This window comes from Cucurbita pepo, chromosome 2, assembly GCF_057944985.1.
Source record: "Cucurbita pepo subsp. pepo isolate OVF chromosome 2, ASM5794498v1, whole genome shotgun sequence".
Lineage (NCBI taxonomy): Eukaryota > Viridiplantae > Streptophyta > Magnoliopsida > Cucurbitales > Cucurbitaceae > Cucurbita > Cucurbita pepo.
The window spans coordinates 11375489-11436436 of NC_141799.1; the positions used below are offsets into that span (position 1 = coordinate 11375489).

The following is a 60948-nucleotide window of genomic DNA, read 5'->3' on the forward strand; positions in this document are numbered from 1 at the left end:
ACATGTGGCTCCTGTTTTAATTAAGGTGGTTGAGATCTCATGTTTATATTAACGTGTTAGTGATACCAAAAAAAAAAAATCATTTTTTTTTTTTTTTGTAAGTTTTTTTTAATAAATGGGTTTTGATATTTATTTAAGAAATTAAATATAGAGAGTTATTTAATTTTTCGTGAAGTGAGACAAATTTTTTTGTGAGAACGTTCTAATATGAAGTACACTTAAATTTTATGAGATCGAAAAATATATTTCTTTTTCTAACATGTACTAACATTTTTCACTATCTTGCATATGTATATTTTTTTTTTCAATTGGGTAGTATTTGTATTATAGGTAGGGTTGCTAAATTGATGACTTTTATCTTTTGAATATCTTGATGTTATAGTATATTGCTTCAGTCTCTGTCATGAAATTGTGTATGATGGTCATAGTTCTCTTAAACTGATACATGGTTAATTCATGTCTCGTACATAAGACCTTGTTCCACTGACTCTTCCATCCCTCCCACTATGTTTTGAAGTAAGGGGGCTTCCATGTAAGGGTTTTCAATGCTTTCAATTGGCGATGTTTCAACTAAAGTCATCTCATATTCAGCTAATGAATTCACCAAATTTAATGTGGAAGGCATAAAGAGTCGCTCTTTGTGAGCATTCAGACACTCGATAGGTCCCTCTTACATATAAAGCAGAACGAGGATGTTAAGGATTATTGGGAGCAGTAGTCCCACAGAGATGATCATGGGTTTAGAGGTAAGAAACACCATCTTCATTGGTGTGAGACTTGCTACGGAAACAAAAAGCAAAGTCATGAGAGTTTATGCTAAAAGTGGACAATGTCAATAGAATCCCAAGTGTTGAATAAAGAAGTTGTGAGCCATTTGAAAGTGTAGTCAAAGTGGTTTAAGTGTCGAGCAAAGGGTGAAGGGGACTCAAAGGAGGCTCTATGGTGTATTCCTCCATGTGGGCAATAGAGTCCGTCGAGCTACCCTCACGCTCATGCCACCGGTTCATATGACTTTATTTGACCCACGGTCTCAATCGTGGGCATCAATTCTTGGATGGGTATCTCATCTAGGTAGCCAGCTAACTATCAATCTTATCAACTTTTGTGACATTCTCACTCATACAAGATTCCAAAAGTCAAAGATCGTCAAAGACTTCTCGTAAATAGAACGTCAGTTCTTCAATCTCAACCAACCATCAAGTCTATAACCCCACTCTTAAAAAACAAAATTTAAAAAAGCGAGGTCAGAGAAAGTTAAATAAAACATCTTAAAATCAATTTGAGAAAGTAACGTTATAAGCTTGCAAGCAATAAGGAACAATAACAACATTCATAGCATATATTATGGGCAGGAAGGATTGACAACCTTCGTATCTCCCTATAGTATTTTGATAACAATCAACTTTGAGAAGTGTAGACATACACATAAATTAAAATGATAAAATAATAAATAACTAACTTACATTGAAGTAAGGTAAAAGGGTTTAGAATGGACATGAGGCAACACCCTTGTCAAGCATCAGTGTGACATCCAACTCTCAATTAACCCATAATGCAGACAGATGCTCAACCTAACAGCCTCGCCCCATGTCCACGAATTCTTTAGACGGTCCAATCTGAGTGCGCTCAACCGAACCTTAATCCACGAAGCAAGCCCAACAAATTGCAGATGCGTGCTCAGAACTAAATGGCTGCAACCCATCCCTCTATATGCTCCTAGCTGCCTCTATCATATGCAATAAGCATGCAGCTCTAGGCTATAATTTGTGTACAACTTCCAATAGCCATTTCCCCTTGCGCTTGACTTGGTGGCTCCAACCGACTCTCCTTTGCTCAACATGGCTAATTGTGGCTCGATTTACCTATTTTAGATCATAAGCATTTTGAACCTATTTAAAGTTCGAAAATGTCAGTGAACTACTATTTTAGCCAATTAAGATTATTTCTCATTGTTTAGGTTTGACTTAGGTTAAGTAACATCGTGGAAGAAAGTGAAATTGGATCACATCAAAGCTAAACCTTTGAATGATTAGATAAGGAGAGCTTAGGAGCACCTACTTAAGCCTAAAATCGTAAGTAAATTTACTATTTGATTGCCTTGAGCATGGTTGGGTCTGTTGTATGAATAACAATACGTGATATTTATGTACATGTTATTGAACTTTTATGTTAATGTAGGTTGATGTGATGTATATACTTCCATGTATGTTGAGTATGGCTAATATGACTTTATGACCACAGTTATGCCTTATGAAATATCATGATATAAAATGTACTATCAATATGATCAAAATACTATGAGTATATATCTTCGACTCATAAAGAATTGAAGTCAAGTTATGCATGCAAGTATTATATGCATCATCTCACTGAACTATGATCATATATTACTTCTCCACTTATGCAATATATAGACACATACACCTACATTATTATTCACGTATCTTTCTCTTTCGTTGGGTTTTAGTAGCTTAAGATACGCTTGGCCATAGTCAAGCCTAGGTGGTACCTCAAAAAGATCTAGGAATAGTAAGAGACTGATAGGCCAAAGGGGTTTACGTCTCGTAAAATGACAACTTGTTGTGGCAAGCCCGCCTATGCATACCATGGGATGAGGAAATTTGGAAGGATATTATCACTAAAGCCCACTATATGTCTTATACGTTCTACCCTAAAAGTATGAAGATGTATGAGGGCTTAAAAATTACTTACTAGTGGCACGGAATGAAGAATAATTGAGTGCGTAGGTCAATGTCTGACCTATCAATAGGTAAATAAACCGAGATAGAGACCTTCGGGGTTGTGGCAACTGCTAATGCTGATCTATGGAAGTGGGAAGACGTGATTATTGACTTTATCTTGGATTTGCCAAACACCAAGCAGAATTACACAATCATTTGGGTCATTCAAAGATATGTGGACCAAGACAACTCACTTCATTCCTAGAAAAATCACATACCAAGTGGACAGGTACACTCAGTTGTATGTTAAAGAGATAGCCCATCATCACAGTATTGCAATTTTCATCACGTGAGATTAGGAAACAAGGTTCACCTCGCACTTCTAGAAGAGTCTACATAAGATGTTGGGTATGTAACTGAGGTTAAGTACGACTTTTCATCCACATATGCATGGATAAACTGAGAGGTCGAACTTGATTCTAGAGGACATGTTGAGGACATTGTGCTATAGACTTTGCTGGTTGTTGGGATGAACACTTGTACTTAATGGAGTTTGCTTATAATAATAGCTACATGTGACTATGTAGATTGCCCCCTTAGAGACTCTATACAAGTGTAGGTGTCAAACTTCTATCTTCTAGGAAGAGGTAGGTGAGCAACAACTTCTAGGGTCGGAGTTGGTTTAGATTATTAATGCAGTAGTGCAAAAAATCAGATAAAGAATACTGAAGGCACAAAGCGGGCAAAAGCACTACGAAGACACTCGTAGGAAGGAACTTGAGTTTGTTACTGGTGATCATGTCTTTTTCAAAGTTGCACCTATGATACGGGTGTTGAAATTTGGGAGAAGGGCAAGTTGAAGACAAGATTTGTAGGTCTCTTTGAGATCCTAGAGAATATAGGACTAGTGGCATACAAATTAGCACTACCACTTACACTTGTCACCGTGCATAACGTGTTCCATATGTTTATACCGTAGAAGTATACCCCAGACTCTTCATATGTTATCGAACATGAGTCACTTTTCTTTAGAGAGGATTCTTCATATGGGAGAAGTCGATGAAGATACTAGTTAGAGATGTGAAGCTGGTGCATAACAAGCAAATTGTCTTGGTCATGGTCTTATGATGGAACCATGGGAATGATGAAGCCAGTTAAAAAAGAGAGGATAAAGAAAACAAAGAATAAAAAAGAAAGAGAAAAGAAGAGGTTAGGGTTTTGGAAAGAAAGTTAAAGAAAACAATATTCCACCACTAGATTCGATGACTTGGAGTCATTTTTTACCGAGCTTTCTTCATGAAAATTGCTCATAACGTTTTGGTCTAATGATCTAGACTTTTGAATCACAAGAATGTGTTAAGAAAGGTACGATAAAACAATTTTGAAAATTTAAAAATAACACAACATTAAAAGATAAAATCAAATATATTTATTATTTTGGAAGGATTGTTTGAGTATTAATATAAAATCGGGGACCAAGGTAGGAGATACCAAACAAACTATAGCCAAAATACCAAAAGAACTGACTCTCTAGAATGACCTTCCTCTGTGGTCGCATAACTCCCGAATGCTTCCCACGTCAACCAATCAGCTGATCACTTGAGAAAAAAAAAGTAATATCTGGTGAGCATAAAAATAGTTGGTAAGTAGCCTACCGTAGGCTTTTAAACATCCATGACCTAGTAAGTTACCATGAGCTTTAATTTGGACTCTAGGAAATTCATGCATAAGCTTCTACACCTAATCTAGACTCTAGGAAGTTCATGTACAAGCTCCTACACCTAATGCTCCTACACCTATCTAAGCTTCTGGATTGTCTAGAAGTTCCTAAGTCAGTTTTCGTGTGTATTACAAACCCAATAAAGGTTTGGAGGTTGTTCACCTAACCTAGTGTCGCACAATCACCTGAACGACCTAACTGAGCTTTGCGGTGAACCAACTTGTTTGATCTTCTTATTTAGCGGCTTATATTGATTAGGAAGTGAAGCACTGGTATCCTAAATTGAAGAGGAGCAACCTCCACAAACATGCCGACATGAAAGACGATATGGCGTCATGAGACTTGAATATCATTTGTGAAAGCATAGCTAGCAACCCCTCCACAAGACCATAACATCACAATGAAGTGGGGGAGCAACCTCGTGTGTTGACTAACTACCGAGTTTACCTGTGTGGTCTATAGCACTTGTGACGAGTTTATGAACAAAGACCTTGTTCAGAGATCCCTAACTATTTCTACACCCGATAAGGCACTAATGAAACTGAGACAAGCTTGACATCACTGAGTTGTACTACAAGAAATTGGAAGTGGTCTCGACTTTTGTGATATCTTCACGACTACTAATAGACATGGTAAGCTACAACAATTTGTGGGTGTGTGAGTATGATTGATCTTTCTCCCACTTCCGCTACAACAATTTGTATTAGAGCATTTTGGTTGTGACATTAAGGTACCACAATTAGTATCAATAGAGTCAGGTTTCGACATTTGTGGTATTGTGAAAGACTTAACCTCATCGGCCACCAGGCGTTCTCAAACTCAGCATCAATTGTCGAAGATAAGTTTCTCATTGCAAGCTTGCTTATTTGTTTTCAGAATTTGTTTTTTGGAAATCATACTTCCAAGAATTGTGAATATCTCCATCCATTCAAATTTTGTTGGTTTTGGTCGCTTAATTTAATCTTCAGCTTGCTTAACTTGACATAAAAATTGTTTTCTTGCATGGAGATTTGGAAGAAGAAATATATACGACACAGTGAGTTGGTTTTCGAGTAGTGTAGATTAAAGAAATCTATGTATAGGCTGAAACAATCTCCTCGTCAATGGTATATGAATTTTGATCACTTCATGGGGGAGCATAAGTACACTCATAGTCAATTTGACAATTGTGTGGCTTGTTTATCTATTTGATCTTGTATGTTGATGATATGTCAATTGCTTCCGAGAGACAAGTGGAGATTGATAAGTAACGATCAATTAGTGGTTATCTGTCCACTATGGCTAGTGGACCTATTTGTTGGCGTTCAAAATTATTGTCTACTGTTGCATTGTCTACCACCGAAGCAGAGCATATGACAGTCACTATAGCTTTTAAAGAACCTAGATTCATGGTTTGGTGACTTAGTTATTTCTCGGGAACAAATAGAAGCGTTTTGTGATAGCCAGAGTGCTATTTGTTTGTCGAAGAACCAAGTCTATCATGCTCGTATAAAACATATTGATGTCTGATTTCATTTTGTTCGAGAATTGTTGATGAAGGGGACATTTGTTTATTGAAAATTGGAACCGCTAATAATGTCGCGGATATGTTGACAAAGGTAGTTACTCCTGAAAAGTAGTTGGTTGACTTGGTGGCAGCCAAATAAGTTATATTCTTGGAGATCTTCTACCAAGGTGGAGATTATTCAAGACTTGGTTCATTAATACTTTTGGTACATTCCCCGCTTTGATTCATGGATCTATTGGATTCATTTGGTTTATCTCCCATATTGGTACATTATCTCATATTAGTACTTGAATCATCTCTAGTGATGCTTTGATTCATATATGAGAATTAGTATTGCTATGTTTATATAAAAGTTTGTCTAACATTGTTTAAGACTTGGAGTCATTGTCATTTTGTATTTGACTCGAGGCAATGGGAAGAACTTTGTAACAGAGAATTTGCAGTGTGAGAGTGTGAGATACACTTGTAAACACTTTGGTTAGGGATTAGCTATCACCCGTGGATGTAGGGAAATTTCTTACTTCCGAACCATGTAAATCTTTGTGTCTCTTTGTTTAATTTATATTTGTGGGTGTGTGAGTACGATCGATCTTGCCTCCGCTTCCGTCACAACAATTGATACCAAAGAATTTTGGTTGTGACATTTTACGAGTGGTTTACAATCTTGATAATTCTTAAAAATAATATAAGGGTAGACTTATTTTATCACAATCCACCCCCTTTTGGAGCAAGCGTCCTCGTTGGCACGGAGAGGTTTTCGTACCCTTACAAGGAATGTTTGGTTCCCCTCTCCAACCGATGTGAGATCTCACAATCCACTTCATTGCTACGGAGAGGTTTCCACAAGAAATGCTTGGTTCCCATCTCCAACCGATGTGGGATCTCACAATCCACCTTGATGGCGCAGAGAGATTTCTACACCCTTATAAGGAATGTTTGGTTCTCCTCTCCAACAAATGTAGGATCACACACTCCACCTCCCTCGGGACCCAGCGTTCTCGCTGACATAGAGGAGTTTCCACACCCTTATAAGGAATGTATGGTTCCCCTTCCCAACTGATGTGGGATCTCACAATCCACCCCCTCAGAGGCCCAACATCCTCGCTGGCACACTGCCCGGTGTGTGACTTCGATACCATTCGTAATAGCCCAAACCCACAGCTAGCAGGTATTGTCCGCTTTAACCTGTTACGTATCACCGTCAGCCTCATGGTTTTAAAACGCGTCTGTTAAGGAGAGGTTTCCACACCTTTATAAGGAATGTTTCGTTCTACTCTCCTTTCCAACCGAGGTAGAATCTCACAGTTAAACACCAAACTTTATCCATATACCTAAACCCATTAGATTATTTCTTGAACATGATCCACCCATTTGTCAACTACATATTGTTCAAAATTACATTAATAACCTTAGATTTATCATATAATAAATAGTGTTAAATTGCATATAAAATAATCAAAATTATTATTAAAAATAAAATATTTAACCACGAGATTTTATGGCATAAAGCCCAACCGATCAGACAAGTTACGGGTGTACATGGGGTTGAGAGAATTTTTTGGAACAACCCAAAAGTTCGGGTTGGTTGGATTGGAAACCCAACCTAACCCGAAAATTTTCACAACCTAACCCTTTGTTGGATTCAAGTTGTTTGATTTGTTAAAAAAAAAAAATAGTTGGGAATACTTGCATGGATATTAAAACTCCGACTTGTCGGATTTGAACCAGCAACCTAAGGATGGCTTTGGGATTCTTCAACCACTACAGTCCTCCGCTCTACCAACTGAGCTAAGGTCGGACTTGTATAAGAATCATATACCATAATATAAACAAAATCGACAAAATTAATATATATAAAAAAAAACTAAAATAATAAAAATATCTGTAAGCCGTTAACAATTTCAGTAAACTCCAACATCATTTTGGTCGTGGTATTTATACAACATTTGGAACCTCCCATTGAAATTTTTTGCTTTCATAAAGAACTTGATTTGTATTGGGTTTTACAATTTAAAACCCATTTAGATCCAAACATATGATTTCTTAAAGTGCCTTCAATGGGTTTGAATACATATGTGTAGGTGCCAAATTCTCTTACATATGATAATACAAGAGCTTTAATCCATTCTTGAAGAATTTGTGCAAGAACCAAGGTGAAGTTAGATAGGTTGTAGCTCGCCCTAAGAATTTGTTCAAGAACCTGGTTTGACACACACATAGGCTTTGGGCCATGTGTCGGGGTGCTTGTCCTTCGAGACCTGCTTTGTGTTGGATGAACACAACTCTCCACAATGGTATGATATTGTCAACTTTGAGCATAAGCTTTCATGGTTTTTCTTTGGGCTTCCCCGAAAGGCCTCAAACCAATGGAGATAGTATTCCTGGATTATAAATCCATGATCATTCCCTAAATTAGCGGATGTGAGACTTTTATCCAACACCTCCCCTCGAACAAAGTATGCCTCCCCTTAATCGAACCTCGACTCTTTTTTCTTTTGGAGTCCTTTTGTAAGAACCCAAATCCACCGCTAGCAGATATTGTCCTCTTTGGGCTTTCCCTTTCGGGCTTCCCCTCAAGGCTTTAAAACGCGTCCCCAACAAATGTGGGACATCACAATCCACCCCCCTACCTCGACTCTTTTTTCTTTTGGAGTCCTTTTGTAAGAACCCAAATCCACCGCTAGCAGATATTGTCCTCTTTGGGCTTTCCCTTTCGGGCTTCCCCTCAAGGCTTTAAAACGCGTCCCCAACAAATGTGGGACATCACAATCCACCCCCCTTCGAGGCCCAGCGTCCTCGCTGGCACTCGTTCCTTTATCCAATTAATGTGGGACTGCCCCCAAATCCACCCCCCTTTGGGGCCCAGCGTCTTTACTGGCACACCGCCTCGTGTCTACCCCCCTTCGGGGAACAGCGAGAAGGTCGGCACATCGTCCTGTGACTGGCTCTGATACCATTTGTAACGACCCAAATCCACCGCTAGCAGATATTGTCCTCTTTGGGCTTTCCCTTTCGGGCTTCCCCTCAAGGCTTTAAAACGCGTCTGCTAGGGGAAGGTTTCCACACCCTTATAAAGGGTGATTTGTTCTCCTCCCCAACCAATGTGGGACATCACACCTTTGTTCGACATTTGAGGATTCTATAGACATATCTAAGTTTAAGGCATGACTCTGATACTATGTTAGAATGAACACGACTCTCCACAATGGTATGATATTGTCCACTTTGAGCATAAGCTCTCGGGTTTTACTTTGGACTTCCCCAAAAGGCCTCAAACCAATGGAGATAGTATTCCTCGATAATAAACTCATGATCACTCCCTAAATTAGGTGACGTGGGACTTTCATCCAACACTTTGCACCTATACAACTCGTTGCTTCACTATGGATGCTAAAATTATTCAATGTATAATATGACTGGATTTGTTCTGCCATATACTTGGAGATTACTAGATGTATAGTATGCATACACATAATAATCCTATGACACATAGCATTAAGCTCTAAGAACCACTGCCGAAGGAGCAACCGATGTCAATGTCGACGAGGAAATTAAAGAATCTTATAGTCATATTTTTCCAACTCAACCTCAAACAATTAAACCATTTTTTAACCATACTTCTCTTTGGTTCTTGAACTTCTCGATAGGGTATTTATTCATTTTGAGTATCAGCTCTTCCGACTTTCTTTTGGTTTTTTTTTTCTTTCTTTTTTTAAATAGTGTTTCTCAAACATGATCTTTTCTTTAAATTAGCTAATGTTAGACGCTAACAATTTTCAACACTCCTGCCTTATTATATTATGTTGAAGGTGAGAACATCCTATGTAGCACGAATACATCGTAAATTGCCTCGACATGCCTTAGAAATGATCAACTTTGCAAGCCCCTCAACCCGGTCTCTACTTACGTGGACCCGAATTACGAAAATTCACCACCATCTCCACCTGAGTTGTTGTTCTTCCTTCCACTTCTTGTACCATGAACTTGCCTCTACTCATTTTTCTTCTTATCGAACCATGTTTTGCAATTGTCATCCCAGCATCATCTTTCACTTCAAATCTCGGTGTCTCATTGAAGCTTACCAATCCTGCTTTTGACCCAAAAATTAATAATCCTAAACGAATAAAAATATATTTTAAATAAATAAATTCAAAATACAATGAATGATTAGCAGGTATAGAGTTGAGTTTGGTTAGAGCGTGTGGCTATTAACCACAAGGTCGGAGGGTCAAGCCCCCCCCCCCCCCCCCCCCCTCTCTTAGCTATATTGTTTTACTTTTTTGTAAAATAAAAAATGCATTCGTTTATGTTTTTAAACTCTAATCCTTCTTAGCGATATTGTTTTACTTTTTTGTAAAATAAAAAATGCATTCGTTTATGTTTTTAAACTCCAATTATTTTTTTTCTCTCTTATCTTCTTTTTCTTGTTTGAATGCATAAGCTGCTAGCAATACAGGCTTTTTCATAGATCTCAGTTACACGCAATCTGAAAGAGGAGAATTGAACTCGGCTTCCGTTACGTCATTATGGGATTCTTTCTTCATCGACTCTATCAATAGCTTCGTAGCTTTGTAGGTAAGATGATTAAAACCTCTAATTTTTTTTGTTTCGTCATGTATGTGAATGAGTTAAGTTTGATTGATCGTCCATTACACCCACGATTGAGATTGAAGGAAGAGTTGCAAGATCCCATATTGACTGGGGAGGAGAACGAAACACCCTTTATCATGTGAAAACCTCTCCCTAGCAGACGCGTTTTAAAAATCTTGAGGGGAAGTCTGAGAGAGAAAGTCCGAAGAGGGCAATATATGCTAGGGACGGATCTAGGCTGTTACCGTTAATAAGTTGGTTCAAGGTGAAACCAATAAATAGCCAACCATTTAATTTGAGAGTTAAATGAATGGTAATGATAGACATGAATTGGATAAGCCTCATCATAGTGAGCTTAATAGAACAACAAGTTGTTATATTAGATATATTAGACAATAAATTGGAAGGTTTATTATTTTCTAATTCATGGAACTTAATGAGAGAAAATAGATTGTGACTAAGCTTTCTCACTTGTTGCCATTGGAATACAATTATAGAAGGAAATACAAAAGACACAAAATAGGAAGATGAGCTAACACTTCAGAATGACCCCTTGTGACCAAACAACTCTCAAATGCTCCCCACCTCAATTCCAACCTACAAACACCTAAAAAAAAAAAAAAAAAGAAGGAAAAGGGGGAAAACAAAGAAAAGGGTAAGTATAAAAAACAAAACTCAATAAGCAATCTACTCATAGGCTCTTATGGCATCCTCATCCTGGTAGGTCTTATATTTATATAGTTTTCTATGCTCTTGCAGTGAATGTCCAACGCCTTGGATTGAGGTGCTACTTCATAAAGTTTTGATTGGGCAGTAAGGTGTCTTCTAGTCTAAACCTCATTTATGGGAGGTTAGTTGGCGGACCCTCCCACAGGATCATAGAGTCACCAGAGTTCGGGGGAAGCGACCCTTGTGTGCCGGCCAACTATTGGATTAACCTACATGATCCCATGCACCCATCTCAAGAATAGTTTTACATCTAAGTGGTCTTGTTCAAGAAGCATTTGACAATTTTCACAAAGTTGGGACACCTAATTGCATACTCTAGCTGACCTATACCTGGCTCGATAGTACAGTATCGGGTTAAAAACTCGACGGTATGGGTACTGGAGTGGAAACGGTAGCGGAGACCCTATTAGCACCATACATATTGCTAACAACTTGAAAAAGTTACCTTTTTTATTCTTAGATATTGTGGAAGCCTACTGGGTCCTGGGCATCTAGACAATTTAAATCTTGTCTCTTGTTTTCAAGATGTTTAGGACTAACTGCTCGAGTTATGTCATAGCTCAATACTAGGCTTCTGCTGATGATCTGGACACATTAGTTTAGACTTCCAAGAAATAATTAAATTTTCGAGGAAAATGCAGAACCCAGAAATAGACTGTCTTGAAGTTCGACAACCACCCCAGTCAGAATCGCAATATGCTTGTAATCTTAAATTGTTTTCAGATGGTAGTAGGAGTCCTTGACCAAGAGTACCTTTGATGTATCTCAGAACCTGAAGAGCTGCCTCACAATGTGGTTTTCTTGGTTCATGCATAAATTGACTAAGCATACGAACTGAATAAACTATGCCTTGAGTCTTAGTCATTTTTTACTATGCCTTCAAGGAGGCTCGGCTCCTTTTCTTTTGGAGTCTTTTGTTCGACAATTGACTAAGCACGACTAAGTTTAGGGCATGGCTCTGATACCATTGTGGAGAGGTGGATTAAATCTAAGCACGCTCATGGAGGTGGAAGGACATGCGCCGACCCTACGTTAATTGAAGGAAAATCAATGAGGCAACATTTTGCGAGACTTGAAGGTGTGCTTTTGGAGGACACATGCCACACCAAGAAAAAATAAGAAAATACTAATGCCTTACGTCGCCTGGACTCGAAGCCAAGAACACTTGTGTCGTGAGTGGGGTGCGTGTCAAGTAGTGAAATTGTTTGTGGGAGTTTAAGTTAAATTATGCTTAAATTGAGGGCCAATAGCGACTGGCCGTGGTATTTGCACGTGAGCCCATTGCGAGTGAAATCACGCTTAGAAGCCTTTCCAGCCACGCATGGGGCGCGTGAAGGTGTGTTGAAAGTGATCTTTTGACTATTTTACACCCATACTAATCCTTAAATGACTTGAATTATGACCATCTAGTGAAATTTTTGAAGATTTAGAGAACCGAAAATGACATACCAGAAGAGTGAGCTGTCTTTCTACTCAACATATCGGCCACTATGTTAGCTTTACATGGGTGATAAAGGATCTTTGTATCATAATCCTACGCAAACTCCAACTATCTCCTTTGTCCCATGTTCAACTCTTTCTACCTGAATAAGATACTTGAGGCTCTTATGGTTTTACCACCTGTACCTTTTCACCATACAAGTAACGTCATCATATTTTTAACGTGAACGCCACAGTTGCTAACTCCAAATCGAGGGTTAGGTAGTTACGCTCATATTTCTTAAGCTATTAGGAGCCATATACAACCACTTCTTCATTAACACCAACACGCAACCCCAATCCTTTTCTCGAGGCATCGTTGTACACCATGCTTGAACCATAAAATAGTGCTAGCATCAGCGCATACACCAAAAACTCCTTAATCTCTTGAAAAATCTATTCATGTGTCATAGTCCAAAGAAAGACTTACCTTCTTAGTTAACTTTGTCAAGGTTTGAATAAGTCCTAGAAAGAAACCTTCCGTCGTAGTTCGCTAACTCCAAAAAACTTCTAAGTTCTCGGACTGAGGATGGTTTGGGTTATCTCATGATTGCCTCTATCCGACCCATTAAATCCCCGGCTGAGTTATCTCATGATTGCCTCTAACAAACTTGCAGAAAATTATGGGCTGAGGTTGGTCTCCGTTATCTCATGATTGCCCCGAAATGTTCCATGATTACTAACTTTTCAACATCCCATCTTTTTAACCAAGTCGAGCTTGTTGACTTACTAACTTCTCAATGCACGATTCCCACATCCATGATTTTAACCATGTCGAGTTTATTGACTCACATTCCTTACGTCAAAACACACAACGATTGCAAGGACTACTTTTCGTGAGGACAACAAAAAATATTGGCAAAACAAATATTTGTCGACGTATTAGCACTATTCATGTACTATATATATTCTTCAGGTTGTTTATTCAATATTATCCTCTCACATACATGAAAACTATGGTTCAAGATTACATTAATAACCTTGATTTTTTTTTGTATAATAAATATTATTAGTTTAAGTAGAGGAGAACGGTTATAATCTTACCAAGAAGAGAGTAAAGTTATGACTCTCATGTGTAGTCAGTCAAGGTTAACACGAGAGTGGCACATGGAGCAAGACGGTGTATTGTCTAAAAAAGTGCATGATAACTAAGCCAAGTTTGTGATTGGGTTTAGAGAGAAAAAAGCTTAACCTATTCGGTCTATTTTTGTTCGTTTTTCTTTTAATAGCGTTTTACTTAAAATTCTAACGTGAAAGCTATTCAAAGGAATATTTGTGAGTGTATAAATATGTGAACCCTCCCTACGGATTAATGGAGCAAAACAGACAGAAAAATCAAAATAAAAAATGGCATCTTCTAGTTTTCTTGCGGTCTTTAGGATTGTCCTCTTAGTACTGTTCTTCAATGGGATGGTGCCCATGCAAGCGGCTTCCCAAGACGACATCGTTTCCACCATCTGCAAGAAAACTAGAAACCCTTCTTTTTGCTTTAACGTGTTGAAATCTGCTGGCACTACAGACCTAAAAGGGCTGGCCACTTTCACCCTCAACCTCGCCCACGACAAGGTTGCTCAAACCCGTGCCCTCGCCCAGTCCCTGGCGTCCAAGGCAGCTGATCCCAAGCTTAAAGAGCGATATGCCACCTGTGCTGAACAGTACGACGATGCCGCCGGCGACATCGAGGATGGGAAGAACGACTTGGGGAAAGGTGACTACAATGGCGTCAACATTAAGGCGTCTGCAGCTATGACGGAGGCCGGCGACTGTCTGGACAGCTTCACGCAGCCGCCGAAGGACCCATCGGCGCTGTCTAGCAACGGGAAGACTGTGGAAGATATTTGTAGTATCATCTTGGTTATAGCCAATCTTCTTCTTGGGCGTGCCTAATTCATTTTTCTTCAGCCTTTCTTCATTTTATCCTACAAACTTCTGTACTTGGAATGCCATGAATCAATAATATGTCTGTTTTGAATCCTATAAATTTGGACATCGACTCCTTTACATTTTAATAATCTGACTAATCTAGGGTCACTCTATAACTCTAAGTGCTCTCCAATTTTAAAGGTCTCTTAGTGCTCTCCAATTTTAAAGGTCTCTTAGTGCTCTCCAATTTTAAAGGTCTCTTAGTGCTCTCCAATTTTAAAGGTCTCTTAGTGCTCTCCAATTTTAAAGGTCTCTTAGTGCTCTCCAATTTTAAAGGTCTCTTAGTGCTCTCCAATTTTAAAGGTCCCAGGTTCTAGTTCGTGAGTCAATAGCGGCACATAATTTCATGTTAATGAGTTATAGGCCTCCTCAGCCCACGATGAAGGTATAGAAACTAGTTTGAATCAAAATGAGTGTGGAGGGAGAGTTGCCCAAATTTTTCAAAAGCGTCCTAGATTTCATTTTCTTTTTTTCTCAAATGTTCATTATTCATAACTTTTTTGGTTAGGTTGGTTTGTTTTTATCTTTTTGGATTCGAGTTCCTTTGGGTTCGTTTCAAGTTTATAGGCACAAAAACTAGGTCATGAACCGACCCAATTTCATTAAAAAAAGAAAAAAAGAAAGAAAAGGCTAGTGGAAGGCCGAATGTTTCCTGTCCCAACGAGCCTCCCTCTAATCATAGGCTTTTCAAGCCCAACGAAAGGAAGAAAACCCTCGTTTATTGCCGGAAGGAGCATGTCACAACATCACTGACATGAAGTAGATTGTGACCTCCACACAAGACAGACAAGGGGTGACCCTCAAGGGGTGACCCTCAAGTGACACCTATCTGACCACATGAGTTCCAAGATTGAGAAGTGTCATGATACGAGAGGAGGACAGTGCATCATCCAATGCACCAAGAATGTGCATTGAAGCTAAGGCATACGCTAAGTTCGAGAGAGAGACGACACGAGTGTCAAAGACTAAGTTCGAGAGAGAGACGACACGAGTGTCAAAGACAAGCTCGAAGAGGGTCGAGTAGGGCTCCAGACAATAACTTCAAAACTCTCCTCGAGATTTTGATATGAATTTTTACATGTGGCTCCTGTTTTAATTAAGGTGGTTGAGATCTCATGTTTATATTAACGTGTTAGTGATACCAAAAAAAAAAAAAAAAAAAAAAAATCATTCTTATTCTTCTTCTTTTTTGTTTTTTTTTTTTTTTTTGTAAGTTTTTTTTATAAATGGGTTTTGATATTTATTTAAGAAATTAAATATAGAGAGTTATTTAATTTTTCGTGAAGTGAGACAAATTTTTTTGTGAGAACGTTCTAATATGAAGTACACGTAAATTTATGAGATGAAAAAATATATTTCTTTTTCTAACATGTACTAACATTTTTCACTATCTTGCATATGTATATATTTTTTTTTTTTTCAATTGGGTAGTATTTGTATTATAGGTAGAGTTGCTAAATTGATGCCTTTTATCTTTTGAATATCTTGATGTTATAGTATATTGCTTCAGTCTCTGTCACGAAATTGTGTATGATGGTCATAGTTCTCTTAACTGATACATGGTTAATTCATGTCTCGTACATAAGACCTTGTTCCACTGACTCTTCCATCTCTCCCACTATGTTTTGAAGTAAGGGGGCTTCCATGTAAGGGTTCTCAATGCTTTCAATTGGCGATGTTTCAACTAAAATCATCTCATATTCAGCTAATGAATTCACCAAATTTAATGTGGAAGGCATAAAGAGTCGCTCTTTGTGAGCATTCAGACACTCGATAGGTCCCTCTTACATATAAAGCAGAACGAGGATGTTAAGGATTATTGGGAGGAGTAGTCCCACATTGGCTAATTAAAGGGATGATCATGGGTTTAGAGGTAAGAAACACCATCTTCATTGGTGTGAGACTTGCTACGGAAACAAAAAGCAAAGTCATGAGAGTTTATGATAAAAGTGGACAATGTCAATAGAATCCCAAGTGTTGAATAAAGAAGTTGTGAGCCATTTGAAAGTGTAGTCAAAGTGGTTTAAGTGTCGAGCAAAGGGTGAAGGGGACCTCAGAGGAGGCTCTATGGTGTATTCCTCCATGTGGGCAATAGAGTCCGTCGAGCTACCCTCACGCTCATGCCACCGGTTCATATGACTTTATTTGACCCACGGTCTCAATCGTGGGCATCAATTCTTGGATGGGTATCTCATCTAGGTAGCTAGCTAACTATCAATCTTATCAACTTTTGTGACATTCTCACTCATACAAGATTCCAAAAGTCAAAGATCGCCAAAGACTTCTCGTAAATAGAACGTCAGTTCTTCAATCTCAACCAACCATCAAGTCTATAACCCCACTCTTAAAAAACAAAATTTAAAAAAGCGAGGTCAGAGAAAGTTAAATAAAACATCTTAAAATCAATTTGAGAAAGTAACGTTATAAGCTTGCAAGCAATAAGGAACAATAACAACATTCATAGCATATATTATGGGCAGGAAGGATTGACAACCTTGGTATCTCCCTATAGTATTTTGATAACAATCAACTTTGAGAAGTGTAGACATACACATAAATTAAAATGATAAAATAATAAATAACTAACTTACATTGAAGTAAGGTAAAAGGGTTTAGAATGGACATGAGGCAACACCCTTGTCAAGCATCAGTGTGACATCCAACTCTCAATTAACCCATAATGCAGACAGATGCTCAACGTAACAGCCTCGCCCCATGTCCACGAATTCTTTAGACGGTCCAATCTGAGTGCGCTCAACCGAACCTTAATCCACGAAGCAAGCCCAACAAATCGCAGATGCGTGCTCAGAACTAAATGGCTGCAACCCATCCCTCTATATGCTCCTAGCTGCCTCTATCATATGCAATAAGCATGCAGCTCTAGGCTATAATTTGTGTACAACTTCCAATAGCCATTTCCCCTTGCGCTTGACGTGGTGGCTCCAACCGACTCTCCTTTGCTCGACATGGCTAATTGTGGCTCGATTTACCTATTTTAGATCATAAGCATTTTGAACCTATTTAAAGTTCGAAAATGTCAGTGAACTACTATTTTAGCCAATTAAGATTATTTCTCATTGTTTAGGTTTGACTTAGGTTAAGTAACATCGTGGAAGAAAGTGAAATTGGATCACATCAAAGCTAAACCTTTGAATGATTAGATAAGGAGAGCTTTGGAGCACCTACTTAAGCCTAAAATCGTAAGTAAATTTACTATTGGATTGCCTTGAGCATGGTTGGGTCTGTTGTATGAATAACAATACGTGATATTTATGTACATGTTATTGAACTTTTATGTTAATGTAGGTTGATGTGATGTATATACTTCCATGTATGTTGAGTATGGCTAATATGACTTTATGACCACAGTTATGCCTTATGAAATATCATGATATAAAATGTACTATCAATATGATCAAAATACTATGAGTATATATCTTCGACTCATAAAGAATTGAAGTCAAGTTATGCATGCAAGTATTATATGCATCATCTCACTGAACTATGATCATATATTACTTCTCCACTTATGCAATATATAGACACATACACCTACATTATTATTCACGTATCTTTCTCTTTCGTTGGGTTTTAGTAGCTTAAGATACGTTTGGCCATAGTCAAGCCTAGGTGGTACCTCAAAAAGATCTAGGAATAGTAAGAGACTGATAGGCCAAAGGGGTTTACGTCTCGTAAAATGACAACTTGTTGTGGCAAGCCCGCCTATGCATACCATGGGATGAGGAAATTTGGAAGGATATTATCACTAAAGCCCACTATATGTCTTATACGTTCTACCCCAAAAGTATGAAGATGTATGAGGGCTTAAAAACTACTTACTAGTGGCACGGAATGAAGAATAATTGAGTGCGTAGGTCAATGTCTGACCTTTCAATAGGTAAATAAACTGAGATAGCGACCTTCGGGGTTGTGGCAACTGCTAATGCTGATCTATGGAAGTGGGAAGACGTGATTATTGACTTTATCTTGGATTTGCCAAACACCAAGCAGAATTACACAATCATTTGGGTCATTCATAGATATGTGGACCAAGACAACTCACTTCATTCCTAGAAAAATCACATACCAAGTGGACAGGTACACTCAGTTGTATGTTAAAGAGATAGCCCATCATCACAGTATTGCAATTTTCATCACGTGAGATCAGGTAACAAGGTTCACCTCGCACTTCTAGAAGAGTCTACATAAGATGTTGGGTATGTAACTGAGGTTAAGTACGACTTTTCATCCACATATGCATGGATAAACTGAGAGGTCGAACTTGATTCTAGAGGACATGTTGAGGACATTGTGTTATAGACTTTGCTAGTTGTTGGGATGAACACTTGTACTTAATGGAGTTTGCTTATAATAATAGCTACATGTGACTATGTAGATTGCCCCCTTAGAGACTCTATACGAGTGTAGGTGTCAAACTTCTATCTTCTAGGAAGAGGTAGGTGAGCAACAACTTCTAGGGTCGGAGTTGGTTTAGATTATTAATGCAGTAGTGCAAAAAATCAGATAAAGAATACTGAAGGCACAAAGCGGGCAAAAGCACTACGAAGACACTCGTAGGAAGGAACTTGAGTTTGTTACTGGTGATCATGTCTTTTTCAAAGTTGCACCTATGATAGGGGTGTTGAAATTTGGGAGAAGGGCAAGTTGAAGACAAGATTTGTAGGTCTCTTTGAGATCCTAGAGAATATAGGACTAGTGGCATACAAATTAGCACTACCACTTACACTTGTCACCGTGCATAACGTGTTCCATATGTTTATACCGTAGAAGTATACCCCAGACTCTTCATATGTTATCGAACATGAGTCACTTTTCTTTAGAGAGGATTCTTCATATGGGAGAAGTCGATGAAGATACTAGTTAGAGATGTGAAGCTGGTGCATAACAAGCAAATTGTCTTGGTCATGGTCTTATGATGGAACCATGGGAATGATGAAGCCCGTTAAAAAAGAGAGGATAAAGAAAACAAAGAAGAAAAAAGAAAGAGAAAAGAAGAGGTTAGGGTTTTGGAAAGAAAGTTAAAGAAAACAATATTCCACCACTAGATTCGATGACTTGGAGTCATTTTTTACCGAGCTTTCTTCATGAAAATTGCTCATAACGTTTTGGTCTAATGATCTAGACTTTTGAATCACAAGAATGTGTTAAGAAAGGTACGATCAAACAATTTTGAAAATTTAAAAATAACACAACATTAAAAGATAAAATCAAATATATTTATTATTTTGGAAGGATTGTTTGAGTATTAATATAAAATCGGGGACCAAGGTAGGAGATACCAAACAAACTATAGCCAAAATACCAAAAGAACTGACTCTCTAGAATGACCTTCCTCTGTGGTCGCATAACTCCCGAATGCTTCCCACGTCAACCAATCAGCTGATCACTTGAGAAAAAAAAAGTAATATCTGGTGAGCATAAAAATAGTTGGTAAGTAGCCTACCGTAGGCTTTTAAACATCCATGACCTAGTAAGTTACCATGAGCTTTAATTTGGACTCTAGGAAATTCATGCATAAGCTTCTACACCTAATCTAGACTCTAGGAAGTTCATGTAGAAGCTCCTACACCTAATGCTCCTACACCTATCTAAGCTTCTGGATTGTCTAGAAGTTCCTAAGTCAGTTTTCGTGTGTATTACAAACCCAATAAAGGTTTGGAGGTTGTTCACCTAACCTAGTGTCGCACAATCACCTGAACGACCTAACTGAGCTTTGCGGTGAACCAACTTGTTTGATCTTCTTATTTAGCGGCTTATATTGATTAGGAAGTGAAGCACTGGTATCCTAAGTTGAAGAGGAGCAACCTCCACAAACATGCCGACATGAAAGACGATATGGCGTCATGAGACTTGAATATCATTTGTGAAAGCTTAGCTAGCAACCCCTCCACAAGACCATAACATCACAATGAAGTGGGGGAGCAACCTCGTGTGTTGACTAACTACCGAGTTTACCTGTGTGGTCTATAGCACTTGTGACGAGTTTATGAACAAAGACCTTGTTCAGAGATCCCTAACTATTTCTACACCCGATAAGGCACTAATGAAACTGAGACAAGCTTGACATCACTGAGTTGTACTACAAGAAATTGGAAGTGGTCTCGACTTTTGTGATATCTTCACGACTACTAATAGACATGGTAAGCTACAACAATTTGTGGGTGTGTGAGTATGATTGATCTTTCTCCCACTTTCGCTACAACAATTTGTATTAGAGCATTTTGGTTGTGGCATTAGGGTACCACAATTAGTATCAATAGAGCCAGGTTTCGACATTTGTGGTATTGTGAAAGACTTAACCTCATCGGCCACCAGGCGTACTCAAACTCAGCATCAATTGTCGAAGATAAGTTTCTCATTGCAAGCTTGCTTATTTGTTTTCAGAATTTGTTTTTTGGAAATCATACTTTCAAGAATTGTGAATATCTCCATCCATTCAAATTTTGTTGGTTTTGGTCCTTAATTTAATCTTCAGCTTGCTTAACTTGATATAAAAATTGTTTTCTTGCATGGAGATTTGGAAGAAGAAATATATACGACACAGTGAGTTGGTTTTCGAGTAGTGTAGATTGAAGAAATCTTTGTATAGGCTGAAACAATCTCCTCGTCAATGGTATCTGAATTTTGATCACTTCATGGGGGAGCATAAGTACACTCATAGTCAATTTGACAATTGTGTGGTTTGTTTATCTATTTGATCTTGTATGTTGATGATATGTCAATTGCTTCCGAGAGACAAGTGGAGATTGATAAGTAACGATCAATTAGTGGTTATCTGTCCACTATGGCTAGTGGACCTATTTGTTGGCGTTCAAAATTATTGTCTACTGTTGCATTGTCTACCACCGAAGCAGAGCATATGACAGTCACTATAGCTTTTAAAGAACCTAGATTCATGGTTTGGTGACTTAGTTATTTCTCCGGAACAAATAGAAGTGTTTTGTGATAGCCAGAATGCTATTTGTTTGTCGAAGAACCAAGTCTATCATGCTCGTATCAAACATATTGACGTCTGATTTCATTTTGTTCGAGAATTGTTGATGAAGGGGACATTTGTTTATTGAAAATTCGAACTGCTAATAATGTCGCGGATATGTTGACAAAGGTAGTTACTCCTGAAAAGTAGTTGGTTGACTTGGTGGCAGCCAGATAAGTTATATTCTTGGAGATCTTCTACCAAGGTGGAGATTATTCAAGACTTGGTTCATTAATACTTTTGGTACATTCCCCGCTTTGATTCATGAATCTATTGGATTCATTTGGTTTATCTCCCATATTGGTACATTATCTCATATTGGTACTTGAATCATCTCTAGTGATGCTTTGATTCATATATGAGAATTAGTATTGCTATGTTTATATAAAAGTTTGTCTAACATTATTTAAGATGTGGAGTCATTGTCATTTTGTATTTGACCCGAGGCAATGGGAAGAACTTTGTAACAGAGAATTTGCAGTGTGAGAGTGTGAGATACACTTGTAAACACTTTGGTTAGGGATTAGCTATCACCCGTGGATGTAGGGAAATTTCTTACTTCCGAACCATGTAAATCTTTGTGTCTCTTTGTTTAATTTATATTTGTGGGTGTGTGAGTACGATCGATCTTGCCTCCGCTTCCGTCACAACAATTGATACCAAAGAATTTTGGTTGTGACATTTTACGAGTGGTTTACAATCTTGATAATTCTTAAAAATAATATAAGGGTAGACTTATTTTATCACAATCCACCCCCTTTTGGAGCAAGCGTCCTCGTTGGCACGGAGAGGTTTTCGTACCCTTACAAGGAATGTTTGGTTCCCCTCTCCAACCGATGTGAGATCTCACAATCCACTTCATTGCTACGGAGAGGTTTCCACAAGAAATGCTTGGTTCCCATCTCCAACCGATGTGGGATCTCACAATCCACCTTGATGGCGCAGAGAGATTTCTACACCCTTATAAGGAATGTTTGGTTCTCCTCTCCAACAAATGTAGGATCTCACACTCCACCTCCCTCGGGACCCAGCGTTCTCGCTGACATAGAGGAGTTTCCACACCCTTATAAGGAATGTATGGTTCCCCTTCCCAACTGATGTGGGATCTCACAATCCACCCCCTCAGAGGCCCAACATCCTCGCTGGTACACTGCCCGGTGTGTGACTCCGATACCATTCGTAATAGCCCAAACCCACAGCTAGCAGATATTGTCCGCTTTAACCTGTTACGTATCACCGTCAGCCTCATGGTTTTAAAACGCGTCTGTTAAGGAGAGGTTTCCACACCTTTATAAGGAATGTTTCGTTCTACTCTCCTTTCCAACCGAGGTAGAATCTCACAGTTAAACACCAAACTTTATCCATATACCTAAACCCATTAGATTATTTCTTGAACATGATCCACCCATTTGTCAACTACATATTGTTCAAAATTACATTAATAACCTTAGATTTATCATATTATAAATAGTGTTAAATTGCATATAAAGTAATCAAAATTATTATTAAAAATAAAATATTTAACTACGAGATTTTATGGCATAAAGCCCAACCGATCAGACAAGTTACGGGTGTACATGGGTCGGGTCGGGTTGAGAGAATTTTTTGGAACAACCCAAAAGTTCGGGTTGGTTGGATTGGTAACCCAACCTAACCCGAAAATTTTCACAACCTAACCCTTTATTGGATTCAGGTTGTTTGATTTGTTAAAAAAAAAAAAAAAAAAAAAAATAGTTGGGAATACTTGCATGGATATTATGACCTACAAGTTTAAATTGTTATCACATATAAACTTTTAGTTGTGCAATAAATTCAAAACTCCTTTGCACCGGAAGTTGTGATGCTATCACCTAAAATAATTACTACCTACCCAACCCTTGGTAAACATGCAAATGATATGCAACGAATCAATTCAAAGGTTACCAACATATAGTTAATTATCTATATTCACAATATATAATCATTCAACAAAATACCTAAAAATTTAAACTAATATCAATAGTACATAGGTATTAAACTTTTAAAAACTCCGACCTGCCGGATTTGAACCAGCGACCTAAGGATGGCTTTGGGATTCTTCAACCACTACAGTCCTCCGCTCTACCAACTGAGCTAAGGTCGGACTTGTATAAGAATCATATACCATAATATAAACAAAATCGACAAAATTAATATATATAAAAAAAAACTAAAATAATAAAAATATCTGTAAGCCGTTAACAATTTCAGTAAACTCCAACATCATTTTGGTCGTGGTATTTATACAACATTTGGAACCTCCCATTGAAATTTTTTGCTTTCATAAAGAACTTGATTTGTATTGGGTTTTACAATTTGAAACCCATTTAGATCCAAACATATGATTTCTTAAAGTGATTTCAATGGGTTTGATTACATATGTGTAGGTGCCAAATTCTCATACATATGATAATACAAGAGCTTTAATCCATTCTTGAAGAATTTGTGCAAGAACAAGGTAAGAAGGTGAAGTTAGATAGGTTGTAGCTCGCCCTAAGAATTTGTTCAAGAACCTGGTTTGACACACACATAGGCTTTGGGCCATGTGTCGGGGTGCTTGTCCTTCGAGACCTGCTTTGTGTTGGATGAACACAACTCTCCACAATGGTATGATATTGTCAACTTTGAGCATAAGCTCTCGTGGTTTTTCTTTGGGCTTCCCCAAAAGGCCTCAAACCAATGGAGATAGTATTCCTGGATTATAAACCCATGATCATTCCCTAAATTAGCGGATGTGAGACTTTTATCCAACACCTCCGCTCGAACAAAGTACGCCTCCCCTTAATCGAACCTCGACTCCTTTTTCTTTTCGAGTCCTTTGTTCGACATTTGAGGATTCTATTGACATATCTAAGTTTAAGGCATGACTCTGATACTATGTTAGAATGAACACGACTCTCCACAATGGTATGATATTGTCCACTTTGAGCATAAGCTCTCGGGTTTTACTTTGGACTTCCTCAAAAGGCCTCAAACCAATGGAGATAGTATTCCTCGATAATAAACTCATGATCACTCCCTAAATTAGGTAACGTGGGACTTTCATCCAACACTTTGCACCTATACAACTCGTTGCTTCACTATGGATGCTAAAATTATTCAATGTATAATATGACTGGATTTGTTCTGCCATATACTTGGAGATTACTAGATGTATAGTATGCATACACATAATAATCCTATGACACATAGCATTAAGCTCTAAGAACCACTGCCCAAGGAGCAACCGATGTCAATGTCGACGAGGAAATTAGAGAATCTTATAGTCATATTTTTCCAACTCAACCTCAAACAATTAAACCATTTTTTAACCATACTTCTCTTTGGTTCTTAAACTTCTCGATAGGGTATTTATTCATTTTGAGTATCAGCTCTTCCGACTTTCTTTTGGTTTTGTTTTTCTTTCTTTTTTTAAATAGTGTTTCTCAAATATACTCATGATCTTTTCTTTAAATTAGCTAATGTTAGACGCTAACAATTTTCAACACTCCTGCCTTATTATATTATGTTGAAGGTGAGAACATCCTATGTAGCACGAATACGTCGTAAATTGCCTCGACATGCCTTAGAAATGATCAACTTTGCAAGCCCCTCAACCCGGTCTCTACTTACGTGGACCCGAATTACGAAAATTCACCACCATCTCCACCTGAGTTGTTGTTCTTCCTTCCACTTCTTGTACCATGAACTTGCCTCTACTCATTTTTCTTCTTATCGAACCATGTTTTGCAATTGTCATCCCAGCATCATCTTTCACTTCAAATCTCGGTGTCTCATTGAAGCTTACCAATCCTCCTTTTGACCCTGAATTAATAATCCTAAACGAATAAAAATATATTTTAAATAAATAAATTCAAAATACAATGAACGATTAGCAGGTATAGAGCTGAGTTTGGTTAGAGCGTGTGGCGGTTAACCACAAGGTGGAGGGTCAAGCCCCCCCCCCCCCCCTTCTTAGCGATATTGTTTTACTTTTTTGTAAAATAAAAAATGCATTCGTTTATGTTTTTAAACTCTAATTATTTTTTTTCTCTCTTATCTTCTTTTTCTTGTTTGAATGCATAAGCTGCTAGCAATACAGGCTCTTTTTATAGATCTCAGTTACACGCAATCTGAAAGAGGAGAATTGAACTCGACTTTCGTTACGTCATTAGTTGGGATTCTTTCTTCATCGACTCTATCAATGGCTTCGTAGTTTTGTAGGTAAGATGATTAAAACCTCTAATTTTTTTTGTTTTGTCATGTATGTGAATGAGTTAAGTTTGATTGATCGTCCATTACACCCACGATTGAGACTGAAGGAAGAGTTGCAAGATCCCATATTGATTGGGGAGGAGAACGAAACACCCTTTATCATGTGAAAACCTCTCCCTAGCAGACGCGTTTTAAAAATCTTGAGGCAAAGTATGAGAGAGAAAGTCTGAAGAGGGCAATATATGCTAGGGTCTCTCGGTGCTCTCCAATTTTAAAGGTCTCTCGGAGCTCTCCAATTTTAAAGGTCTCTCGGTGCTCTCCAATTTTAAAGGTCTCTCAGTGCTCTCCAATTTTAAAGGTCTCTCAGTGCTCTCCAATTTTAAAGGTCCCAGGTTCTAGTTCGTGAGTCAATAGCGGTACATAATTTCATGTTAATGAGTTATAGGCCTCCTCAGCCCACGATGAAGGTATAGAAACTAGTTTGAATCAAAATGAGTGTGGAGGGAGAGTTGCCCAAATTTTTCAAAAGCTTCCTAGATTTCATTTTCTTTTTTTCTCAAATTTTGATTATTCATAACTTTTTTGGTTAGGTTGGTTTGTTTTTATCTTTTTGGATTCGAGTTCCTTTGGGTTCGTTTCAAGTTTATAGGCACAAAAACTAGGTCATGAACCGACCCAATTTCATTAAAAAAAGAAAAAAAGAAAGAAAAGGCTAGTGGAAGGCCGAATGTTTCCTGTCCCAACGAGCCTCCCTCTAATCATAGGCTTTTCAAGCCCAACGAAAGGAAGAAAACCCTCGTTTATTGCCGGAAGGAGCATGTCACAACATCACTGACATGAAGTAGATTGTGACCTCCACACAAGACAGACAAGGGGTGACCCTCAAGTGACATCTATCTGACCACATGAGTCCCAAGATTATAGATTGTGACCTCCACGCAAGACAGACAAGGGGACCCTCAAGTGACATCTATCCGACCACATGAGTTCCAAGATTGAGAAGTGTCATGATACGAGAGGAGGACAGTGCATCATCCAATGCACCAAGAATGTGCATTTAAGCTAAGACATATGCTAAGTTCGAGAGAGAGATGACACGAGTGTCAAAGACTAAGTTCGAGAGAGAGACGACACGAGTGTCAAAGACAAGCTCGAAGAGGGTTGAGTAGGGATCCAGACAATAACTTCAAAACTCTCCTCGAGATTTTGATATGAATTTTTACATGTGGCTCCTGTTTTAATTAAGGTGGTTGAGATCTCATGTTTATATTAACGTGTTAGTGATACCAAAAAAAAAAAAATCATTTTTTTTTTTTTTGTAAGTTTTTTTTAATAAATGGGTTTTGATATTTATTTAAGAAATTAAATATAGAGAGTTATTTAATTTTTCGTGAAGTGAGACAAATTTTTTTGTGAGAACGTTCTAATATGAAGTACACTTAAATTTTATGAGATGGAAAAATATATTTCTTTTTCTAACATGTACTAACATTTTTCACTATCTTGCATATGTATATTTTTTTTTTCAATTGGGTAGTATTTGTATTATAGGTAGGGTTGCTAAATTGATGACTTTTATCTTTTGAATATCTTGATGTTATAGTATATTGCTTCAGTCTCTGTCATGAAATTGTGTATGATGGTCATAGTTCTCTTAAACTGATACATGGTTAATTCATGTCTCGTACATAAGACCTTGTTCCACTGACTCTTCCATCCCTCCCACTATGTTTTGAAGTAAGGGGGCTTCCATGTAAGGGTTTTCAATGCTTTCAATTGGCGATGTTTCAACTAAAGTCATCTCATATTCAGCTAATGAATTCACCAAATTTAATGTGGAAGGCATAAAGAGTCGCTCTTTGTGAGCATTCAGACACTCGATAGGTCCCTCTTACATATAAAGCAGAACGAGGATGTTAAGGATTATTGGGAGCAGTAGTCCCACAGAGATGATCATGGGTTTAGAGGTAAGAAACACCATCTTCATTGGTGTGAGACTTGCTACGGAAACAAAAAGCAAAGTCATGAGAGTTTATGCTAAAAGTGGACAATGTCAATAGAATCCCAAGTGTTGAATAAAGAAGTTGTGAGCCATTTGAAAGTGTAGTCAAAGTGGTTTAAGTGTCGAGCAAAGGGTGAAGGGGACTCAAAGGAGGCTCTATGGTGTATTCCTCCATGTGGGCAATAGAGTCCGTCGAGCTACCCTCACGCTCATGCCACCGGTTCATATGACTTTATTTGACCCACGGTCTCAATCGTGGGCATCAATTCTTGGATGGGTATCTCATCTAGGTAGCCAGCTAACTATCAATCTTATCAACTTTTGTGACATTCTCACTCATACAAGATTCCAAAAGTCAAAGATCGTCAAAGACTTCTCGTAAATAGAACGTCAGTTCTTCAATCTCAACCAACCATCAAGTCTATAACCCCACTCTTAAAAAACAAAATTTAAAAAAGCGAGGTCAGAGAAAGTTAAATAAAACATCTTAAAATCAATTTGAGAAAGTAACGTTATAAGCTTGCAAGCAATAAGGAACAATAACAACATTCATAGCATATATTATGGGCAGGAAGGATTGACAACCTTCGTATCTCCCTATAGTATTTTGATAACAATCAACTTTGAGAAGTGTAGACATACACATAAATTAAAATGATAAAATAATAAATAACTAACTTACATTGAAGTAAGGTAAAAGGGTTTAGAATGGACATGAGGCAACACCCTTGTCAAGCATCAGTGTGACATCCAACTCTCAATTAACCCATAATGCAGACAGATGCTCAACCTAACAGCCTCGCCCCATGTCCACGAATTCTTTAGACGGTCCAATCTGAGTGCGCTCAACCGAACCTTAATCCACGAAGCAAGCCCAACAAATTGCAGATGCGTGCTCAGAACTAAATGGCTGCAACCCATCCCTCTATATGCTCCTAGCTGCCTCTATCATATGCAATAAGCATGCAGCTCTAGGCTATAATTTGTGTACAACTTCCAATAGCCATTTCCCCTTGCGCTTGACTTGGTGGCTCCAACCGACTCTCCTTTGCTCAACATGGCTAATTGTGGCTCGATTTACCTATTTTAGATCATAAGCATTTTGAACCTATTTAAAGTTCGAAAATGTCAGTGAACTACTATTTTAGCCAATTAAGATTATTTCTCATTGTTTAGGTTTGACTTAGGTTAAGTAACATCGTGGAAGAAAGTGAAATTGGATCACATCAAAGCTAAACCTTTGAATGATTAGATAAGGAGAGCTTAGGAGCACCTACTTAAGCCTAAAATCGTAAGTAAATTTACTATTTGATTGCCTTGAGCATGGTTGGGTCTGTTGTATGAATAACAATACGTGATATTTATGTACATGTTATTGAACTTTTATGTTAATGTAGGTTGATGTGATGTATATACTTCCATGTATGTTGAGTATGGCTAATATGACTTTATGACCACAGTTATGCCTTATGAAATATCATGATATAAAATGTACTATCAATATGATCAAAATACTATGAGTATATATCTTCGACTCATAAAGAATTGAAGTCAAGTTATGCATGCAAGTATTATATGCATCATCTCACTGAACTATGATCATATATTACTTCTCCACTTATGCAATATATAGACACATACACCTACATTATTATTCACGTATCTTTCTCTTTCGTTGGGTTTTAGTAGCTTAAGATACGCTTGGCCATAGTCAAGCCTAGGTGGTACCTCAAAAAGATCTAGGAATAGTAAGAGACTGATAGGCCAAAGGGGTTTACGTCTCGTAAAATGACAACTTGTTGTGGCAAGCCCGCCTATGCATACCATGGGATGAGGAAATTTGGAAGGATATTATCACTAAAGCCCACTATATGTCTTATACGTTCTACCCTAAAAGTATGAAGATGTATGAGGGCTTAAAAATTACTTACTAGTGGCACGGAATGAAGAATAATTGAGTGCGTAGGTCAATGTCTGACCTATCAATAGGTAAATAAACCGAGATAGAGACCTTCGGGGTTGTGGCAACTGCTAATGCTGATCTATGGAAGTGGGAAGACGTGATTATTGACTTTATCTTGGATTTGCCAAACACCAAGCAGAATTACACAATCATTTGGGTCATTCAAAGATATGTGGACCAAGACAACTCACTTCATTCCTAGAAAAATCACATACCAAGTGGACAGGTACACTCAGTTGTATGTTAAAGAGATAGCCCATCATCACAGTATTGCAATTTTCATCACGTGAGATTAGGAAACAAGGTTCACCTCGCACTTCTAGAAGAGTCTACATAAGATGTTGGGTATGTAACTGAGGTTAAGTACGACTTTTCATCCACATATGCATGGATAAACTGAGAGGTCGAACTTGATTCTAGAGGACATGTTGAGGACATTGTGCTATAGACTTTGCTGGTTGTTGGGATGAACACTTGTACTTAATGGAGTTTGCTTATAATAATAGCTACATGTGACTATGTAGATTGCCCCCTTAGAGACTCTATACAAGTGTAGGTGTCAAACTTCTATCTTCTAGGAAGAGGTAGGTGAGCAACAACTTCTAGGGTCGGAGTTGGTTTAGATTATTAATGCAGTAGTGCAAAAAATCAGATAAAGAATACTGAAGGCACAAAGCGGGCAAAAGCACTACGAAGACACTCGTAGGAAGGAACTTGAGTTTGTTACTGGTGATCATGTCTTTTTCAAAGTTGCACCTATGATACGGGTGTTGAAATTTGGGAGAAGGGCAAGTTGAAGACAAGATTTGTAGGTCTCTTTGAGATCCTAGAGAATATAGGACTAGTGGCATACAAATTAGCACTACCACTTACACTTGTCACCGTGCATAACGTGTTCCATATGTTTATACCGTAGAAGTATACCCCAGACTCTTCATATGTTATCGAACATGAGTCACTTTTCTTTAGAGAGGATTCTTCATATGGGAGAAGTCGATGAAGATACTAGTTAGAGATGTGAAGCTGGTGCATAACAAGCAAATTGTCTTGGTCATGGTCTTATGATGGAACCATGGGAATGATGAAGCCAGTTAAAAAAGAGAGGATAAAGAAAACAAAGAATAAAAAAGAAAGAGAAAAGAAGAGGTTAGGGTTTTGGAAAGAAAGTTAAAGAAAACAATATTCCACCACTAGATTCGATGACTTGGAGTCATTTTTTACCGAGCTTTCTTCATGAAAATTGCTCATAACGTTTTGGTCTAATGATCTAGACTTTTGAATCACAAGAATGTGTTAAGAAAGGTACGATAAAACAATTTTGAAAATTTAAAAATAACACAACATTAAAAGATAAAATCAAATATATTTATTATTTTGGAAGGATTGTTTGAGTATTAATATAAAATCGGGGACCAAGGTAGGAGATACCAAACAAACTATAGCCAAAATACCAAAAGAACTGACTCTCTAGAATGACCTTCCTCTGTGGTCGCATAACTCCCGAATGCTTCCCACGTCAACCAATCAGCTGATCACTTGAGAAAAAAAAAGTAATATCTGGTGAGCATAAAAATAGTTGGTAAGTAGCCTACCGTAGGCTTTTAAACATCCATGACCTAGTAAGTTACCATGAGCTTTAATTTGGACTCTAGGAAATTCATGCATAAGCTTCTACACCTAATCTAGACTCTAGGAAGTTCATGTACAAGCTCCTACACCTAATGCTCCTACACCTATCTAAGCTTCTGGATTGTCTAGAAGTTCCTAAGTCAGTTTTCGTGTGTATTACAAACCCAATAAAGGTTTGGAGGTTGTTCACCTAACCTAGTGTCGCACAATCACCTGAACGACCTAACTGAGCTTTGCGGTGAACCAACTTGTTTGATCTTCTTATTTAGCGGCTTATATTGATTAGGAAGTGAAGCACTGGTATCCTAAATTGAAGAGGAGCAACCTCCACAAACATGCCGACATGAAAGACGATATGGCGTCATGAGACTTGAATATCATTTGTGAAAGCATAGCTAGCAACCCCTCCACAAGACCATAACATCACAATGAAGTGGGGGAGCAACCTCGTGTGTTGACTAACTACCGAGTTTACCTGTGTGGTCTATAGCACTTGTGACGAGTTTATGAACAAAGACCTTGTTCAGAGATCCCTAACTATTTCTACACCCGATAAGGCACTAATGAAACTGAGACAAGCTTGACATCACTGAGTTGTACTACAAGAAATTGGAAGTGGTCTCGACTTTTGTGATATCTTCACGACTACTAATAGACATGGTAAGCTACAACAATTTGTGGGTGTGTGAGTATGATTGATCTTTCTCCCACTTCCGCTACAACAATTTGTATTAGAGCATTTTGGTTGTGACATTAAGGTACCACAATTAGTATCAATAGAGTCAGGTTTCGACATTTGTGGTATTGTGAAAGACTTAACCTCATCGGCCACCAGGCGTTCTCAAACTCAGCATCAATTGTCGAAGATAAGTTTCTCATTGCAAGCTTGCTTATTTGTTTTCAGAATTTGTTTTTTGGAAATCATACTTCCAAGAATTGTGAATATCTCCATCCATTCAAATTTTGTTGGTTTTGGTCGCTTAATTTAATCTTCAGCTTGCTTAACTTGATATAAAAATTGTTTTCTTGCATGGAGATTTGGAAGAAGAAATATATACGACACAGTGAGTTGGTTTTCGAGTAGTGTAGATTAAAGAAATCTATGTATAGGCTGAAACAATCTCCTCGTCAATGGTATATGAATTTTGATCACTTCATGGGGGAGCATAAGTACACTCATAGTCAATTTGACAATTGTGTGGCTTGTTTATCTATTTGATCTTGTATGTTGATGATATGTCAATTGCTTCCGAGAGACAAGTGGAGATTGATAAGTAACGATCAATTAGTGGTTATCTGTCCACTATGGCTAGTGGACCTATTTGTTGGCGTTCAAAATTATTGTCTACTGTTGCATTGTCTACCACCGAAGCAGAGCATATGACAGTCACTATAGCTTTTAAAGAACCTAGATTCATGGTTTGGTGACTTAGTTATTTCTCGGGAACAAATAGAAGCGTTTTGTGATAGCCAGAGTGCTATTTGTTTGTCGAAGAACCAAGTCTATCATGCTCGTATAAAACATATTGATGTCTGATTTCATTTTGTTCGAGAATTGTTGATGAAGGGGACATTTGTTTATTGAAAATTGGAACCGCTAATAATGTCGCGGATATGTTGACAAAGGTAGTTACTCCTGAAAAGTAGTTGGTTGACTTGGTGGCAGCCAAATAAGTTATATTCTTGGAGATCTTCTACCAAGGTGGAGATTATTCAAGACTTGGTTCATTAATACTTTTGGTACATTCCCCGCTTTGATTCATGGATCTATTGGATTCATTTGGTTTATCTCCCATATTGGTACATTATCTCATATTAGTACTTGAATCATCTCTAGTGATGCTTTGATTCATATATGAGAATTAGTATTGCTATGTTTATATAAAAGTTTGTCTAACATTGTTTAAGACTTGGAGTCATTGTCATTTTGTATTTGACTCGAGGCAATGGGAAGAACTTTGTAACAGAGAATTTGCAGTGTGAGAGTGTGAGATACACTTGTAAACACTTTGGTTAGGGATTAGCTATCACCCGTGGATGTAGGGAAATTTCTTACTTCCGAACCATGTAAATCTTTGTGTCTCTTTGTTTAATTTATATTTGTGGGTGTGTGAGTACGATCGATCTTGCCTCCGCTTCCGTCACAACAATTGATACCAAAGAATTTTGGTTGTGACATTTTACGAGTGGTTTACAATCTTGATAATTCTTAAAAATAATATAAGGGTAGACTTATTTTATCACAATCCACCCCCTTTTGGAGCAAGCGTCCTCGTTGGCACGGAGAGGTTTTCGTACCCTTACAAGGAATGTTTGGTTCCCCTCTCCAACCGATGTGAGATCTCACAATCCACTTCATTGCTACGGAGAGGTTTCCACAAGAAATGCTTGGTTCCCATCTCCAACCGATGTGGGATCTCACAATCCACCTTGATGGCGCAGAGAGATTTCTACACCCTTATAAGGAATGTTTGGTTCTCCTCTCCAACAAATGTAGGATCACACACTCCACCTCCCTCGGGACCCAGCGTTCTCGCTGACATAGAGGAGTTTCCACACCCTTATAAGGAATGTATGGTTCCCCTTCCCAACTGATGTGGGATCTCACAATCCACCCCCTCAGAGGCCCAACATCCTCGCTGGCACACTGCCCGGTGTGTGACTTCGATACCATTCGTAATAGCCCAAACCCACAGCTAGCAGGTATTGTCCGCTTTAACCTGTTACGTATCACCGTCAGCCTCATGGTTTTAAAACGCGTCTGTTAAGGAGAGGTTTCCACACCTTTATAAGGAATGTTTCGTTCTACTCTCCTTTCCAACCGAGGTAGAATCTCACAGTTAAACACCAAACTTTATCCATATACCTAAACCCATTAGATTATTTCTTGAACATGATCCACCCATTTGTCAACTACATATTGTTCAAAATTACATTAATAAACTTAGATTTATCATATAATAAATAGTGTTAAATTGCATATAAAATAATCAAAATTATTATTAAAAATAAAATATTTAACCACGAGATTTTATGGCATAAAGCCCAACCGATCAGACAAGTTACGGGTGTACATGGGGTTGAGAGAATTTTTTGGAACAACCCAAAAGTTCGGGTTGGTTGGATTGGAAACCCAACCTAACCCGAAAATTTTCACAACCTAACCCTTTGTTGGATTCAAGTTGTTTGATTTGTTAAAAAAAAAAAATAGTTGGGAATACTTGCATGGATATTAAAACTCCGACCTGTTGGATTTGAACCAGCAACCTAAGGATGGCTTTGGGATTCTTCAACCACTACAGTCCTCCGCTCTACCAACTGAGCTAAGGTCGGACTTGTATAAGAATCATATACCATAATATAAACAAAATCGACAAAATTAATATATATAAAAAAAAACTAAAATAATAAAAATATCTGTAAGCCGTTAACAATTTCAGTAAACTCCAACATCATTTTGGTCGTGGTATTTATACAACATTTGGAACCTCCCATTGAAATTTTTTGCTTTCATAAAGAACTTGATTTGTATTGGGTTTTACAATTTAAAACCCATTTAGATCCAAACATATGATTTCTTAAAGTGCCTTCAATGGGTTTGAATACATATGTGTAGGTGCCAAATTCTCTTACATATGATAATACAAGAGCTTTAATCCATTCTTGAAGAATTTGTGCAAGAACCAAGGTGAAGTTAGATAGGTTGTAGCTCGCCCTAAGAATTTGTTCAAGAACCTGGTTTGACACACACATAGGCTTTGGGCCATGTGTCGGGGTGCTTGTCCTTCGAGACCTGCTTTGTGTTGGATGAACACAACTCTCCACAATGGTATGATATTGTCAACTTTGAGCATAAGCTTTCATGGTTTTTCTTTGGGCTTCCCCGAAAGGCCTCAAACCAATGGAGATAGTATTCCTGGATTATAAATCCATGATCATTCCCTAAATTAGCGGATGTGAGACTTTTATCCAACACCTCCCCTCGAACAAAGTATGCCTCCCCTTAATCGAACCTCGACTCTTTTTTCTTTTGGAGTCCTTTTGTAAGAACCCAAATCCACCGCTAGCAGATATTGTCCTCTTTGGGCTTTCCCTTTCGGGCTTCCCCTCAAGGCTTTAAAACGCGTCCCCAACAAATGTGGGACATCACAATCCACCCCCCTACCTCGACTCTTTTTTCTTTTGGAGTCCTTTTGTAAGAACCCAAATCCACCGCTAGCAGATATTGTCCTCTTTGGGCTTTCCCTTTCGGGCTTCCCCTCAAGGCTTTAAAACGCGTCCCCAACAAATGTGGGACATCACAATCCACCCCCCTTCGAGGCCCAGCGTCCTCGCTGGCACTCGTTCCTTTATCCAATCAATGTGGGACTGCCCCCAAATCCACCCCCCTTTGGGGCCCAGCGTCTTTACTGGCACACCGCCTCGTGTCTACCCCCCTTCGGGGAACAGCGAGAAGGTCGGCACATCGTCCTGTGACTGGCTCTGATACCATTTGTAACGACCCAAATCCACCGCTAGCAGATATTGTCCTCTTTGGGCTTTCCCTTTCGGGCTTCCCCTCAAGGCTTTAAAACGCGTCTGCTAGGGGAAGGTTTCCACACCCTTATAAAGGGTGATTTGTTCTCCTCCCCAACCAATGTGGGACATCACACCTTTGTTCGACATTTGAGGATTCTATAGACATATCTAAGTTTAAGGCATGACTCTGATACTATGTTAGAATGAACACGACTCTCCACAATGGTATGATATTGTCCACTTTGAGCATAAGCTCTCGGGTTTTACTTTGGACTTCCCCAAAAGGCCTCAAACCAATGGAGATAGTATTCCTCGATAATAAACTCATGATCACTCCCTAAATTAGGTGACGTGGGACTTTCATCCAACACTTTGCACCTATACAACTCGTTGCTTCACTATGGATGCTAAAATTATTCAATGTATAATATGACTGGATTTGTTCTGCCATATACTTGGAGATTACTAGATGTATAGTATGCATACACATAATAATCCTATGACACATAGCATTAAGCTCTAAGAACCACTGCCGAAGGAGCAACCGATGTCAATGTCGACGAGGAAATTAAAGAATCTTATAGTCATATTTTTCCAACTCAACCTCAAACAATTAAACCATTTTTTAACCATACTTCTCTTTGGTTCTTGAACTTCTCGATAGGGTATTTATTCATTTTGAGTATCAGCTCTTCCGACTTTCTTTTGGTTTTTTTTTTTCTTTCTTTTTTTAAATAGTGTTTCTCAAACATGATCTTTTCTTTAAATTAGCTAATGTTAGACGCTAACAATTTTCAACACTCCTGCCTTATTATATTATGTTGAAGGTGAGAACATCCTATGTAGCACGAATACATCGTAAATTGCCTCGACATGCCTTAGAAATGATCAACTTTGCAAGCCCCTCAACCCGGTCTCTACTTACGTGGACCCGAATTACGAAAATTCACCACCATCTCCACCTGAGTTGTTGTTCTTCCTTCCACTTCTTGTACCATGAACTTGCCTCTACTCATTTTTCTTCTTATCGAACCATGTTTTGCAATTGTCATCCCAGCATCATCTTTCACTTCAAATCTCGGTGTCTCATTGAAGCTTACCAATCCTGCTTTTGACCCTAAATTAATAATCCTAAACGAATAAAAATATATTTTAAATAAATAAATTCAAAATACAATGAATGATTAGCAGGTATAGAGTTGAGTTTGGTTAGAGCGTGTGGCTATTAACCACAAGATCGGAGGGTCAAGCCCCCCCCCCCCCCCCCTCTCTTAGCTATATTGTTTTACTTTTTTGTAAAATAAAAAATGCATTCGTTTATGTTTTTAAACTCTAATCCTTCTTAGCGATATTGTTTTACTTTTTTGTAAAATAAAAAATGCATTCGTTTATGTTTTTAAACTCCAATTATTTTTTTTCTCTCTTATCTTCTTTTTCTTGTTTGAATGCATAAGCTGCTAGCAATACAGGCTTTTTCATAGATCTCAGTTACACGCAATCTGAAAGAGGAGAATTGAACTCGGCTTCCGTTACGTCATTATGGGATTCTTTCTTCATCGACTCTATCAATAGCTTCGTAGCTTTGTAGGTAAGATGATTAAAACCTCTAATTTTTTTTGTTTCGTCATGTATGTGAATGAGTTAAGTTTGATTGATCGTCCATTACACCCACGATTGAGATTGAAGGAAGAGTTGCAAGATCCCATATTGACTGGGGAGGAGAACGAAACACCCTTTATCATGTGAAAACCTCTCCCTAGCAGACGCGTTTTAAAAATCTTGAGGGGAAGTCTGAGAGAGAAAGTCCGAAGAGGGCAATATATGCTAGGGACGGATCTAGGCTGTTACCGTTAATAAGTTGGTTCAAGGTGAAACCAATAAATAGCCAACCATTTAATTTGAGAGTTAAATGAATGGTAATGATAGACATGAATTGGATAAGCCTCATCATAGTGAGCTTAATAGAACAACAAGTTGTTATATTAGATATATTAGACAATAAATTGGAAGGTTTATTATTTTCTAATTCATGGAACTTAATGAGAGAAAATAGATTGTGACTAAGCTTTCTCACTTGTTGCCATTGGAATACAATTATAGAAGGAAATACAAAAGACACAAAATAGGAAGATGAGCTAACACTTCAGAATGACCCCTTGTGACCAAACAACTCTCAAATGCTCCCCACCTCAATTCCAACCTACAAACACCTAAAAAAAAAAAAAAAAGAAGGAAAAGGGGGAAAACAAAGAAAAGGGTAAGTATAAAAAAAAACTCAATAAGCAATCTACTCATAGGCTCTTATGGCATCCTCATCCTGGTAGGTCTTATATTTATATAGTTTTCTATGCTCTTGCAGTGAATGTCCAACGCCTTGGATTGAGGTGCTACTTCATAAAGTTTTGATTGGGCAGTAAGGTGTCTTCTAGTCTAAACCTCATTTATGGGAGGTTAGTTGGCGGACCCTCCCACAGGATCATAGAGTCACCAGAGTTTGGGGGAAGCGACCCTTGTGTGCCGGCCAACTATTGGATTAACCTACATGATCCCATGCACCCATCTCAAGAATAGTTTTACATCTAAGTGGTCTTGTTCAAGAAGCATTTGACAATTTTCACAAAGTTGGGACACCTAATTGCATACTCTAGCTGACCTATACCTGGCTCGATAGTACAGTATCGGGTTAAAAACTCGACGGTATGGGTACTGGAGTGGAAACGATAGCGGAGACCCTATTAGCACCATACATATTGCTAACAACTTGAAAAAGTTACCTTTGTTATTCTTAGATATTGTGGAAGCCTACTGGGTTCTTAAGGGCATCTAGACAATTTAAATCTTGTCTCTTGTTTTCAGATGTTTAGGACTAACTGCTCGAGTTATGTCATAGCTCAATACTAGGCTTCTGCTGATGATCTGGACACATTAGTTTAGACTTCCAAGAAATAATTAAATTTCCGAGGAAAATGCCGAACCCAGAAATAGACTGTCTTGAAGTTCGACAACCACCCCAGTCAGAATCGCAATATGCTTGTAATCTTAAATTGTTTTCCGATGGTAGTAGGAGTCCTTGACCAAGAGTACCTTTGATGTATCTCAGAACCTGAAGAGCTGCCTCACAATGTGGTTTTCTTGGTTCATGCATAAATTGACTAAGCATACGAACTGAATAAATATGCCTTGAGTCTTAGTCATTTTTTACTATGCCTTCAAGGAGGCTCGGCTTCTTTTCTTCTAGAGTCTTTTGTTCGACAATTGACTAAGCACGACTAAGTTTAGGGCATGGCTCTGATACCATTGTGGAGAGGTGGATTAAATCTAAGCACGCTCATGGAGGTGGAAGGACATGCGCCGACCCTACGTTAATTGAAGGAAAATCAATGAGGCAACATTTTGCGAGACTTGAAGGTGTGCTTTTGGAGGACAAATGCCACACCAAGAAAAAATAAGAAAATACTAATGCCTTACGTCGCCTGGACTCGAAGCCAAGAACACTTGTGTCGTGAGTGGGGTGCGTGTCAAGTAGTGAAATTGTTTTTGGGAGTTTAAGTTAAATTATGATTAAATTGTGGGCCAATAGCGACTGGCCGTGGTATTTGCACGTGAGCCCGTTGCGAGTGAAATCACGCTTAGAAGCCTTTCCAGCCACGCATGGGGCGCGTGAAGGTGTGTTGAAAGTGATCTTTTGACTATTTTACACCCATACTAATCCTTAAATGACTTGAATTATGACCATCTAGTGAAATTTTTGAAGATTTAGAGAACCGAAAATGACATACCAGAAGAGTGAGCTGTCTTTCTACTCAACATATCGGCCACTATGTTAGCTTTACATGGGTGATAAAGGATCTTTGTATCATAATCCTTCGCAAACTCCAACTATCTCCTTTGTCCCATGTTCAACTCTTTCTACCTGAATAAGATACTTGAGGCTCTTATGGTTTTACCACCTGTACCTTTTCACCATACAAGTAACGTCACCATATTTTTAACGTGAACACCACAGTTGCTAACTCCAAATCGAGGGTTAGGTAGTTACGCTCATATTTCTTTAGCTATTAGGAGCCATATACAATCACTTCTTCATTAACACCAACACGCAACCCCAATCCTTTTCTCGAGGCATCGTTGTACACCATACTTGAACCATAAAATAGTGCTAGCATCAGCGCATACACCAAAAACTCCTTAATCTCTTGAAAAATCTATTCATGTGTCATAGTCCAAAGAAAGACTTACCTTCTTAGTTAACTTTGTCAAGGTTTGAATAAGTCCTAGAAAGAAACCTTACGTCGTAGTTCGCTAACTCCAAAAAACTTCTAAGTTCTCGGACTGAGGATGGTCTGGGTTATCTCATGATTGCCTCTATCCGACCCAGAAAATCCCCGGCTGAGTTAGCTCATGATTGCCTCTAACAAACTTGCAGAAAATTATGGGCTGAGGTTGGTCTCCGTTATCTCATGATTGCCCCGAAATGTTCTATGATTACTAACTTTTCAACATCCCATGATTTTAACCAAGTCGAGCTTGTTGACTTACTAACTTCTCAATGCACGATTCCCACATCCATGATTTTAACCATGTCGAGTTTATTGACTCACATTCCTTACGTCAAAACACACAACGATGGCAATGACTACTTTTCGTGAGGACAACAAAAAATATTGGCAAAACAAATATTTGTCGACGTATTAGCACTATTCATGTACTATATATTCTTCAGGTTATTTATTCAATATTATCCTCTCACATACATGAAAACTATGGTTCAAGATTACATTAATAACCTTGATTTTTTGTTTGTATAATAAATATTATTAGTTTAAGTAGAGGAGAACGGTTATAATCTTACTAAGAAGAGAGTAAAGTTATGACTCTCATGTGTAGTCAGTCAAGGTTAACACGAGAGTGGCACATGGAGCAAGACGGTGTATTGTCTAAAAAAGTGCATGATAACTAAGCCAAGTTTGTGATTGGGTTTAGAGAGAAAAAAGCTTAACCTATTCTGTCTATTTTGTTGGTTTTTCTTTTAATAGCGTTTTACTTAAAATTCTAACGTCAAAGCTATTAAAAGGAATATTTGTGAGTGTATAAATATGTGAACCCTCCCAAAGGATTAATTGAGCAAAACAGACAGAAAAATCAAAATAAAAAATGGCATCTTCTAGTTTTCTTGCAGTCTTTAGGATTGTCCTCTTAGTACTGTTCTTCAATGGGATGGTGCCCATGCAAGCGGCTTCCCAAGACGACATCGTTTCCACCATCTGCAAGAAAACTAGAAACCCTTCTTTTTGCTTTAACGTGTTGAAATCTGCTGGCACTACAGACCTAAAAGGGCTGGCCACTTTCACCCTCAACCTCGCCCACGACAAGGTTGCTCAAACCCGTGCCCTCGCCCAGTCCCTTGCGTCCAAGGCAGCCGATCCCAAGCTTAAAGAGCGATATGCCACTTGTGCTGAACAGTACGACGATGCCGCCGGCGACATCGAGGATGGGAAGAACGACTTGGGGAAAGGTGACTACAATGGCGTCAACATTAAGGCGTCTGCAGCCATGACGGAGGCCGGCGACTGTCTGGACCGCTTCACGCAGCCGCCGAAGGACCCATCGGCGCTGTCTAGCAACGGGAAGACTGTGGAAGATATTTGTAGTATCATCTTGGTTATAGCCAATCTTCTTCTTGGGCGTGCCTAATTCATTTTTCTTCAGCCTTTCTTCATTTTATCCTACAAACTTCTGTACTTGGAATGCCATGAATCGATAATATGTCTGTTTTGAATCCTATAAATTTGGACATCGTCTCCTTTACATTTTAATAATCTGACTAATCTAGGGTCACTCTATAACTCTTAGTGCTCTCCAATTTTAAAGGACTCTTAGTGCTCTCCAATTTTAAAGGTCACAGGTTCTAGTTCGTGAGTCAATAGCGGCACATAATTTCATGTTAATGAGTTATAGGCCTTCTCAGCCCACGATGAAGGTATAGAAACTAGTTTGAATCAAAATGAGTGTGGAGGGAGAGTTGCCCAAATTTTTCAAAAGCTTACTAAATTTCATTTTCTTTTTTTCTCAAATTTTCATTATTCATAACTTTTTTGGTTAGGTTGGTTTGTTTTTATCTTTTTGTATTCGAGTTCGTTTGGGTTCGTTTCAAGTTTATAGGCACAAAAACTAGGTCATGAACCGACCCAATTTCATTAAAAAAAGAAAAAAATAAAAAAAGAAAGAAAAGGCTAGTGGAAGGCCGAACGTTTCCTGTCCCAACGAGCCTCCCTCTAATCATAGGCTTTTCAAGCCCAATGAAAGGAAGAAAACTCTCGTTTATTGCCGGAAGGAGCATGTCACAACATCACTGACATGAAGTAGATTGTGACCTCCACACAAGACAGACAAGGGGTGACCCTCAAGTGACATCTATCTGACCACATGAGTCCCAAGATTATAGATTGTGACCTCCACACAAGACAGACAAGGGGACCTCAAGTGACATCTATCCGACCACATGAGTTCCAAGATTGAGAAGTGTCATGATGGAGGAGGACAGTGCATCATCCAATGCACCAAGAATGTGCATTGAAGCTAAGGCATACGCTAAGTTCGAGAGAGAGACGACACGAGTGTCAAAGACTAAGTTCGAGAGAGAGACGACACGAGTGTCAAAGACTAAGTTCGAGAGAGAGACGACACGAGTGTCAAAGACAAGCTCGAAGAGGGTCGTGTAGGGCTCCAGACAATAACTTCAAAACTCTAGACAATAACTTCAAAACTCTCCTCGAGATTTTGATATGAATTTTTACATGTGGCTCCTGATAGAGACGACACGAGTGTCAAAGACTAAGTTCGAGAGAGAGACGACACGAGTGTCAAAGACTAAGTTCGAGAGAGAGACGACACGAGTGTCAAAGACAAGCTCGAAGAGGGTCGTGTAGGGCTCCAGACAATAACTTCAAAACTCTAGACAATAACTTCAAAACTCTCCTCGAGATTTTGATATAAATTTTTACATGTGGCTCCTGTTTTAATTAAGGTGGTTGAGATCTCATGTTTATATTAACGTGTTAGTGGTACCAAAAAAAAAAAAAAAAAAAACAAAATCATTCTTATTCTTCTTCTTTTTTGTTTTGTTTTGTTTTGTTTTTTTTTTTTTTTTTTTTTTTGTAATTTTTTTTATAAATGGGTTTTGATATTTATTTAAGAAATTAAATATAGAGAGTTATTTAATTTTTCGTGAAGTGAGACAAATTTTTTTGTGAGAACGTTCTAATATGAAGTACACCTAAATTTATGAGATGGAAAAATATATTTCTTTTTCTAACATGTACTAACATTTTTCACTATCTTGCATATGTATATTTCTTTTATCAATTGGGTAGTATTTGTATTATAGGTAGGGTTGCTAAATTGATGACTTTTATCTTTTGAATATGTTGATGTTATAGTATATTGCTTCAGTCTCTGTCATGAAATTGTGTATGATGGTCATAGTTCTCTTAACTGATACATGGTTAATTCATGTCTCGTACATAAGACCTTGTTCCACTGACTCTTCCATCTCTCCCACTATGTTTTGAAGTAAGGGGGCTTCCATGTAAGGGTTCTCAATGCTTTCAATTGGCGATGTTTCAACTAAAGTCATCTCATATTCAGCTAATGAATTCACCAAATTTAATGTGGAAGGCATAAAGAGTCGCTCTTTGTGAGCATTCAGACACTCGATAGGTCCCTCTTACATATAAAGCAGAATGAGGATGTTAAGGATTATTGGGAGCAGTAGTCCCACAGAGATGATCATGGGTTTAGAGGTAAGAAACACCATCTTCATTGGTGTGAGACTTGCTACGGAAACAAAAAGCAAAGTCATGAGAGTTTATGCTAAAAGTGGACAATGTCAATAGAATCCAAGTGTTGAATAAAGAAGTTGTGAGCCATTTGAAAGTGTAGTCAAAGTGGTCAAAGTGGTTTAAGTGTCGAGCAAAGGGTGAAGGGGACCTCAGAGGAGGCTCAATGGTGTATTCCTCCATGTGGGCAATAGAGTCCGTCGAGCTACCCTCACGCTCATGCCACCGGTTCATATGACTTTATTTGACCCACGGTCTCAATCGTGGGCATCAATTCTTGGATGGGTATCTCATCTAGGTAGCCAGCTAACTATCAATCTTATCAACTTTTGTGACATTCTCACTCATACAAGATTCCAAAAGTCAAAGATCGTCAAAGACTTCTCGCAAATAGAACGTCAGTTCTTCAATCTCATTCATAGCATATATTATGGGCAGGAAGGATTGACAACCTTTGTATCTACCTATAGTATTTTGATAACAATCAACTTTGAGAAGTGTAGACATACACATAAATTAAAATGATAAAATAATAAATAACTAACTTACATTGAAGTAAGGTAAAAGGGTTTAGAATGGACATGAGGCAACACCCTTGTCAAGCATCAATGTGACATCCAACTCTCAATTAACCCATAATGCAGACAGATGCTCAACCTAACAGCCTCACCCCATGTCCACGAATTCTTTAGACGGTCCAATCTGAGTGCGCTCAACCGAACCTTAATCCACGAAGCAAGCCCAACAAATCGCAGATGTGTGCTCAGAACTAAATGGCTGCAACCCATCCCTCTATATGCTCCTAGCTGCCTCTATCATATGCAATAAGCATGCAGCTCTAGGCTATAATTTGTGTACAACTTCCAATAGCCATTTCCCCTTGCGCTTGACTTGGTGGCTCCAACCGACTCTCCTTTGCTTGACATGGCTAATTGTGGCTCGATTTACCTATTTTAGATCATAAGCATTTTGAACCTATTTAAAGTTCAAAAATGTCAGTGAACTACTATTTTAGCCAATTAAGATTATTTCTCATTGTTTAGGTTTGACTTAGGTTAAGTAACATCGTGGAAGAAAGTAAAATTGGATCACATCAAAGCTAAACCTTTGAATGATTAGATAAGGAGAGCTTAGGAGCACCTACTTAAGCCTAAAATCGTAAGTAAATTTACTATTGGATTGCCTTGAGCATGGTTGGGTCTGTTGTATGAATAACAATAGGTGATATTTATGTACATGTTATTGAACTTTTATGTTAATGTAGGTTGATGTGATGTATATACTTCCATGTATGTTGAGTATGGCTAATATTTCTTTATGACCACAGTTATGCCTTATGAAATATCATGATATAAAATGTACTATCAATATGATCAAAATACTATGAGTATATATCTTCGACTCATAAAGAATTGAAGTCAAGTTATGCATGCAAGTATTATATGCATCATCTCACTGAACTATGATCATATATTACTTCTCCACTTATGCAATATATAGACACATACACCTACATTATTATTCACGTATCTTTCTCTTTCGTTGGGTTTTAGTAGCTTAAGATACGCTTGGCCATAGTCAAGCCTAGGTGGTACCTCAAAAAGATCTAGGAATAGTAAGAGACTGATAGGCCAAAGGGGTTTACGTCTCGTAAAATGACAACTTGTTGTGGCAAGCCCGCCTATGCATACCATGGGATGAGGAAATTTGGAAGGATATTATCACTAAAGCCCACTATATGTCTTATACGTTCTACCCTAAAAGTATGAAGATGTATGAGGGCTTAAAAATTACTTACTAGTGGCACGGAATGAAGAATAATTGAGTGCGTAGGTCAATGTCTGACCTTTCAATAGGTAAATAAACCGAGATAGCGACCTTCGGGGTTGTGGCAACTGCTAATGCTGATCTATGGAAGTGGGAATACGTGATTATTGACTTTATCTTGGATTTGCCAAACACCAAGCAGAATTACACAATCATTTGGGTCATTCAAAGATATGTGGACCAAGACAACTCACTTCATTCCTAGAAAAATCACATACCAAGTGGACAGGTACACTCAGTTGTATGTTAAAGAGATAGCCCATCATCACAGTATTGCAATTTTCATCACGTGAGATCAGGAAACAAGGTTCACCTCGCACTTCTAGAAGAGTCTACATAAGATGTTGGGTATGTAACTGAGGTTAAGTACGACTTTTCATCCACATATGCATGGATAAACTGAGAGGTCGAACTTGATTCTAGAGGACATGTTGAGGACATTGTGTTATAGACTTTGCTGGTTGTTGGGATGAACACTTGTACTTAATGGAGTTTGCTTATAATAATAGCTACATGTGACTATGTAGATTGCCCCCTTAGAGACTCTATACAAGTGTAGGTGTCAAACTTCTATCTTCTAGGAAGAGGTAGGTGAGCAACAACTTCTAGGGTCGGAGTTGGTTTAGATTATTAATGCAGTAGTGCAAAAAATCAGATAAAGAATACTGAAGGCACAAAGCGGCAAAAGCACTACGAAGACACTCGTAGGAAGGAACTTGAGTTTGTTACTGGTGATCATGTCTTTTTCAAAGTTGCACCTATGATACGGGTGTTGAAATTTGGGAGAAGGGCAAGTTGAAGACAAGATTTGTAGGTCTCTTTGAGATCCTAGAGAATATAGGACTAGTGGCATACAAATTAGCACTACCACTTACACTTGTCACCGTGCATAACGTGTTCCATATGTTTATACCGTAGAAGTATACCCCAGACTCTTCATATGTTATCGAACATGAGTCACTTTTCTTTAGAGAGGATTCTTCATATGGGAGAAGTCGATGAAGATACTAGTTAGAGATGTGAAGCTGGTGCATAACAAGCAAATTGTCTTGGTCATGGTCTTATGATGGAACCATGGGAATGATGAAGCCAGTTAAAAAATAGAGGATAAAGAAAACAAAGAAGAAAAAAGAAAGAGAAAAGAAGAGGTTAGGGTTTTGAAAAGAAAGTTAAAGAAAACAATATTCCACCACTAGATTCGATGACTTGGAGTCATTTTTTACCAAGCTTTCTTCATGAAAATTCTTATAACGTTTTGGTCTAATGATCTAGACTTTTGAATCACAAGAATGTGTTAAGAAAGGTACGATAAAACAATTTTGAAAATTTAAAAATAACACAACATTAAAAGATAAAATCAAATATATTTATTATTTTGGAAGGATTGTTTGAGTATTAATATAAAATCGGGGACCAAGGTAGGAGATACCAAACAAACTATAGCCAAAATACCAAAAGAACTGACTCTCTAGAATGACCTTCCTCTGTGGTCGCATAACTCCCGAATGCTTCCCACGTCAACCAATCAGCTGATCACTTGAGAAAAAAAAAGTAATATCTGGTGAGCATAAAAATAGTTGGTAAGTAGCCTACCGTAGGCTTTTAAACATCCATGACCTAGTAAGTTACCATGAGCTTTAATTTGGACTCTAGGAAATTCATGCATAAGCTTTTACACCTAATCTAGACTCTAGGAAGTTCATGCAGAAGCTCCTACACCTAATGCTCCTACACCTATCTAAGCTTCTAGATTGTCTAGAAGTTCCTAAGTCAGTTTTCTTGTGTATTACAAACCCAATAAAGGTTTGGAGGTTGTTCACCTAACCTAGTGTCGCATAATCACCTGAACGACCTAACTGAGCTTTGCGGTGAACCAACTTGTTTGATCTTCTTATTTAGCGGCTTATATTGATTAGGAAGTGAATCACTGGTATCCTAAGTTGAAGAGGAGCAACCTCCACAAACATGCTGACATGAAAGACGATATGGCGTCATGAGACCTGAATATCATTTGTGAAAGCTTAGCTAGCAACCCCTCCACAAGACCATAACATCACAATGAAGTGGGGGAGCAACCTCGTGTGTTGACTAACTACCGAGTTTACCTGTGTGGTCTATAGCACTTGTGACGAGTTTATGAACAAAGACCTTGTTCAGAGATCCCTAACTATTTCTACACCCGATAAGGCATTAACGAAACTGAGACAAGCTTGACATCACTGAGTTGTACTACAAGAAATTGGAAGTGGTCTCGACTTTTGTGATATCTTCACGACTACTAATAGACATGGTAAGCTACAACAATTTGTGGGTGTGTGAGTATGATTGATCTTGCTCCCACTTCCGCTACAACAATTTGTATTAGAGCATTTTGGTTGTGGCATTAGGGTACCACAATTAGTATCAATAGAGCCAGGTTTCGACATTTGTGGTATTGTGAAAGACTTAACCTCATCGACCACCAGGCGTACTCAAACTCAGCATCAATTGTCGAAGATAAGTTTTTCATTGCAAGCTTGCTTATTTGTTTTCAGAATTTGTTTTTGGAAATCATACTTTCAAGAATTGTGAATATCTCCATCCATTCAAATTTTGTTGGTTTTGGTCGCTTAATTTAATCTTCAGCTTGCTTAACTTGATATAAAAATTATTTTCTTGCATGGAGATTTGGAAGAAGAAATATATACGACACAGTGAGTTGGTTTTCGTGTAGTGTAGATTGAAGAAATCTTTGTACAGGCTGAAACAATCTCCTCGTCAATGGTATCTGAATTTTGATCACTTTATGGTGGAGCATAAGTACACTCATAGTCAATTTGACAATTGTGTGGTTTGTTTATCTATTTGATCTTGTATGTTGATGATATGTCAATTGCTTCCGAGAGACAAGTGGAGATTGATAAGTAACGATCAATTAGTGGTTATCTGTCCACTATGGCTAGTGGACCTATTTGTTGGCGTTCAAAATTATTGTCTACTGTTGCATTGTCTACCACCGAAGCAGAGCATATGACAGTCACTATAGCTTTTAAAGAACCTAGATTCATGGTTTGCTGACTTAGTTATTTCTCAGGAACAAATAGAAATGTTTTGTGATAGCCAGAGTGCTATTTGTTTGTCGAAGAACCAAGTCTATCATGTTCGTATCAAACATATTGATGTCCGATTTCATTTTGTTCGAGAATTGTTGATGAAGGGGACATTTGTTTATTGAAAATTGGAACTGCTAATAATCTCACCCATATGTTGACAAAGGTAGTTACTCCTGAAAAGTAGTTGGTTGACTTGGTGGCAGCCAAATAAGTTATATTCTTGGAGATCTTCAAACAAGGGGGAGATTATTCAAGACTTGGTTCATTAATACTTTTGGTACATTCCCCGCTTTGATTCATGAATCTATTGGATTCATTTGGTTTATCTCCCATATTGGTACATTATCTCATATTGGTACTTGAATCATCTTGATTTATGTATGCTAGTGTTGCTTTGATTCATGTATGAGAATTAGTATTGCTATGTTTATATAAAAGTTTGTTTAAGATGTGGAGTCATTGTCATTTTGTATTTGACCCGAGGCAATGGGAAGAACTTTGTAACAGAGAATTTGCAGTGTGAGAGTGTGAGATACACTTGTAAACACTTTGGTTAGGGATTAGCTATCACCCGTGGATGTAGGGAAATTTCTTACTTCCAAACCATGTAAATCTTTGTGTCTCTTTGTTTAATTTATATTTGTGGGTGTGTGAGTACGATCGATCTTGCCTCCGCTTCCGTCACAACAATTGATACCAAAGAATTTTGGTTGTGACATTTTACAAGTGGTTTACAATCTTGATAATTCTTAAAAATAATATAAGGGTAGACTTATTTTATCACAATCCACCCCCTTTTGGAGCAAGCGTCCTCGTTGGCACGGAGAGGTTTTCGTACCCTTACAAGGAATGTTTGGTTCCCCTCTCCAACCGATGTGAGATCTCACAATCCACTCCATTGGTACGGAGAGGTTTCCACAAGAAATGCTTTGTTCCCATATCCAACCGATGTGGGATCTCACAATCCACCTTGATGGAGCAGAGAGATTTCTACACCCTTATAAGGAATGTTTGGTTCTCCTCTCCAACAAATGTAGGATCTCACACTCCACCCCCCTCGGGACCCAGCGTTCTCGCTGACATAGAGGAGTTTCCACACCCTTATAAGGAATGTATGGTTCCCCTTCCCAACTGATGTGGGATCTCACAATCCACCCCCTCAGAGGCCCAACATCCTCGCTGGCACACTGCCCGGTGTCTGACTCCGATACCATTCGTAATAGCCCAAACCCACAACTAGCAGATATTGTCCGCTTTAACCTGTTACGTATCACCGTCAGCCTCATGGTTTTAAAACGCGTCTGTTAAGGAGAGGTTTTGTCACGACTCTAAATTTTCACATACTTAGAGTCGCTACTAACGTCTTATGCTCATCTATAATGCGAAAATATAACTCTTACATGAACATAATTTATAACGTAAACTTCAAAAAAACGTTTAAAACAACTTCTTCTCTGAAAAACACAGTCATGGTCTTACGTGTTTAAATATGAAATACTGAAATTTAGAGAAAACAAAAACAAATACAAAGTAATTTAAAACGATGAAATGCAAAACAACCTATTCTAACTTAAGACTATAAATTTAAATATGAATCTACCCTATGCACGTGCCACAGTCTCTGCTCGCGATGCCACCGTCCTCCGTACAAGTGCGCCTTGCCTTTACCTGAAAAATGATGTGGCACACGGCCTGAGTATTTCAAAGAATACTCAGTAAGTGGCCCCATTATAGGGGCCATGCAAATGCAAACACATGCAATCATGATTTAGGGACCTATCTCTAATCATCTTAGGGGTGGCCTCCAGTCTCGGACAAATTGGATGTGTAGTACTTCCCTACACATGACTCACACGTGCGAGTGTGAATCCCAGGGCGCTCGCACACCCCCTAGACCCTCTGGTCAAGCTAATCTGTAGCGACGTCCGGAGGTTAGCGGAACCCCATATTGTCATGCGCCTCATGAACACCCTCATCTGTGTGCATTCGCACCTCTGCGCATTCGCGCTCATCATATGGTGCGCGTCCGCACTCATCATCTCTAGGGGAAGTAGCCCTATGCTTATGAACATACAATATGCATGAGGTCCCTCTAAATCAATCATAATGTCTCTTCTGACACAACCCTCTAGTCTCATCTCTTTGTTACTCTAGGTAACACATACTCGTGGATATTTATATTAATATCATTTTCACGCTCTTAGAGTTGTGTCCTATGTCGATCTAACGACATGATGCAATATGACACTCATCATCATATAGCATGCTCAATATGGAAAACATCATCATATTAAGGTAAACGTCACGCAATCATCATACTCATCATATTGCCACAAAGTGCATCAAACATATCAAGTACATCATTCATCAAAATATATATATACTGCACACATCATCAAGTATCGTAACCCACACTACATCATTCATCAAAATATATATATACTGCACACATCATCAAGTATCGTAACCCACACATCATCATAACTCATATACCGCATCGTACGACATAGTTCATACATCATCATAGCTCATACAATTTTTTAGCCTATCCTATAGTAAGACCACTTACCTGGTTGGCCTTAGCCGAAGTATTCCCTAATTTATTTAACGTAAGCTCCCGTTCCTCCAGAACTACACCAAATGTTGTCAAGGTTTGCTTCCTATCGCATCGTTAGTCACCTTTTGTTATTATATCCTATAGATACAAATATAATAATTTCTCATATCTTCCATTTTCCTTCCCTCACTTATTTCTCTTGTACGCTATATTTTAATTCTATTTACAGTACTTGCCATATGAATAGTACTTGTCATTTTCAAGCGGTTCGAATTTTCTTTTCTTTCCTAAAATCTTCTCTCTTTTGTTTTTTTCGTTTAACTCTAATTCTTTTGAGTTCAATTCTACTTCCATTCTAATCAATTTAAATCTAATTCTTTTAATCAGTTTCTCGAACCAGTTTAATTCTAGCCCTTTATTCCAAGGGGTTTAATTTTACTCCTATCTCTAAATCGTTTAATTCTGTCCACTAGTTTAATTGTATTCCCATATTTTTTTTGGCTTTACTATTTCCAAATTTAATCTCCCTCTCTCTCATGTATCTCCTCCCATATCTAAATCGTTTAATTCTCACCTCGTTTAATTCTGTTCAGAAGTTTAATTCTATTCCCATATTTTCTTTGGCTTTACTATTCACAAATCTTTTTTTTATTCTTTTATTTGAATATATTTTCCCTATTCCCCGATCTCACTTTTAATGTCAAACAAATTGGAATAGAATTTTCAACTACAACTTTGGAAGCTAAGGTGTATGATAAGATTGATGATAGTAAAGAAGTAGATTTATGTAGACGAAAACGCTCTAATGGAGCATCTTTCTACATCTTTTTTGCTCTTTAATGTTTTTGTTGTTGGTGTAATTCTATATGGACTATGGGTATGATTATTATTAAATATACACTTTTTACTCTTTAATGTTTGAGTTGTTTGTGTAATTCTAGATGGAACTATGGTTATGAATATTATTAATATATATAGCTATTATCCTAATCATTTTTTGTTCAATATTTTTCTTGAAAATTTAGGTTTGGAGTAACTTTATAAACTTTATATCACGCAACATACAAACCTTCTAAATAATTATAATTACTTATCATCTGTCAAAATATTTTTATTATATTTTGAAAAAGAATGTTAAAATACTATTTTGCAACGTAACAGTAATGCCTTCTAAAGAGAATTATACCTAAAAAGGAAGGATATTTTATTATTTATATAAATTTTGAGAGATTGATTTTTAAATTTATAATTTTTATTTATTCTTAGTTATATTATATATAATAAATTAAGTAGCATCGTTTCAAAGTTTATGATATTTAACAAGATTATGTCGAACTTACTCATGTCCAAGACCACCAACATCATCCCTAGCGTCTTACCCAAGATCACAAGTATAATGATCTTAAATTTTCTATTACCTAAAGTCATACATATTATAAAACATTTAATGCGGAATCAACTCTATTTATTCTTTATAATAACATTAATCTTAAACTTGCCTACTTTATTTAATGTTTTTGAATAAAACTAATGCAAAGAAATAAGATTAAAAACAATACAAAATGAAATGCCTTGTACTAACCTACCTACATGCTACTAAATGGAAATGCAAGCAACCTATACTCTAATTTTAGTCTACCAAAATTAAATGTGAACCTATCCTAATCACGTGGCTTGAGTATTTCAAAAATACTTAGTAGGTGACCCCTGTAGGAGTTATAATGCAAGGACATAAAACATGCATGTATGAGACCTATCATAACAGTCCGTTTGTCCTACACACGGCCCATACGTGCGAGTATGGACCCACCAGTCGGTTTGCACACTTCCTGAGCCCCTTTCTGGTCGGGCGAGCATACTATGGGAGTTGTTGATGTCGGACACCCGTTAGGGGTAGGATCGTCACGGCAGTACTATGTCAAACATAATGATCGTTCCCCTATCTAGTAGTTAATATAGGCGTCTTTACTATTGCGAAGGAATAGGGGTGCAGCACTAGAAAAAAAAAGAAGCCAATAGAGGAGCAAATAGGTAAGTTTGCAACTCCCATGCAGAATAGGGGTCTAAGTGGAACCCTAGCAAATAATCTGATAAATAAAGGGAGAGCGAGAGAGATAAGAGAACTAGAGAGAGAAGGAAGAAAGAACTGTAAAACTCACCAGACCACCACATAAGTTGTCCCTAGCCACGATTTAGGAGCAAGGACTTCTCCTTGAAAGGGAGAGGAGGGTTTGGGTGACTGGAGCTCCACTTTCTGTCAAGAAAACTGAAAATCCGTGATTGAACATTTTTGTCCTATCTGAATCTTTATCTTAAGAATTGAGATCCAATATTTAGACATGTTTATCTAGGGAGAGAGCTCCACAGATTCGTCCCTAAAGGAACTTACTAAAATTGTGGCCGAAAACTAATATTCCTATAGTTCTTTCAAAGAACATAAGAATAAAAACATACTACTTACGACGCCTATAAATGAAAAACAAGGGAAAAAAAAAAGAAAATATAATAAAATGAATAAAAGTAAATAAGGGTAGATGTATAAATAAATGGAAGGATTAGGGTTTGTTTTTTTTTAAAAAAAAAAAATTGGTAACGGCTATCAATAGTTTTTTTTTTTTTTTGGATGATTTTGTCTGGGAATGCTGATCTTGTGCGGCCATTCTTTGTACGGCGAGGTAATCTTTCGATGCTATGACCAGCAAAAAAAGTTATATTATAATATTATAATACAAAAGATTTTTTATCATATTTACTGCAAATCATTTCGTCAATCGAAAGGTTCAACCTACACTATACAAAAGATAATTAAAAAATCAATAAATCAATAAATAAAAAAGAAATATAAATAGGATGTAAAGACGTACGGATTTAAGTAATCGTAGTATCTATTTAAATACTATCTGACTTCTCATAACTAAGATGTATACTAATTCTATTTTGGTTTGGTCGATTGTAATCATGGAATCTACTGGTTCATTCCATTATAAATTATAAATTTGTTATCATTCCATTTTTCAAGAAAAAAGAAACAAAAATGGGAAATATTAATTACTTACCAAATTATATTAAGAAGGTGTGAGAAATACTCATTAATATACTAGAGAATGAACCAACCGTGAAAATGCATATTAGATTAACAAAAAATAATATATAAAAATTTAAGATTTAATATTTTTTCTCAAATGATATATAAAAAATTATATTATTGAGAACTTTTGTACTTATTATTCAGACATTTTTGTACTTTAAATAATTAGGTATAATTAGGTTTGAGAATGGAGTTAATACCTGATAAAAGGAGTTTGTAATTTCCAATATTAGAAAAGGAATAAAAATATAAAAGAAGGTAAATAAATTATTTCTAATAACTTATATCAAACCCATATCATAAAAGAAAGAAGGTTGTTCAAAATATGATTGATAAATTTGTATAATGCACAACTCCCATATACACATATACACATGAAAAGTTATGATAAAATAATATGAGACGAAGGGAATGTTAGAGGAAGTCCTATACAAATGATGGGATCTCATGTATCTTGTGTGTTCATGCATTGAGGGATACCTCCCTTCTTTTACAATGGTACATATGCTTACACATACAATGTAACGATCCAAATTTTCATCCCAAATATGTGGTTTCACTTGCAGTGAAATCATAACCTAACCAATAATAATGGTTTTGCACGCTAAAATTCAATTTATTCTTTAATGTATTAATTGATGAAGAGACCAGATCAGACTCACGTCTTTAAGGAAAACAAAGAATCAATCATGGTCGATGGAATGTTCAACGCGAATAGAAAAATAGAATCTCTATCTTCTAATCAATATAAAACCCATTTCAAAGGCATGCTACAATTTCGAAATAGAACCCAAAAGAAACTCCAATCAAACTGAAAAATGTTCCGAATCTATCCATTTTTGACATAATTGAATGATCCAGAAACCATTGATCAATTCGTGAAGAAACTTGATGAGATTTCCACCAACTCTCAATTTTTTAACCCAATCTTTTACTCTATATTAAATCTTTTAGCAGTGCACACACAAGCGGCAATAAAACCCTAATCTCACATGAGGAGTGCACAATTGAGCGTTACTAACTAGACGAGAGGAATTTTTTACGGACTAAAAATGCTTATAATTTTAGAGGCTTTGTCAACAAATTAGTAAGTTGATTTCGTGTACTACAAAATAATAAATTAATCATTCCTCTTTTGTAAGATCTCTAAGAAAGTGAAATCTTACTCTTATGTGTTTGGAACGTCCATATAGAACTGGATTTTTGGATAGCTTAATAGTTGAAGTATTATCACATATTAACTTTGTTATTTTATTTGAGAGTGACCAATCTCTTTGAGTATCCTCCTCATCCAAACAAATTGACATGCACAGGCACTTGCAGTAACAAACTCAACTTCGGTGGTTAATAAAGTGACTATAGGCGGCTTACAAGAAGACCAAACTACTGCTCCTCCACTCATCATAAACCCAGCCTGGAGTACTCTTGCTATCTTCTATGTCTCCGGCATAGTCACTATTAGTAAATCCAATTAAATCACCAACTCCTCCCTTTATAAAATATACCATAATCTACCATATTTTTCAAGTACCTTAAAACCCTTTTGGCAGCGGCAAAATGTTGTTGTATTCTACATGTCATAAAACACTAATCAAACTTACAACAAATATGAGATCAGGACGAGTAGCCATGAGATATATCAGACTTCTCACTGTTTGTTTATACAAAGTTACCACTATTTTTCCACCATTTTCTGTCCTAGAACAATCCGATTACATAACGAATTGTAATTTTCTATGTCAAATCAATTTAAAACTTCAACAACATACTTTCTTTGACATATAAAAATATCATCTAAGCTTTGTATTACCTCTATTTCAAGAAAAAATCTCATTTGACCTAAGTCAATCATATCAAACTCTTTTTTCATGGAACGTTTACACTCCTCCAATAATTCTTCATCGTCTCTAGTAATAAAAGATCATCAACATAAATGCTTACAATAAAAATTTTACTGCCCTTCCTTTTGATGAAGAGTGTCTGCTCACTAGAACTACTTTTGAATCATTATTTGAGGAAGTAGGATTATATTCGACTAAACCAAGTTCTAGGTGCTTGTTTTAATCCGTAGATAGCCTTCTGGAGTTTGTACACCATCTCCTCACTTCCCTTTTACTCACCGCCTATTGGTTGTTCAACAAAAATATCTTCTTTTAACTCCCATATAAAAAAGTTGATTTGACATCTAACTAATAGAGTTTCCAACTTTTTTAGGTGGCAAAAGCAATAATGATCATTCTCACAGTATCCATTTTGGTCACAGGTGCGTACACTTCCATATAATCAATTTCATGCTTTTGTGTGTAGTCTTTTACAACCAATCTTGCTTTATCAACTCCAGACTCATTTAGCTTGGTTTTATATATCCATTTCACCCCTATTTTCTTTGCTCTAGCTGCCACCAAATTCCATATTTGATTTTTTTTCAATGGATTTGATTTCTTCATCAATAGCCAATCTCCATTTTGGGCTTTTGACAGCTTCCTCAAAATTCAAAGATCTGAAATCATCAAGAATGTCATATTTTCTTCATCCACTTCAGATAAGCCTTCACCAGAACCTGCTAACCATACAGGTGGATATCGATTTCTCCCCTCCCTTATTGTCAAATCTGGTGCAACAATTACTGAAAAATTATTTTCTTCAACTGGTTCAATTGTTTCAGCAACAGGTTCAGTCGTTACTGGAAAATTGTTTTCAGCAGCAACTGTTTCAGCAACCAGTTAAGTCGTTTCCTCTATGATTTCTCCTCTTTTGACTGTGTTCTTATCAATTTCAATATTTTTCACTAGTACAATTTTGTTTCACCTTCAAAAAATTTCCAATCTCATTCATGATCTTTTTCAAAAGCTACATTACGACTTATTATAATTTTATTTGTAGTTGGATCAAACATTCTATAGCCTTTGGAGTGTCTAAGAGTGTTATGGGTCGTTACTCGCTTGTCTCGACCCAAATTCTAATCGATCTCTATGCATAATAGGTTGTGTGACCCAGCTTTTTAAAATTAAGCTAAAGAGAGCACGTCCAAAATTTGAAAATTATGTTATTAATCTGCAAACAAAACAAATTCATATGATATTGCTATTTGTCTCTACAAAAACTCAACGTTAAAAGGAAACCAAACTTTCTGACTCTACAAAAACTAAACGTTAAAAGAAATCAAGCTATTCATCGGACAATTTTGATGGGGAGAGAAACACAACCGATTTAAATCCTAATTATTTAAAGCACAAAAATTCTTAAAATATCAGTTTTATATATAATTTGTATTAGAAAAATATAAAATCTTTTATATATCATTTTTATTAATCTAATATAATTAAGATATTTGAATTTTCACTATTTATTCCTAAATTCTTATTAATTAATATTTCTTTATATTATTTTCTATTTCTCACCGGTTATTTTCTGCTGCTCCCTGTCTATCATTTTTTATTTTTTATTTTTTATTATTTTTTTATTATTTTTTTATTATTTTTTTTTGTAAGTAACTAATATTTTTTTTTTTATCTATTTTTTATTAATTCTATCCTGATAAGTTCATTGAGCCAGATGAGAATAGATTAGGTTATACATATTCTAATTATGAGAAGGAGTCATACGAGTATATTTAAATAGATACTATGTTTACAATCCCTATATCCTCACTCTCACTTTAATTAAGAACAGTTTTTTACCTTATTTGGGACCCTATTCTAATCGTGATCATTACTCATAATCTTACCTATTATTGTTTCGAGTCAATGACTCCTAAAATAGAGTACGAGTGAAATAATTTTTTTGTATTATAATATTATAATCCTAACTCTTTCTTTTGCAATTAGATGGTTGATGGTCGATCGCTGATACAGTTCAATCGTTATATAACATGAAATTTAGAAATCAAAATAAAGATTTGTTTCCGTCATCACAACAACAATTAATTGATTGGGTTAAGTTTACAAGTGAACACGACTTTGGAGGATGTTAACTTTGCTGCTCATTATCCATACATGGGCGGGTGAGAATGCAAAAAAATATTTTAATTTGTTTGTGTGTGATATTTGTTTTACGTGATATTTATTAATTTATTATATTTTGTAAAATGGTGGTGCACAAGATAAAAACTAATTGGAGAAGGTTATTAGATACTTTGAATTTAATACTTCTAATAACATAAGTCTCGTCAAGCATGCATATCATAAACGACCTGTTACCACCATAAGAGGGATCCCTAACGAAAGCACAATAACTCAGGGTGCGTTTTGTGTTATTTCGTAAGCGTCGTCGTCGGTAACCGAGGTCGAAAAATTAGGTTTCTTAATCGATTCTTAGATCTGTGGCTTTTAGGAGCTTTTAGGCCGCAAAACTCCCAAAAAGGAAAGAAGGACGACGAACAAAGAGGAAAAGGGAAGGAAGAGGACCGAAATCGGCAACGGAAACGCCGCGGGAAGGAGAGAGAAAGCTCGCCGGAAAATCGACTGAAGTCGGGTAAGGAAGACGAGATCCACGGATCCGGGTCAACCCGAACCCAGAACCCGGGAGAGCCAGCCCGTTCCTCCCTTGGCCTCTACCTTCGGCCCAGCCCAACTACAGCGGCCCAAACCTCAAACCAGCCCAGAAGCTACGGTTCAGTTGAACCAACCCAAACTAGACCCACGGTCCAATTGAGCCGGCCTGCAAACCAAACACTTGCGGCCCAGCCCAGTAAGCCGAGGCCCAACGATTAGCCTTGGCCCAATAGCCTTCCATAGCCCGCGAACCGAACCACGACCCGAACCGGACTTCGACCCGCGCTTCGACCCATCACTACCGCTCGACGTGGCTCTCTCTGCTGCCGCCACGTGTCACACAGCGGCACAGGCAGTCCCTCGGCTCGGCTCGGCGCAAACAGCTCGGGCTCCCTCCGGCGGCTCCAGCGGCTGTTCGGCTCTGCTAACCTGTTTTCAGCCCGGTTTCCACTATTTCGACCCTCCCGGATCTGTTTTTGGCCCCGATTAAGGTATCCGAGGCTGTTTTAGAGCCGTATTTCACATTTATTAAATTATAGGTAAATTAATTGTGAAATACTAACGTAAAGTGGTGAACGGTGTGATAGGAAACAAACCCCAGCGACGTAGGAAGCAGCTCTCACTGAACATGAGCTTACGTTTAGCTATTTAGGGAGTACTTCGGCCAAGGCCAACCAAGTAAGTGGCCTTACTATAGGATAGGCTAAATAAATTGTATGATGCTTGATGATATGTGCCAGTATATACATATTTTGTTGAGTGACGCTTGATATGTTTGACGTACGTTGTGACATTATGATGAGCATGATGATTGCATGATTTTTACCTTAATATGATGATGTTTTCCATATTGAGCATGCTAGATGATGATGAGTGCCATATTGCATCATGTCGTTAGATCGACGTAGGACACAACCCTAAGAGCATGAAAATGATATTAATATAAATATCCACGAGTATGCGTTACCTAGAGTAACAAAGAGATGAGACTAGAGGGTTGTGTCAGAAGAGACATTACGATGGATTTAGAGGGACCTCATGCATTTTGTATGTTCATAAGCATAGGGCTACTTCCCCTAGAGATGATGAGTGCGGACGCGCACCTTATGATGAGCGCGAATGCGCACAAGTGCGAAAGCACACAGATGAGGGTGTTCATGAGGCGCATGACACTATGGGGTTCCTCTGACCTCCGGATGTCGCTACAGATTAGCTTGACCAGAGGGTCCAGGGGGTGTGCGAGCGTCCTGGGGACTCACACTCGCACGTGTGAGTCGTGTGTAGGGAAGTACTACACATCCAATTTGTCCGAGACTGGAGGCCACCCCTAAGATGATTAGAGATAAGTCCCTATTCATGATTGCATGTGTTTGCATTAGCATGGCCCCTATAGTGGGGTCACTTACTGAGTATTTCTACCGTGTGCCATATTGTTTTTCAGGTAAAGGCAAGGCTCCCATGTACGGTTGACGGTGGCATCGTGATCAGAGACTGTGGCGCGGCATAGGATAGTTGCATATTTAATTCCTAGTCTTGGTTAGGATAGGGCGTTTGCATTTCATTCATTTATATTAATTAATTTGTAATCGTTTTATTTTATCTTTTTGAACTCCAGCACGATGTTTGAAACACGCAAGTCCGGCAGTGTTTTCCAATGTTTTAATGTATTCTGAAGTTTTAAATTTTTCCGCTAATAAAGATGAGCATGCTTAGATTTTATTCTGCATTAGAGATGAGCATGAGACGTTAGTGGCGACTCTAGATATGTGGAAATTTAGGGTCGTTACAATAAATAATGGGAGAATAGTGAGTGAAGCTCATTATCCATGGCAGGAGTGAGAACAAAAGAAATAAGTAAAATATTTTAGGTTATGTTATAGGAACATTTCTTTTTGTTATATTTTTTATTTTATTTTGAAAAAATGACATTTAATTTATGATAATAGGACAGACCGAAAATAAAAATTAATTCTTTACAAATGATATGATAGACCACTAATAACTTGAATTGAGTGATTCCAAACCATCCCAAAATGAATTTATAAATTTGAAAATTATTAGAGATGAAAATTTGAAATTAGGAATATTTTTTATAGTAAAACT

At 37.6% G+C, this 60948-nt stretch overlaps 1 long non-coding RNA gene, 3 other non-coding genes and 2 pseudogenes across 4 annotated transcripts; 3 read left to right on the top strand and 3 right to left on the bottom strand.

Annotated features, from left to right (window-relative positions):
- Window positions 1–7612: 7612 nt before the first annotated feature.
- TRNAY-GUA (transfer RNA tyrosine (anticodon GUA)) lies at window positions 7613–7706 on the bottom strand. The gene is made up of 2 exons: window positions 7670–7706; window positions 7613–7648 (listed from the first exon to the last, which is right to left on the bottom strand). It is a non-coding gene; the product is annotated as a tRNA-Tyr (tRNA).
- Window positions 7707–14025: 6319 nt separating this feature from the next.
- On the top strand, window positions 14026–14687 carry LOC147793687 (pectinesterase inhibitor pseudogene; annotated as a pseudogene).
- An 8967-nt stretch (window positions 14688–23654) lies between these two features.
- On the bottom strand, window positions 23655–23748 carry TRNAY-GUA (transfer RNA tyrosine (anticodon GUA)). The gene is made up of 2 exons: window positions 23712–23748; window positions 23655–23690 (listed from the first exon to the last, which is right to left on the bottom strand). It is a non-coding gene; the product is annotated as a tRNA-Tyr (tRNA).
- Window positions 23749–34671: 10923 nt separating this feature from the next.
- On the bottom strand, window positions 34672–34765 carry TRNAY-GUA (transfer RNA tyrosine (anticodon GUA)). The gene is made up of 2 exons: window positions 34729–34765; window positions 34672–34707 (listed from the first exon to the last, which is right to left on the bottom strand). It is a non-coding gene; the product is annotated as a tRNA-Tyr (tRNA).
- A 6313-nt stretch (window positions 34766–41078) lies between these two features.
- LOC147793690 (pectinesterase inhibitor pseudogene) lies at window positions 41079–41716 on the top strand (annotated as a pseudogene).
- Window positions 41717–54570: 12854 nt separating this feature from the next.
- LOC147793691 (uncharacterized) lies at window positions 54571–60564 on the top strand. The gene is made up of 5 exons (XR_015419783.1): window positions 54571–56927; window positions 57018–57074; window positions 58685–59336; window positions 59433–59523; window positions 60287–60564. It is a non-coding gene; the product is annotated as an uncharacterized LOC147793691 (long non-coding RNA).
- The last annotated feature ends 384 nt before the right edge of the window (window positions 60565–60948 follow it).